Here is a 72,089-nt window from a genome sequence, read left to right on the forward strand (position 1 = left end):
ACTCAAAATAAATTACAGACTCTTGGGAAGACATATAAGCTCATCAAGCAAGAACCAATTACAAATTTAAATGAAAAATCGAAGAGAAATTAAGAGCCAAAACTGAAAAAACTATATTAGTATAGTAGTTTCATATTTCTCATATAGAACACCCACCAAACCAAAATTAAACCGAATTGAATGCTTATATGATGTTCTGATACCTATTGTTGGATGGTACCAGCACACAGTGAAAGCAATGAGGATCGATAAGCACTCTAATTGATTAATTTATGCAGAAATGAAAACATGCTCAAGCAGAATTTAATGGGTTTTAAGACATACCTTTGAAATCTTGATTTCCAGCTGCAAATTCCTCCAAATCTTTGTGTAGACCTTCACAAGATCTTTCATACTATTCTCTTGGTTCTCTAGATTGAGTTGTGGGACTCAAAATAAGCTGAAATCAAGTAAACTTGGAGAATGCTCACAGTAGTAACCCAAATGAAGAACACCTTCTTCACACGAATTTTCAGCTAAAATTCTTATGATTGCAATGCCTCAAAATCACTCCAATCTCTTGAATATATTGCAGACTATCATGTAAAAAGAATGGGTACATGAGATGCAGCTCATGCTTGGAGTAATTGAAGCTTGAAGATTGTGGGTTGTTAGTGAGCTACTTGAAGATGGAGTTGGAAAATTCCATTTCTTTCATTTTGTGTAATTTTCTATTCCAAAATCCAAATTTTGATTTAAAAATCACTTTTGATTTAAAAAACAAAATTTATTAATTTTACAAATTAATTTCATAAATTAATTTTCTAATAAAATTAATAAATAATTATTTAAATAATTTAAATAATTCTTATTAATTTAATATCCAATATTAAATTAATTTTACACAAATCCATTTTCATATATTTAAATCATATTTAAATATATATATATATATTCTCCAATTCCGTTTGATTCTAATTTGAACGTTTCAAATTAACTTATCATGCTACTCTAGAGCTAATCCATTTTCGAACTAGTAGAGAAACCTCGTGGACCTACAGATCATGGGCTCCAACGATTCGAGATTATTCGGCTAAACTCATTAGATGGAACTAACCCCCATTCGTTAACTAATGGGAAACTTTACTAAAGCCCATAATTGAACTCCACTCACTGTAGATATATTATGTCCACCTGATATAACCATGATTAGTAAGTCAACGCTTCATAGGTTGTTTGTAATAACGATTGGGTCAAATCTCTGCTTTACCCATAAAATTACCTCTTGTTCCTTAAGTCCCCCTGATCTCTTAATTAAAAATTGCTTTGTGATCCAATCAACAAAACCAAGTTCCTCTCGGGCAAGTGAAAGGGTGGGGCCCCTTGTTCAAGACCCAAAATCAACACTTAAGAGAACAACCTCTCTGCTATCCTTAAAAGCAGGTAGGAGTGAATTCCGTCTTGCACCCTATGTCCCGAACTACTATCCAGTTTTACCCCTGAAATGGGAGGTTATTAAGCCGACGCAGTTGAGCCAACCCTCACCTATGCAAATCTAAGGATAATTCCAAATAAACAGGAGTTCATAGTTAGCTCAGAATTAAGGTCAAGTTACCTAGGTCACCACTTTGAAATAGTCCGTCTTAAACAGTAAACAATGTTATAAAGTAAGGGTGACTAATTTCGTGGTCCGATCTTGTACAAACCCTTTTGCACAAGGACACCCCCACTTCTCATGTCCTAACATGAACGAATTAGGATCACTTCATTTGTAGCACTTTACAACTCTTTGTAACAACTATAGAGCAAGCTGCATACAAATAGTTCTACTTTAGTTATTTTATCAAATAATATTAACAAAAAATAACCAAGAAAACTCCCAGATAAGCTTTCAGGTATAAGTGTTCCCTTGTGGTCATCTTAAATACCTCAATCCTGAAAAAAATTTACCTACACAGAGCTTTATCTTGATTTTCATGCCTAAAATTAAACATAAAACAATAAAGTGGCGTACCTGTTTGATGAGCACCCATGATCATATTTTTGAAATGATGTGTGACAGCTTGCAAGGGTGGTACATTATTATGTAGAAAACATTTAGAAATAAATCTACCCTTCATACTCCTAAGTGAGCCATTGGTCAACATATCTTTGTCGGGCATGAGATGGTTCTTTGAAGCTCTTCGAATGTTTAAAGAATCCAGATGATTTTCTTCAGTCTCTTGTACCTTTATTCATCCACACTTCTTGTTCACGTTCCCATTAAAAAACTTTTGATGCACAAACAACTTCTTGATAGAGACGACGTCGTTCATCAACGTGAACATCTACCAAATACGTATATACATCATCATCTATTTTGAATCTAACTCAGGGTTTGGTTGACGATCAAGGTTTCCACGTAGTTCTTCACGTATATTTTCCATTATCTTCTTCTTTTTAGCATTGGTCTTATCTTTGCTTTCAATGATTAACAACATGCTTATCTTAACTTCTTATGGAACGTTAGGACATTTCTTTACAATTTTTATTGGGGTCATATCTAGCAAGATGATACTTAAATCTTGTAATTCCTCTACTTTTATTGACTTGGCCACAATATTTACGCTCCCTATTTTTATTCCTTGGAATTCCGAAGCAGTGGGCCCACGTGCCATCCACTCGTCTTGTAGAATCTTGACTTGACCCTCACCTTCCATGTAGATTTTAAACTTGCATAAATTACAAATTATAAAATTAAATTTGAGCATAACATGATAGGACAACAAAATTCCATTATAGAGATACAAAAATCATAATGTTACACACACTACACAATACGAACACAAAAAATATAACATTGAACATAACATAATATGCATACAAAAATCATAATACATAACATAGCATAATATGAATACAAAATCATACCATTAAACATAACATAATATGGATACATACAAAAGACATCACTCTAAACTTATACAACATAATATGATAAGGATAAAAAAATCGTAACATTAAACTTATACATAACAGAATCAGGATACAAAAATCCTAAGATTAAATGTATCTAACATAACATAATAAGGATACAAAACATATAACAATAAACTCATACATAACATAATAAGAATACAAAACTCAAAATATTAAAAGTTAAGCATAAGAGAGATACTAAACTCATGCATAATATAATAAGAATGCAAAATTAAGTCAATCTGAGCATAACTCAATTGACATTCAAGTGTATTAGAAACTACGAGGTCCGTGGTTCGAATCCCCTTACTCTCCATTGTACTAAAAGAAATGCAAAACTCATAACATTAAATATAACATAACATAGTAGAAAGAAAGAGCAAAAAGAGAACTCTATAACTAGAGAGATTGGAGAACTTGAGATTTGAGATAGGTGTGGAAGAAATGATATGGTGGAGATATTTATCGAGACAAAATATGAGTTTTTATTGTTTTATTTTATTTTTAAAATATTTTTCTTGGAAATGAATTTTTTTTTATAATAAAAGGAGCAAAAGTCACATTAATTCAATTTTGAAGTGAAGTGATGTGAAAATTCAATAGAAAAGTTTAAAAAAGGTTAAAAATAAATATATGTTTTATTTTAAAATATTTTTCTTGGAAATGAAAATTTTGGATGGTAAAAGAAACAAAGGTCACATCAATTCAATTTTGAGGTGAAATAATGTAAAAATTTAATGAAAAGTTTGAAAGATGATAAAAGTAGATAAATGTTCTAGTTTCAAATATTTTTTCTTGACAATTAAAATTTTGGATGGTAAAAGAAGCATCAATTCAATTGTGAGGTGAAATAAGGTGAAAATTTAAGGGAAAAAGTTTGAAAAAAGTTAAAATTAAATATATGTTTTATTTTCAAATATTTTCTCCCAGGAATGAAAATTTTGGATAGTAAAATAAGCAAAAATCACATAAATTCAATTTTGAGGTAAAAATTTAATGGAAAAAGTTTGAATGGTGTTAAAAATAAATATATGTTTTATTTTCAAATATTTTTTCTTGAAAATGAAACTTTTGGATGGTGAGAGAAGCAAAACTCACATCAATTAAATTTTGAGGTGAAATGATGTGCAAATTTAATGGAAAGAGTTTGAATGAGATTAAAAATAAATATATATTTTATTTTCAAATACTTTTTTCTTAGAAATGAAAATTTTGGATGGTAAAATAAACAAAACTCACATAAATTCAATTTTGAAGTTGAATGATGTAAAAATTCAATGGAAAAAGTTTGAATGAGGTTGTGCCGGCAGATCATTCCGGTAAGCTTGGGAGAGCATCGGAAGCTTCAAGGGCAGAGAGAGGGCCGACGCCTGTGGGAGCAGGAATATCTTTAGAACCGAATAGAGATTTCAGTATAAAAGCCTCGGTCAGCAAGGAATTGCTACCATGCTCTCTACCTTTAACTTCCATTGTCTTTTTGTAATCAACTCATTTATAAAAATGGAATTTTCTTCTCTATATCTGTTCACTCTCTGTTATTCACGCATGAGTAGCTAAATCAATTGAATGGGTTGAGAAGCAGTTAACTAGCACAATTAGGGAATCATCATTCTTTGCGGTTATCTTGTATTATGTATGATTCATTCGTCCATTAGAGATACTTACATTTAAATCATAATAATAATAATAATAATAATAATAATAATAATAATAATAATAATAATAGTAATAACTAAAAAGGAAATAATATAATTACATTTAAATCATTTTCTTAATCCACTTTATACTATTTATTTCCCTTCCTTTTCAAAAGAAAATTAATTCATGCCATTAGTTTTCAAATTGAATTTCAAAAATTGAATAATTTTCACATCAACACTTAAATTCCCGCACTTATACTTCAAATCCAAAATCCCAAAAATGTCCTCCAACTAAGGACAATTATTGAATTTCCAAATAATAAAGTTACTGAAAATTACATTATTATTAAATAAAATGTGCGGGGTGTTACATTCTTCCCCCACTCAAAGAACTTTCGTCCTCGAAAGTTCATCCTTGAAAAAGCTTCGGGTACTGGACCTTCATCTCATCCTCTCGCTCCCAGGTGGCTTCCCTGAACTGGTGATTCTGCCACAGGACTTTCACAAAAGCGTTCCTGGCAGCGTAATGTTTTTACTTCTCTGGCGAGGATCTCTATGGGCTTCTCCTCATAGCTCAAGTTGTCATTCAACTGTAAGGGCTCGTAGTCAACTACATGGGATGTATCTGTCACATACTTCCTTAGCATTGAAACATGGAAGACATTATGAACTGAAGACAGTATTGGGGGCAAAGCCAAACGGTAAGCTACGGGGCCAACTCGCTCCAAGACCTCGAAAGGTCCAATGAATCTCGGACTCAACTTTCCCTTCCTGCCAAACCTCAGAATACCTTTCATGGGTGCCACTTTTAATAACACCAATCCTAAATTCTAGGTCCTTACGTCTTACATCGGCATAGCTCTGCTGTCTACTCTAAGTTGTTTGCATATGTGCTGAGATCTGCTGTATTGCCTCATTTGTCTCTGCACTAACTCAAGTCCTAGCAACTTCCATTCACCAACTTCATCCTAACATGCAGGAGACTTGCAACTCTTCTCATATAAAGCCTCCAATGGCGACATGCTAATACTAGTATGGTGACTAATAATATAAGCAAACTTTATTAGATGCAAATGAGAGTCCCAACTCCTTAAAAACTCCACCCACACGCCCATAACATACTCTCCAATTTTTGGTTCGAACGCTTTGTTTGACCATCAGTCTATGGGTGAAAAGCTACAATAAATTCTAACTAGGATCCAACACCTTCTGGGAGACTCTTCCAAGAATGGATATAAAACATGGGTTGTCGTTTGACATAGCTGAAACTAACATCAAAGAGGTGTGACAACCCCTTCCATACATAACTATGAAACTTAAGATGTTCAAAACCAACAATACTTTAACACGTTCAAGCTGAGAACTATGAAAACGGTCATGAAGTTAAGAAAGTATTATATAATAAAAACATATATCTGAGCCTACCATGTCACAGGGAAAACTTCATATGTGCAGTGAAGAAACTGGTCATACTATATAATGTGTCATCTGAAGATACGTACCAGAACAAATCTAGTCAATTGAAAACTGCTTCTACTTTAGAAGTGCCAACTATGATGTCTTTCCTAGGGCCTACATGTTTGAGAATAATTCTGTCTAATTAAGTCTCACATTCATGAGAAACTCATCATGAGGCTCTATGCTGTCATGGGCTATAAAACTTGCTTGAGCCAATCCTCATATTATTATTTAGCTTTAAAATAATCACATATCATTAGTTAGACCTTGTTGCAGATGAGTCTAAAATTCCCTCTGAAAATAAGGTTTTGAAGTCCTTAGATGCTAAAGCATCAGTCAATTGATAACACATTTCCATAATCTTGTAATAACCGTAATTGATCTTTGAAGTCTTTTTTTTTAACGATAAAACCTTCTTGATTCATAAGTCCTAGCTTGGATTACTCGTACTCCCTAAAACTAGTTAACTCATTGCCCATGCAAGAGAATACATACTATCTAGTAATGCTCCAAACCCACTTTTAGTAAATTCTTACTATCAACTCAACTTTATTGCCAAGTCTACCCCTTATACTAATGCTTATATCGGAAGATCCAAGTTACTTACTTTTGTGCATATATCATTATTGTCTACCTCGAGTTGGATTATTTTATTTTCTCAATCAACTTGATGGTCTTTCTAGTTCATGTTTCCAACTAACTCACAAACTCAAAATCCCTTAAATCTTACTAATGCCCTCAATGATTTACCTCTTAACTAATGAAGCCTCAACATACCATGTCAATAGTTCTCGATCATCTACTGCTACTAGTAACTCCATTTTAGCTTATCCCTTCTCGACCTTCTATTTCGACAACAGATTCTTGTGTTAAAATAAAGTTCCATACCAAATCATCTATGTAAGCTATCTTTCCATCTAATACATATTGTCCCAAAGTCCCACATGATCATTAGATATTTTTCTTTTACACCAAAACAAATACCTTGTAACCCCTCTTATCAAGCCTTCAAACTATACTTAACTAGGAGTTTCGAATACATTAAATTTCTTTCTCTTTCCAAAAGAGTAAACTTTCTTGGATACTTTTCGCTCATTCACACTTATCTCTGATAAAACCACTAAATTCAAGACACCTCTTTTTTTTTTTTTTTCCACTTTCCATGTGGAACATAATCTCTTTAATAAATTATATTTTACTTAACTGCTCCATAAAACTTATCTCTCTCACTAAGAATTTCCATCTTGTAGAATTCCTTTTTGCCAATTTGCATACGTTTAAACTCCAAAAGACTTTGCTTCTTCAAATCTGTCTAACTTGGATCTCCTTAACACAATAAGGCTCTGAGTTTAGTCTAGGTATACTAAGATAATCCTTCAACCTAAACAAATAACACCTTGCTTTAACCCCTTTAAGTCCAAGGTCATGTCCAACTATTTTAGCTTCCTTTAATGACATCTACCTAGCTAGATATTCCAAAAGAATTCTTTATATCAGCACATATACTTTATCTACTCCATCATGTCGTAGTATTATCCAAGTGATTATGACTTATGAATCCTTTCTAAATTTATTCTCAAAATGTTGGGTTTTTAATATCTTAAAACCTTTAATAAATCCATCGTCTCTTCTTCTTGTCCTTCATATCCATAAAACAATTTTTTAACCTTATTTTCGAGAATGTGCCATGTGAAGAAATTTATTTATACTGTTTCCAAATGCACCACAAAACATAACACTAGTCCTTAATGAATTCTTGTCAAGACAATTTTATTCCTGGGCTTAAACATATACATACCTTTATTTCTAAACTATCATAACTTTACATAGTTTCATCAACCTTTAAGATCTCTAAACTGAGGTATATGTATTTATTCGTTTCTAACATAATTCCCATGAGATAAACTAGTGCCAAGTGACCTCATAATTTATTTTATTTTATTTTTCTTCTTTTGTAATATCGTACCTGATAATCCTCTTATAATAACTTCTAACGAGTCACTGTCCTAACATTAGAATATAACTGGTGCATTTAAGCTAAACAAATATTTTAATGCACAACTATCATAAAACTTGTAATTAATAGGACATACCTGGCAATGACGAGGAATCCGTTCATAGGCCACAGGGATAATCTAGACTTACATTGTAAGTCAGTCTACAGAACCCAAAACATGGGCTCTGATATCAACTGTAACGACCCGACCCCCTAGGACTTAGGTAAGGTCGTTACTAAAATAAATGCATGCACAGAATTTAAAAACGACGCTCATTTATTTGAAATAAATGCTAATTAAATAAGAGAAGTTCAAAAGATGTTTATTAAATGCAATTGTTAAAATAGTTAATAGGGTACCCAAAATTCTTAAAGGCTAATCAAAGGCATATAAAAGAAATAATCCTTAGTAATAAATTTTAAACAGTAAAACCAAATAACAGATTTCAAGATGCGAAAGCGAAAAGGTCTAGTCCCAGTGACACGATCATGAATTCCGCTGCACCATCGTCGGTACATCTTTACCTTTTCCTGAAACATCAACATAAGAAAGAAGGAGCACGAAATACTCAGTAAGTAACCTCACCACTGGGGTCAGGCTAGGCATCTATGTCCTCTAGATACCCACCTACGACACATAAACAAATGGAACAAACGAGAGACTGAGCCCTATCCTATTGTAGTTAAGTATTCCCACAAAACTGGTGAACCCCGAAGGGAACAAAAAACTGGTGAATCCCGAAGGAAACACAAACTGGTGAATCCCGAAGGAAACACAAATTGGAGAATCCCGAAGGAAACACAAAATTGATGAATCGCGAAGGAAACACAAATTGGTGAATCCCGAAGGAAACACAAAATTGATGAATCCCGAAGGAAACACAAATTGGTGAATCCCGAAAGAAACACAAATTGGTGAATCCCGAAGGAAACACAAAACTGGTGAATCCCGAAGGAAACACAAACTGGTGAGCGTCTAACTAATCAATGAGGATAGTCACACAGTCTCAACGTTCTAAGAATCAACATTGTACAATTCTAGAACATACATGAAAATCCTTGATATCATGGCTCCATCACATACACATGATTATTGACAACATATCATACTACATTCATGTATACCTTACATCATAATCCCACAGCATGCAAGTATGCCTCAACACCAGCAGATCAGATATCAACATATGAAAACACATACCATCACATTCTAACGATCAAGTGCCTAGGTGTATCTTTAAACAAAACAGAACCCGTGCCAGAACATATTTGATTCAGGTCATACTATTAGTCAACATGCTAATATTTACCATAACATACACTTATCACGCGAGCATACAAATAAAACCTGGCCCGTGGGCAATTCCAATGGTAAGATTACTTACCTTAATCGAATTTCCAATGGTCAAGAGGTTTAAATGGCGGTGGCGCGCGGTGGTCAGGGGGCTGGAGCGGCGGCGGCGTTCGTGGCTAGAAGTGGCGGCAACTCAGACGACTCTCCGGCTAGGTGAGCGGTGCGACTCCGATGGTGACTCTCTGGCTGGGCGAGCTGTGCGACGTCGGGTTTCGGTAGTGAGGGAGGCAACGGTAAAAGAGGTCGTGACCGACAGTGAGGGAGACGGCAGCGAGATGGGTTTGAGTAGTGAGGGAGGCGATGACGAGATGGGTTTGGCTCGTGCGGCAAAAGAGGGTCGTGACCGGCAGGAGGAAAATTTAGGGGAAAGGGTTTCGTGCGGAAAATTTAGGGGAAAGGGTTTCATGTGGGAGGGAGAAGGGATGAGTTTTATTTTTATTTGATGATGATGTAATTACATTTAAATCATTTTCTTAATCCACTTTATACTATTTATTTCCTTTCCTTTTCAAAAGAAAATTAATTCCTGCCATTAGTTTTCAAATTGAATTTCAAAAATTGAATAATTTTCACGTCAACACTTAAATTCCCGCACTTATACTTCAAATCCAAAATCCCAAAAATGTCCTTCAACTAAGGACAATTACTGAATTTCCAAATAATAAAGTTACTCAAAATTACTTTATTATTAAATAAAATGTGCGGGGTGTTACATACCAGCTGCAAATGTTCCATAAAAAATTGATATCCCAACACAATAAGTTGTTACTAATGAGTCTGGAACATGCTAGACATGTGGTAGACCAGTGGGTTCCAAAAATAAAAATCCTCGAAAATAAAAAAAATAATTAATAGTAAAAAAGACTTGGTTAAGGATGTAAATACCCATGAAGAAATCCTCGACATAACTAGTGAGGAAGGTGAAATACTTAAAGATAATAATGAGATTTCAATAAACTATTTCATGACAGAAAAAAGACGGAATCGAACAAATGTAGTTATTGACAACATTTTTGTGTATAATATTACTCTTGATATTATATCTAAAAATGAGGATCATGAATAGAGATCACTATATGGATGGAAACAATCAGAATGGATGTGGTACAATCACCTGAGTGGATATTTATTAAAAGAAGGAGAATAAAATAATCCAATATGTCAGTGTATTTTTATAAAGAAATCACAATCATGATTTGCTATTATAACTATATATGTTGATGACATGAATATAATTGGAACTCTTGAAGAACTTTCAAAGGCAATAGAATATCTTAAGAAATAATTTGAGATGAAAGATCTCAGAAAAACAAAATTTTGTATTGGTTTGCAAATTAAGCATTTAGTAAATGAAATATTTATTCATCAGTCAACTTATATAGGAAAAATTTTGAAAAGATTTTATATGGATAAAACACATCCATTAAATATTCAAATGGAAGTCCGTTCATTGGATATAAAGAAAGATATATTTCGACCCCGAGACGATAATGAAGAACTTCTCGATCATAAATTACCATATCTTAATGCAATTGGTGCACTTACGTATCTTGCTATTAATACAAGAACAGATATTGCATTTTCAGTAAATTTATTAGTTAGATATAGTTATTCTTCTACAAAAAGACATCAGAACGGAATTAAGTATATACTCAATTATCTTTGAGGAGCAATCGATATGGGTTTGTTTCATTTAAATAAATCAAATTTTGACCTAGTTGGTTATGCAAATTCTAAATATTTATCTTATCCACACAAAACTAGATCTCACACAGGTTATCTGTTCATATATGGAGGAATTGCTATATCATGAGGATAGGTGAAACATATCACAACGATCACTTCCTCAAATCATGTTGAAATTTTTGCAACTCATGAGGCTAGTCAAGTGTATGGCTAAGATCAATGACTCAGCACATTCATGAAACATGTAGGTTGTCTTCTAATAAAAATCTTCCAACAATATTATAAGAAGACAACACAACTTGCATAACCCAAATCAAAGGAGAATATATTAAAGGAGATAGAACAAAACATATTTCACCGAAGCTTTTCCACACTCATGATCTTAAAAAAAATGGCGATATAACTGTACAACAAATTTGTTCAAAGGATAACCTGATAGACTTATTTACAAAGACATTATCGACCACAACTTTTAAAAAATTGGTGCATAACATTGGAATGTATTCTTTTAGGTGATGTTTCATGAGGGAAAGTAAATATATTGTATTCTTTTATGAGTATATTATATGAAATATGTACTCTTTTTCCTTCACTAGAGTTTTTTCCCATTGAGTTTTTCCTAGTAAGGTTATAATGAGGTATATTATATATATATATGAGCATCTAAGGGGGAGTATTATAAATATTATAAAAATAAATAGATGCCTATTGCTTAATGTCCTAAAAGCCATGTGTCAATCTTCATGTTGCCAATATGTCTTATAGTTATTCATGTTTGGTGTCCATGTAAGACCATATCCTATTTTCCATTTTGCTTATAAATAGTGGCATTTGACGAATCTTAAAATCACACACATTGGTAAGAAATCCACTTCAAAATTTCACTAAATTTCATATTATTAAATTTTCATAATTTTAGTTATCTTATTTTAGGGATTTCTACATAAAAGACCTAAAGAATAGACACATATTACCTTAATGTCTTGGATATTTTATTTTTTACAAAAAAGACCTATTGATCTCCCTATTTATACTAATATCAGTGGCTATTTACAATTTAGCCTCCATCGACGTTATATATATATATATATATATATATATATATATATATATGTATATGTATATATATATATATGTATATGTATATTTATTTATTTATTTATCTATTTATTCGGTTATTTCTCTCTCTTCCATGTATACTCTCCCCTCATGCATATTTTCTCTCCCTCATGCATACTCTCTCTCCTATGCATATTCTCTCTCCTCCATGCGCATATATTCTCTCCCCTATAATTTATACCAAGTTCTTCCTCTTCTCTCTTTTCTCCTTCCCAATCTCCCTCTCTTTTCTCCTTTCGGTGGTGTGAGTTGCAAGAGGTAGACGATGACGTGGGACGAATTGATGGCTCAACACGAGATGACATGAACGATTTGGGACGAATCGATGGCGTGGGGTAAATTGATGGTGACGGGTTGAGCAGATTTGGTCGATGACACGATGGGGCGAGCAAATCTGGTTGACGATGACAGGGAGAGAGATCCGTGGCGGCAATGGCTGAACAATAAGAGATGAAGATGGAGGGTTATTTATTAAAAACCCCCAACAATATGGACTTTATTTTTTCTTATTTTTTATATATATTGTGATATATATATATATATATATATATATTAAGCTTTTATAGGAAATTTGATATATACTGCAGTATATGTATTCATTTATTTAATATAAACTAGTGTTTTTTTTAGTTTAGAATTATTGTATTATGATATACATACTATGGTGTAAATGAAATTTATGAATATTTATATATTGTAGTATATTTCATATATTGGTTTATAATGTGATTATGTCAAGCATTGAGTCAATATCTAATTTATAAACAGTAGTATATTTCATATATTGGTTAGAATATTTTCAAATACCTAACAAAATGTTCCAAGATACATCTAAAATAATTATGAATCTGTCAAAATGTTATAAGGTATATTTGAAATAACCATTAATCCATAAAAAACAATAAATTGATATGTGAAAATTAACGTAAATAGAAAATAAAATTTCATTAAATGTATTTTTTTCCAAATTGGAAAATAGAAAAAAATTAAAATAAATACATTTTCTCTCTCCAATTGATAAATGAAAAAAAACCATATTAAATACATTTTTCTCTTTATAGTAAATGTATCTTCTCCCTCCAGAAGCAGAAGTGATGTGGATTATTCAATCATTAAAGTGGCTTCGAAAATAAGAAGTATATATATATATATATATATATATAATGAATATAGATAAATATAAAAAAATGGTAAATCTGTTAAAAAATAACACTAAAAAAATCCTTTTTGAAAAAAAAATTAAATTTAAAGACATTTATGAAAATATATGGCCAAAGATAAGCTTCTTAGGTAAAAATCCCTTTATTTTATTATTATATTATATTATATTTATTTATTTATAATTTTATATATTATTATATTATATTTTCTGCATATTCTTTGTGCTTCGTTGTGCTCATCAATTTCACAATAATTTTCTAATTTTTTAATGAACTTGGAGGGTAAATATAATCCGTTTTACTTTTTTTTTTCCATTTTATAATAATATTTTCTAATTTTTAATGAACTTGGAGGGTAAACATTAAGTAATTTTGAAAATAATTTTTTAAAACTTCAATTCTCCTTTTTTTTTTTCTCCTAACAAGAATAACTTCAAAAATTTTAAATAATTTCAAAATTAATCTTTTTAAGATACAAAATTTAAAGGTTAAAATTGTGGAATGATATACATAAAATTATTATTTTTAATTACAAATACCACAACACTTCATAAGAGAGTGCATTTTTTAAAATGACACAACGCCTTAATCAAATGATACACATTTTCTTATAATACATAAATAGTCTATAAAAATATCTAGAATTGTTCCCCCAAATCTCCATCTCTTCATAAATTGTAGTGTTTATGGAGTCTCATAGTTGAAGCATTCACGGGTTATTAATTTGTTCTATCTTAGAAGACAATTTTTATGACACTTTGAGCACTGTATAGAGAACAAATTTGTCATAAAGAAACATGGTGAATTTGTTAGGTTAGATTATTTGTTTTCTTTGTTTTCTTATTCTCTTGGAATTTTCTTTTACAAAAGTGATATTATTTTCATGTATTTGCCGATATATTATTTTTGTTATTTTTCTTGGTCGACGTGGGGAACTTCCACTTGTGAGCCAACGGGGCCTCAGTTTCTACATCATGATCCAACCTAATATAGGTATTGGGACTGGCATATGGATTTTGAGAATGAATTGTTGGGAGGGGATTATTTTATCAATATGAACTTTTTTTTTAAATGTTAAAAATAAATATATAATTTTATAATTATGTACGCTAGATGGAAAATATTGCCAAAAATGTTTGATTTTATTTTTATTAGAAAATATAAAACTAAAAAAGTCATCTAACATTTTTCTGGTTTTCAAATTTTAGAAAACAAAAAACTAAAACAATTATCAAACATATTTTTTAACAGTTATCAAACATATATGATTTTTATTTCTAAAAAACTGAAAACCAAAAACAGATTTTTAAAAATAAAAAAAATTAAAGGTTATCAAATAGGATCATAAGTTTTAGAGTTACTACGTCTCAAATTGAGACTTACCAGATACTATTGGATACTGCTCATGCAAACATCTACCCAAACTTAAGATCATCTCATTTCCGCTGTAGTTAATTAAGTATTATTTGATAATCATTTAGATTCTTTTGATAAATTTTGATTTTTGAAAATTATGCTTGTTTCTTATCATTTTTTTTATCACGGTCTTCATCTTTTCCAACTAATTAGACACTTGAATTCTTAGATAAATTTTGAAAACTATAAGTTTTGAAAAAATATTTTTAATTTTTAAAACTTGGTTGGATTTTAAAAACACTCCTATAAAAGTATATTATAAAATCAATAAATATATAATTGAGAGTAATGTTATTATAAGCTTAAATTAGAAAAAAATGATTAAGGCCCTGTTTGGTAACATTTTCAATTTTTGTTATTGATTTTTGAAAATTAAGTCTATTTTCTCTTATTTTCTTACAATGATTTACATCTTTCTTAAGTATAATAGTTAAATTCTTAGCAAAACTCCAAAAGCAAAGACAAGTTTTGGAAAACTACTTTTTTCAGTTTTCAAAATTTTACTTGGTTTTTAAAAATATTAGTAAAAAGTTGATAACAAAACATGAAATTTAAAGGTGAAACGAGTGTTTATAGACTTAATTTTTAAAACTTAAAAACCAAATAGTTATCAAATAGAGGCTAAATTTTCAAAAATCAAATGATTATATTTTCAAACAATATCTTAGCTTTTCTAAAATATTATAATGATTTTTTTTAAAGAGCAATTTTTATAAGTTATTCCAAACACATCAATGTCATTTAATTTTGTATGGTTGAGACGATTCCGAACAAGATTAGACAACTCTAATTGACTCGATCTCATGAAGATTGGATTGGAATTGAAAGAATTGCTTTACATTTTTTCTTTTATTCCTTTTTTTTTTATTCCTTTCAAATCTTTTTCAAAGAAAACATAATAATAGAGGACAATAATTGCGATAAAGACAGGACTTTTCCAAAATAAATGGTCCACATGTCTTTCGCACGCAGAAATTCTTTTTGTATTATGGAAATAGTACAAGATTCTCCATATTCACATTATAACTTTTTTCTTCAATAATGATTCCACTTTATTTTGAAGAAAAAAAAGATGCTAACGTAATAAATGAGAATAATACTCATACTAGGGTAGTATTTAGAAAATTCTACTTTTTCGTCAAAATGAGCATAGTTCAACTAGTACAGTGTTTGTACCATAAAAAAAATCTACCTTTTCGTATGATAGAGGTATACAATTTTAATTAACTAATTGATTAATATTTTGATGATATCAAACTTGCTCTTATTCACTAATAATTTTAGTTTTTCAAAGCCTCTGTTGCATAGAGCTCGAAATAACAAATCTAATACATTTCAAATCACGTGAATCGGAGCTCAAATGAAAAAGTTATGGCCAAAACAAACTTAATGGAAAAATATCCAAGTAGTGACACAACCTATTCATAAAAGTAGACCAATTAAAAGGTGTCAACCACTTGGAACATGAAAGAAATAACACATAGTAGGTTTTTTATTTTTTTTTATTTGTTTTAAAAGAAAAATGAATTTAATATTATTTTATGTTTGTGTTTAATGACTAATTTTTTTTACACATGATGGACTTTTTTTTTAATGAATTTTTAAAAAGGAAATAAATTTAATGTTACTTTTTTTTGTTTGTGTCTAATGGCTAGTTTAATAAATAAAAAAAAAAAATCTCCACCATTGATTTTTCTTTTTCAATATCTAATGGTTCAAATTAAACGTGCTTTCCAACAACTTTCTTCTCTTTTTAAACTCATCTTCTCCACATTTGTACAACAACTACACATTTTTACAATCTTCAAAGCCACCATTGTTATTCTCTCAAAGCTCTTAATTTTTTTTTCTTTTCAACTTATTCTTGAGATTTATTGTATTGTGAAGATTAATTTGTTGAGTGCTACAATTTGTAAATCCACTCTCTTAGAGAGTTTTTCTCATCTTGTTCTTCATTTCTAAATCTATTGTAAAGGGTTACTCTTGAACCCATAACAACATTTTTGTAACGGTTTGATCTTCAACCATGAAAAGGATCAGGTTTGTTCTTACGCCGGAGAAAAGAACATTGTAGTAGTTCGACTCTAAGCCGTGAAAAGAGTCAAGTTTATAGTGACATACCCAAGAGGAGCTTGGAAAGTGGATGTAAGTCGAATTTGACCAAACCACTATAAAAATCTCCGATGTTAATTTCTTTATCCCTAAACTTTTTAAATTTTGCAATTATAGTGTTATTATAGTTTATTACATGAAATTAATTGTTATATTTGTTCTTGAAATTTATTGTTCATATTTGTTTACTTTGATTGGTAGTTCTTTAATTTGTGTATCTTTTACCATTTTTATTATTAAAATTAAATAGAGTGCTTAAAAGTCACTACAAGAATTTTGGGCTTTAATGTCGGTTGAAAAAAGTGAAACCGGATATACAATGTCGGTTAAAAAAATGAATCTTTAATGTCGGTTTTAAACTGACATTGAAGGTCTAATTTTTTTTCTTACTTTATTGAAAAATCCCTTTTCTCATTTTCAGCTCGCGCCTACACGCCTAAACCCTTTCATTTCTCTCTTACCCAAACCTTATCCATTTGTGGTCGTGCGAATCAGGTTGTCCGTCGTCCAAGCTTGGCTGTGCAAATTAGTTTGTCCGTCCTCCGTTCATGGTTGTTCGTCCGTCTCTGTCACGCTTAGATCTCTCTTTGGCCGTCAGTCTCAGTCGCCGTTCGCCCGTCAGTCTTCGTCAATTTTCATGGGTCTCTATCAGTCTTTAACAACGCATATCTGTAGTCGTGGGACTCTGTCGTCCGTAGATTTGTAGTCGTCCATCCGTCCAGCTTTTCCATCCAAAATTTAGAGCTCCAGGTTGGTTAATTTGGTGGGTTTTAAACTTATAAGGGCGTCATGAAGCTATTAGCTGCAATATAAATACTTCTTTTTGAATTATAATTTGATTTGATTTAATTGATGGGTTTTGTAGACGACATCACACATCTTGCGGATTGGAAGGTGAAAAGGTTCAAGAAGAACATTTTGAAGAGGGGTTATGCCTGAGACTGCTACAAAGAAAGGAAAGGACTCCCTGTTGGCCCTATTCTTCTTGGGTTCTTCATTTTGTCGTCATTAGATCATGTGAGTTTTAGATTTTGGATGTTAATTTCCTCCTTTCCTCTTTCATATGCTTATACTTATGTTTTGGCATACTTTGAATTTTTATTATGTGACTCGAGCTTCTATGTGGTCGTTTATAACAAAATTTTTATATTTTGTACTTTTATTACGCAATTTTTCCTTGTTGTTTAGATTGATGGAAATGTAGTTTTGAATTTCTTTTTATATTGCTATATTGATGGAAACATAGTTTTCAATTTCTTTTGATTGTTGTTTTGATTAGATACTTGTAAGGTTTTAGTCTTTGTAGTTGATGATTGGTCATGTTTGGTTGACAAAATGGACTTTTTCTTTGGTCAGAAGTGGGAGAGATAATTGAGGAACTCTAGAAATTGAGTTAGTGATTCAATTTTATTATATGATTCAACAATATTGTTTCGTTCTTTGATTGCCTTCAACTGTGACATTTCTTGAATTGTCTTTGTGATTTCAATGCGATAAAACTTTCTTGAAATCTATACAATCAAAACAAAGTTACCAAAGCTCATAAGGGTTACATAATAAAGCTCATAATGATTAAAACTAATATTGTCTTTGTGATAATATTTTTTTTGCTCGGAGTGAAAAGTTGTTTGTGATTTCTATTGATCTCATATTAATTCTAATATTTAAACTTTATTTTGATTGTATAGATTTCAAGAAAGTTGACTTTTGTTCGAGGAAATGAAATCTGGATTGAGAATTGTAGTGTTGCTTATTGAGGATAGTAGTTTTTCCTTCTATTATAAAATACAATTTTGTTGTTTGAGGAGATAAATTTGTTTAGTTTCTTGTATTTGTAAGTTTGTAAGTTTTGTTGTTTATGGTTATGCCTTCTAGGTAACATCCAAGACGAACTTGCTCAATGTGCACTATTCTTTGTGAAAAGAGTTAACTTTTTCAGTATACTAAAAATATTTCCATAATTTTCACAACTCATCAAGAGAAGAAACACAGAAACAAAGATTCAATACTCATCATACTTCATAACAACATTAAGAAGTTTGACAAGTTTTTCCAGGCTAGATAGGAAGATTGCATTGTACATGTTTTAAGAAGGTTGACAACTGGAGCAGGTGCATCCAACACAAAAAGGACTTCATAACAACATTAATAACAAGTATTTATAAGATGTTTATCTTAAAAGTCTATTTGTTCTAAAGTTTTGGATTAGATTTAGTATTGGAATGCTATAACTATTCTGCAGTTGTGGTAGTCATAGCTTAGTTGTTTATGACTTCCAATGAGTGGTTTATGGTAGTGGAACTTCTTAGGTATCCTTTGATAGTTTATATTTATGCATTATTTGTCTAAATGAATCCGGTTGCACTATGGTAGTTTTTGGGTTATTCATGCATTGTGGGTTAGGTTAATTCTTTATTATCATTGTCGAATCTTTTGTTATCTCTTGTTTAACCATTTATTGTAGCACGTGTAGTTGATGACTTTAAATTCAGATCAAATTTGTCCACTGTCATACAATGGGGTTGTCTTTGTTGTTCTTGTTCAACAATTTCCATCTAAATTTATTGGGCTTGCATTGCGCTCTTGTGTTCTAATCTTGAAGTTCTGGAGATCACTAAGTCTCAATCATCAATAAATCGCATCGCAGGGTAATTTTGTATACATATGTCTTACCTTGTTTTGTACTAATTGGTTTTTATTTTTATTTTTTTTTACCAGAAGAATACTAATAGTTGAAGTTCATAACAGAAAATGTGTTCCAATGACTGATGTTTGGCCATTTCTTTTTTATTTATAATATGTAGTGGTGAACTTCGTCAATTTGTTTCCGATAAACGTTGTCTTAAGAGTCTGAAGATGGAAGGTTGTTCTAGTTTGGGGAGTTTTTCCCTCTGTTCATCAAGTCTTGGCACACTTTGGCTTTCTGATCTGCTCCCTCTCTAAGATGGTTATATCTCTTGTCCTTTTATCTATTACAATGACTACCTCTGATGCAAAAATAAGTTTGCTCATTCATTTACTATTTTTATATATAAGGTACAACCGTGAACTACTTTATTGATGACAAAATTAATAGAGCTGAGGTACTTTTCCCTGGTGTTGCTTACTTTTTTATTGCGGTATGTCTTAACTCTGCTGTTCACTCATCCAACACAGCTTATAATAGAGATGTCTACGGGGCAGGGTGTGATCGGGGATGCCCGGTATCCCCAGCCACGCTCCCCATTTCATTCCTCATCCCCGTGAAATTTTCCACGGGGATTGGGGTGGGGATCGGGTTCCCGCGGGAAATTTTTCCCCGTTATTTTTTTTTTTGTAAAAAGCCAATTAATTTAAATCACTAATGTGGACAAATTTTAATTAAATAATTAACTTTATCACTAAATTATTTATTATGGTTAGTTTTATATGACAGTTTGAATTTAAAAATTAATTACTCAAATTTTTGTCTAAAAAAGCTAATTAATTTTTTAGTAGAAAGAAATAAATATAAATCAAATTATTCACATATATAATGTAAATTTAAACATTCAATTTAAACATATTCATTATGTTTCCCAATAAATAATCAAATTTGAAATTTAAATGTGGTATTTATATAATAATAATAATAACATAACATTAGATAACTATACTAAATAAATATGTAAAACCTAATCGGGCGGGGATGAGAAACGGGGCAGGGCGGGGACGGGGAATGCATTCCCCGTCCCCGTCCCCTTTTAGCTCATGGGGAATTTTTTCCCCCACTCCCTCCCCCATTCACCCTCTTCTAGGGTTTCCATACTGATCCTATATTCAAAAATAAAGTTTATTCAGAAATGAGATTGGTGTTTGCCTTATGTCTACTCATTCATTGGTTTATTCTGCCTCTTGCTTGGAAAAAATTTACAAAATGACCCAAATCTCAAAAACTTTTCTATGAATGACCTCTTTCTAAAAACTTGTCTATGACTAACTTTTTGCCCATGTGAAATACCAATTTTAACCCTAATTTAAAAAACTCTTCAGACCGTCTCTCCACTTTTTCGTTTACATCTCTCACTGTGCGATTTTTGGCTTTCAAGTTTCTCTCGTTTTCTCTCGTCACTCTCATTTTCATCTAAGCGTTTGGCTACCTTCTCACAGTTGTTTGTACACATTTAGGGTTCGCACCTACCTTTTGTTAAACAATCTCTCAACTTTTGTTAAATGATCATGTATTTGTTCTTAATTGATTGTTTAGATAATCCTAGGTGAGAGTTTAGTATTCTTTAAATGATCGGTTAGAGAAACTTAAACAGTCATTTAGATAAAGATGTACGATTGTTTAGTTTTGTTTATGTGATCGTTTAGTTGTTTGTTACGCAGTTTACTTGTTTGTTATGCGATCGTTTAGGTATTTGTAATGTGATTGTTTAGTTATTTTTTATGTGATCGTTTAGTTTTTTGTTATGCGATCGTTTAGTTTTCATTATGCAATCATTTAGTTTTTATTATGCGATCATTTAGTTATTTTAAGCAATCGTTTACTTATTGTGGTAATGTATACATTTGTTACAGGTTGCTAAAATGGTCGTCCCTACTGAGAAATATTTCTCTACTATAGTTTCTTGCTAAGTCCACAAAATTGTGTCGGTTATTAAGAATAAGTTGACAAAAGAGTAGATGAGAATGTTTAGGACAACGACCTTTGGTCCACTGTTAGACTTTAATGGGCAACTTTTTCACCATTTTCTTTTGAGGGAGGTAATGGATGCGAACCCAGATGTTATATCATTCAACATATTGGGGAAGAAGGTAACATTCTCCCAAGACGATTTTAATTTGATAACTGGGTTGTGGCTAACCAAGGAAATAGTAGAAAGAGAAACGAGTGGTAAGAAACTGCAACAACTCATTCTTGGATCGAATGACCCAAATGATAAGGATAGTTCTTGCAAGGCATGGAGAATTCGTTCGAGCATTTCATTTTTACAAATGATAAAGATGTCGTCAAGGTTACATTGGCATTATTTATCGAAACGGTGATGATTGGAAAAGATAAGAAACCCCAATTTGATTTGAAGACATTTGGGATTGTCGATGAACCTGAAGTCTTTAGATATTATGAATAGTCGTCCGTCTTTTCTAAACATACATTGAATAGCATGAAGATTATCATGCATTGGAAAAATGAGGCACATGAAACAATGAAAGCAGAAAATGCTCATCATGCCTCATATTACTATATAAAGGGATTTGCACTTGCATTCCAGGTATGTACTTTCGTTTCCACTTCACTTTAATCTACGTGTTATGTATGCGTAACAAAGCTCCCATATCATAGGTTTGGGTTTACGAAATTTTATCCATGTCAAGTAAGTTTATAGTTACCTAAGTCAGCAAGGCTGTAGTTCCTAGAATTCTTAAATGGACTTGTTCTCATGCTTCATCTTATAAATCGTTGAGTAAGAATGTGTTTCGGCCCAAAAAGGTAAGTAAGTGATCGCTTAGTAATTATTTGCATCTATCATAGTTTCATGTCTTTTGACTTACTCATTCGCTTAGGTTTTTAATGAGACTTGTACCAAGTGTAGAGGAGATAAGGTACAAGGAGGACCGACTGGAAGGACTCGATGTGATCTATGATGTTAAAGAAAAAAGAATTGAGGAGGTTGAGGGGCATGATCACTCTCTCGATACCCATAAGTCATTTGAGGGGCATGAAGGGTTTGACCAGCAAGTTGGGGAGCAAGAACACCCTCCGTCCGATGAACCCCATATTGGTGAGCAAGATCAGCAAGTAACTAAGCATCATGCCATAAAGCCCAAATCGCATAGGCCGTTTCAGACTAATCATGAGAAGGGTAAGAGGGGACAGGATGAATCGTCAAATACAAAATACGTCCTCAAAACATTATCATTCAAAATCCTACAAAGTTCTTAGGAAGGAAAGTAAATAAGTTAGAAAAAATTTGGCGAACTTGACTACCATGGTCCGTTAGATGGGTAATACCTGATGGAACTCGAGACATACGCAGCGGAATAAGGACCTAATTACACTCTAATTGCTTTTAATTTAAAGGAAAAGATGCATGCAATTGAAGGAAAAACAGTAATTAAAATTACTTTTGTAGCTCCCGAAAACCGCTTTTCCTCGCTGAATCTCGACCCGAACTATTTTGGACTACACTAGAGTTGACATATTATCCTCTGGACTCGAAACTGGATTGTAGGACCCGGTGGATGAAGAAAACCGAGAGAGAGAAAGAGATGGGAAAAAGAAGATGGAATTTTGGTTTTGGATTTTTGTTCGTTGCTATCGTGATTTGCTCTAGGAGTGTATTGTATAAAATAAATTGAAGAAATAAGTTTCAAATATAAGTAATGCATTTAAATAATTGTAACGCGTTGGGCATTAGATATATGCATAGAATGCACAATACTCCTTCTAATGACGTTCAAGTTTTCCTAAACCAGACCCAAGCATAAATCTAATTTAGGTTCCTAGTAAGTCCAGGGTCGAACTTAGGGATTCAATTAACCAAACGCAGACCTTGCATTGTATCTACTGTAGGGGTTTTCCTAAATGAATGTGAGAAATGTGTTATTTACACTAAATTGTTGTGCCTGTGCAAGAGATGCAAACGAGTTGAGTAGTTAGTGATGGATCATGTGAGAATGGAGTTTAATGTAAATGGACGCGTCGGTCTAAGACGAGTGTACACAACTAGGATGTGATGTGAATGAGATGGGATGGTTTGCTTATCTTTTGTTTATGCGTCAGAATTGATTCAACATTTCTCAATGCGAATAACATACAAAACCTATCTCTAGGATGCATGCATTTAACACAAAATTCAATAGACACCAGTAAGTCTATCTCTAGCTGTACTAGGCATCCTACTTGATGCAGCTTAGTTATTCTTTCGAACAATCTAAGTTAAAGATGCTTTTACCAATTTGTCAAGTTGGCTTGAGCTTTAGAATGAAGTTGTGCATAACGTATTAATGCATTCAACATAAATAAGAAATAAACAATGGCAAGTATGATGGATCAAACATATGAATTTTATAAAGAAACAGAGAGTCTTTACAAAAGCAAAACAAATGAAATGAAAGTGATAAATGAGAAGGAAACTGAGTCAAGCCAAAGAATACAATCTCTTTCTCAAGATTAGCTTCCTCCACTCCCTGACCGGCTGTGGTGGTGGTTCTCAACCCTTCTGATCGTCTAGCACCATAGCACAGCCTCTACAGAACTAGAATTATGACTACAATATACAGAGAGTAAGGATCTTTATAATTTTCGAACTTCTTAACTCTGGAGGGACTTCATCTATTTATAGCCGTTGGTCATGTCCACTTGGTGAATGGGCAGCATTAAAGTCCATGTCTTGGTCAGCATTAAAGTCTATGCCCTGATTAGCCGCCTGACTCTCGGAAGCTTTTCAGACGCCACCAGCTGCGTGGAAGCTTTTCAGACGCCGCCTGCTACAGGTGCCCATACTTGTAAGTGGTGATATGACACAATCAATCTAAAGCAATGAATCTTCTCAGCGTTGAACTCCCTCCGACGCATGGCCCATGCGCTAGAGCTTTTCCTTCGGCATTTGTCTAATGCACTAGCGTTAATCCTTGCATTGAAATCCTTCAATACAATGCGTTAGTGCCGCGATATTTAGTTATAGGTAATCAAACAACATTATACATCATATGCATAATAGGTAAATAACACTAAAGTGGACCGATTTTGGCATTAAAAACAAACAAATAACTGATTTATTACACAAATTAGCAACCAGCTTCCCGGAACCGGCTTCAAACACTTTGAACCATCTGGAACCACTCAGAAACCACTCGAACCGGCCCAAAAACACCAAAAACCAAGTTGAACCGGTCATACCGGCTCAACCAGGTCAAACGAATCGATCCAGACCGTCTGGACTAGTTGGTCAACGTGCGGTAGTGTAATCAACGGAGGCGCGGGCGGGTCGGGCGAACGAAAATCGTAGGTCGCGAGCAAACGGGAGGCGGGATCGGGTCGGGTCGCGGAATGGGTCGGACACTCCATCGACAGCTGGCGTGTGCGAGCTTCACCGAACCGGGTCGGATCTTGGTTGGGCTCAGGTCTGGGAGCTCTCTTCCGGGTCTTTGATCAATCTTTCTTCAGTTTTGCTATTGTCCTCTCTCCCGGAATCAAGAAATTACAACCTAATTTCAACTCTAATGACTCCAACAAATTTACAAACCCTTTTTCACACATTAATGCTCATAAACATGTGAGCAATTACAAATTTCCACAAGAAATTTAAAGAAAAACAATGCCAAAATCATAATAAATCCACTTTAGTCCATATTTCATTCAACACTTGAATAGAAAGGAAAAAAACACCCACCAAATGCAATTGAGCGTAATTCTAGCATGCTCTGATACCACATGATGGACTCGAGACATACGCAGCTGAATAAGGACCTAATTACACTCTAATTACTTTTAATTTAAAGGAAAAGATGCATGCAATTGAAGGAAAAACAGTAATTAAAATTACCTTTATAGCTCTCGAAAACCGCTTTTCCTCGCTGAATCTTGACCCGAACTCTTCCGAACCACCACTAGATTTGACCTATGTAACTGTGGAAAATGTTGTACCTTCTAAGCATATATGGATGTAGACAATGATGAATGTGAATCATACAAGCTCATGTTACCATAAACTTGATGACTTGGAAAGATGGAGATGGAGTGTGGATGTTGTGTTATGCTTATTTACACTTTATGCGATACTACTTCTAGATGTATGTGTTATTAATGAAATGCTTGTAGTATGCTATGCGTTGTCACAAGTTTCCTTGTGCTGAAACCAAATATAATTCCAACGCAAGTTTCTCAGAGTAATCTGAGGTCGAACACAGGGATTGTTGTCGTTAGTGTGTTACATTTGTGATATATGTGACCGGTGTTTTTACAATTAATAAGGTGTGTGTTTGTACAGGAAATTAAATTGCGGTAAAATAAAATTGTGCAGATAAACTAAAGTTGTGTTAATAAAATAAATTGCGATAAAAATAAACCTAGGCTAACGTGATGCAAGATACAAGATACATGATGCTAAGTTCGAGATTGACTGTGAAGTTTATACAAAGGATCGTGGTATGCGATGGCAAGTCTTTATGGATGAATTAGAAAGGGGAAAGAATAATTAGTACAAACGTCGCAAGTTTATTAATTGCGTTAAAGATATAACTAAGGTTTCGTTTTCCCTTGGCGTACACCTCTCGGTGATCGGCCGCGTTCCCATATCTCTATGGTGAAACAGTGATGACGTGGCGAACGCAAGGTTGCTTCCATCTCTAGAAGTACTTCTCGCTTTAGTTAACGCATTCTTCCAACCCTCTCTCGATAGGCGGAATGGCATCTTCACTTCTGCTCTCACAGGTGAAGATGCCGTCTAGCATACTTTGACTAAACATAATTATTTCCTTAACCCAATTAATTACTTACTTAATTCATACTAATTATCCAAGGGATTAAGAAAACATCGTAGAGAAAGTGAATTATGGATGAACAGAAATAGACAGAAAGATGGGAATGAAAATGATCATAACAATTAATACTAAGATTAAACGTCTGATACATGGTGTGAATGATAGAGATTAAGAAGATGAATACAATTGATGATTAAGAGATAGAAACAAATATAGAAGAGTGTTAACATCTTGACACAGATCTGGACAGTGGTTTTGTTTGCCGGCTTGTGGAATGAATGAACAAAAGAGCTTCCCTCTCAGGCTTACTCGTTTGGTAGAGGTGACCTTTGTACAGAGCTTCAACGGCGGGGATCGGAAGGATTCTTTTCCCGGAGACTCACGTTTTGGCCTTGTCTCTTAATTCTTCTCGGATCTACTCTATTTAGTTGCTCAACCAGTCTCTCCCTCAGATCAGTATATACATTTTTCTCTGTATTCAAGAATCCTTTTTCAGTGGAATGGCCGGAGCTATTTATAGGCTAAGCTTTGACTCTTTGCATTGTGATCCCCACTTTATTGTTAAGGTAGTTCCTGAAATGGTGGAGTGAATATTCGTTCTGTTACGCAATCAATCCCATCAGAAATGCACAACGGTCAGCTGTACACGTGTCAGAATTCTCCGCATTTGCGTTGCTCTTCACATCTTCGATCGTTTGCCCGCATGCGTTGTTGTTTTTTTTATTATTGCATGCGGTTGAAGTTGCGTTGATCGCAAAGCTCTTGATCGATTATCGCATGCACCATCATTGCGTTGATCGTCTATTCACTCTTGAATGATGGGCGCAATGCGGTGTAGATGCGTTGTTCTTTTTATCTTGAGCCTTGAACGCATGCGGTGACTTGATTTCCTGCAAAACAGACTTGAAATATTCTTTTCTATCATCGCAATGGTGTCAGGGGTGTATTGACGATAATTTATAATTCTCGCATTTCTTAGCTAATTTCTATACAATTGACACAACTTTCCTTTCTTTTGGTCACAATATCTAAATAAAATAGTATAAATAACTTGTATTTCTAAGAGTTATCAACCTACTATCCTCTGGACTCAGAACCGGGTTGTGGGACCCGGTGGATGAAGAAAACTGAGAGAAAGAAAGAGATGGGAAAAAGAAGATGGAATTTTGGTTTTGGGTTTTCCTTTTTTTCAGGCCAATTTTGAAAAACTAAATTTGACAAAAGTCTTTAAACCAAATTGAAAAGCCCAATTTATAGAAAAAAATCATGCAATAATTGCATGAACCAAATCCATAAAAATCCAACATCTATAATCCACTATCTTAGTGGGCTTAATGTCTCCACTATAAGTCAACACCTAGCCACTATTTTGTTAGTGGAATTATCCAACAAAAGTTTGGATTTTCGCACTAACTTTAGTCAAAGGGCAAAATAGTCATTTGGTCAAAGTCAAACTTTGACCAAAAAGTCAACATTTTGAATTTTTATGATTTTTTCCGTATTGATTAATTTTGACCTCCCGAGCATGAATCCGCATTCATTTTTTTTGAAATTCAAATCACATTTGAATATAAGGTCGGTCAAAGTTTCACTTTTCAAAGTCAAAAGTCAACTCTTTGACTTTTTACATCTTTGACCATTTCCATTATTTTCGAGCTTCCGAATATGAACGTATTCATATTCTTGATATATAAACCCCATTTAAATATTAAAGTTGTATCTCTAAACTGAAAAATCTGACCACTATATCACATATACTTGTCGGTTTCTCTCTCTTCACCTAATTTGAACAATTCGAATCATTTTATCATACTGTTCTAAGTTTATTCCATATGAGCTAGTAGAGGAACCTAATGAACCTATAGATCATGGGCTCTAACAATTCGAGATTAGCTAGCTAAACTCTTTAGACGGAGCTAATCAACATTCGTTAACTAACGGATCATTCCACTATAGTCCCGTAATTGCACATTCTTCACTATAGATATATTTGTGTCCATTTGTTATAACCATGATTGGTAAGCTAATCCTTCACAGGTTGTTCGTAATCTCGGCTGGGTCATAAAACCCGTTTTACCCTCGTGACTACATCTTATTCCTTAAGTTCCACTGATTCTCTAATGAACAATTGGTTTAAGGTTCAACCTATAAACTGAATTCCGATCTTGCCCGTGAAATGGGAGGCTTATTGGACCAGCGATGATGAGCTCCCCTCACTTATGCAGATCTAAGGATAATTCCGAGTGAACAGTAGTTCATAGTTAGCTCAGGATTAAGATTAAGTTACCTAGGTCATCAATTAACGAAATAGTTAGTTTTATACATAAAACGACATTTAGAACGTAAAAAGTGACTATTTCATGGTTCAGTCTTATGCAAACTCATTGCATAGAATGCCCCCACTCACATATCTCTATATGAACGATTCAGGATCACATCGTTTGTACTAACTACAAAGTGAGCCGCATCCATAGTGTCCCCAGAATAAGGCGCCCAACCTCATTCATATACTATAGACTATTTTGGCTATATATTTGAACTTGATCCACATTTATGTCACTACATAAAGTTCAAACTACATTAAATAGCCTCAGGACCTTAGTTTATTGGATTCAAGATTACAATTTCAATAACAACTTTATCGAAAAACAAAACAGAATATATTTATTAATTTACAAACTACGAGTTTTAGAACATAAAATCCAACAATACCTTTACTGTCTAACATCATCTGATAGGTCAATAGCTGAACAAAATAAAGCTGCTAGTCTAGCAACTATATGAGGTATGTATGTATATAATCTTAAACAATCGTCTGGAAAATCCTAAACAATCATTTGGATAACAATCGTACAAGATTCTTCAAACAATCGTCTAGGATAATCCAAACGATCGTTTGGAAAATCTTAAACCATCATTTGGATAATCTTGAACGATCGTTTGGATAATCCTAAATTGTGTAGAAAATCTTAAACGTTCGTTTATATAATCATGTATGATCCCTTCTTTACTTGTATATTTTGTGTGATTTGTTCAGGATAACAATAAAAGGACTCATGATGGTAATAATAATGACGGTAATAATGATGCTGCTAATAATGAAGATGGTAGTAATAATAATAATGAAGGAACCCCCCATGATGAGCACTCCAAATTTATTAGTGATCACTGCGTGGTTGTTGAACACAAAATGATGGAAGAAGCAACCGTCGATGAAAAAACTGAACTCCCATACGACTGCTCAATCTTAGGAGCCACTTCGATTTGGATCCAACCAAGGTTATGAAGAGTGCAACTCAACATGAAGCCATTGAAATCAAGGTAAGGTCGTTGTATAAATTAATTATCTTAACATTGAAATCAAGGTAAGGCCACGATCTGGCTGATTTACAATTTAAATATAGGAGAAAAATGACCTCTCCAAGCGCCGAAAAAGGAAGAAACCAACCAAGTGTTCACCTGAGGATGTGAAAAGGGGGAAAATGTAGGATTGTTATATCACGCAACAGAAGACTACAGAATCAATAAGCACTTAAACTACGTTTAATTTGACTTTTAAGCATGCTATACATATGATATTCAAAAGGGTTTGAAACATATATTACCTTTGAAGATTCCTCCACAAAAACAGCTGGAAAAACACCAAAATCTCGCTTGAATCACCGAGAGGACTACCAACGAGATCTTCTCTATTATGCTCAAGCTAGAATGCGTGGTGGAAACACTTGAAACAAATTGAGTTGATGAGGAACGAGAGCACGGTTATCAATATAGAACATTTCTATCTTTTTTTTTCAATCTCTCACTGGTCTTCATGGATGGAGCTTCTATATATAGGTAAAAACCATGCAATTTTATCAGGTTGCATTTTGGACAGCTCCAGCTTGAAGATTAGTAATAGATGTTGGTGATTCTCCAATATATACATGTTAATGGGTTTTTCCTAAAATTGTAAAAACCGATTAACATAAAATGATTTCATAAAATGATTTTATTTAAATTAGTTTTATAACATTAATTCAAAATAATTAATTTAAATAAAATTAATTTTAATTAATTTAACATCTAAATATTAAATTAATAAAATAATAATATCACCAATAAATCAATTTTATATTTAAATAATAATTTAAATATTAATTGATTTTCCAATTTCGTTTAATTTCAATTAAATTAAACGTTTATAATTGTATCATATACAATCAATCGGAAACCCTAAAATTCATACATTAATACTCAATTTTTTATTCCAATTTAATGAGCTAGTAGAGGGACCTAATGAACCTACAGATCATGAGCTCCAACGATCTGTAATTAATTCGTTAAAACTCTTTAATCGAATTAATTACTATTCGTTAACTATCAAGACACACCACTATAACTCGACAGATGCACTCTCCTCACTGTAGGTATATTTCTATCCATATAAACCATAATCAATAAATCGATCATTCACAAGTCGTTCGTAGTCACTGTTGGGTCAAGTTTACCATTTTACCCCTGTGAATACATCTCGTTCCTTAATCCATTGATCCTTTAATGAACAATTTGATTCATAATACTTATGAATCAATTCCTTTCTCTATCATGAGAATGCAGGCCCCAATTGTTCTGTTGGGGTTGATGTTCTAAAGTCTCGTGTCCTGTAGTTTGTAAACAATTTGTACTAACGCTTGTGTTGTATAATATATGATATTTACTTCACATCTTGTTTTATGCTCAGTTGCATGTTTTATTTTCTTTACCATAAACTAATAAACATAAAATCCCTAGTTATCAGTATGTAACTTAAACATGTATGTGGTGACATACAAGTGGATCATGTCTTGAGAGATAACCAAAATGGTCTGTAGTATATGGATATAGGAGGAAAACCTTATCCTAGTAACGCTACGGATGCAGCCCGTTTTGTGGAATGGTCACAAGTGTTGTGACTTGTCAGAGATGGTCTGATCCTGATCATTCGTGTTGGGGACATGCGAGCGGGGGCGTCTTATACAAAGAGTTTCTATAAGACCTGACCACGAAATGCTAATGTCTCGTTATATAACACTGTTCATGACAGAGAATTTATAGGATGACCATAAGTAACATGACCTTAATCTTGAGTGAGTTGGGAACTCCTGCCATTGAGGGCAGTCCTTTGATGTGTATGGGTGCGAGTGGCGAGGTTACCGATTCAAACCTACCATTTTAGGGATTCGTTTGATTTGGGAGTTGGGAACTTAGCTACACAAGATGGAATTCACTTCTTCCCCAATGTAGAGGTAAGTAGATAGATAGCTCCCTTAAGGGCTGATTCTAGGGTTTGAACGATGTGGTGTCACACACATTCTCTTGTCCCGAGAGGTGTTCACACATAGTTGGACTATGTTGTATTGTTCATTAGAGAAATCAGTGGTACTTAAGGAGTGAGATGTAACTACAGGGGCAAAATGGTAAATTAGCCTAGCTGTACTTACGAGCATCTGTGAAGGGTCATCGTACTCATGATTGGTTATATCCGATGGATACAGAAATATATCCATGGTAAGAAGAGTTCAGTTGTTGATCTTTAGTGAAATGCCTGACAATTAACGGATGGTGGATCTCGTGGCTAAAGAGCTTAGTCAGTATTCACGGACCGTTGAAGCTTCGAGCCACAAGTTTATTTGGTCCCTTGGGTAGCTTGGATAAAGTCGAGAATCAATATTTGGGTTAATTTGAAATTTTCAAATTGACAAGAGGAAGTTCGATTATATATGATATAATTGGACTAATTAATTATATATGATATAATTGGCTAAATATATGAGATATATTATTTTGGAGAAAATTAGATATAAATATGACTTATATCAAGTAGAGGAGAAATTACTATAGTAGATATGTGATATCAAACTATAGGGTAAGAATATAATATAATTATATTTAACTAATTATTTAATTGGTTAATTATATGATAATTGGCCTAAAATTTTTCTCAGACGTGCGTTAGTGGGAGCAGCTGTGTCGGTTATTGTAACCGAAGAATAAAATGAAATTTTGTTTCATTTTTGCAAAAGTTTGAAAAGTTCAGAAAAAATTGGCATCAATGTGGAAACGTAAACGATCGCATAAGTCGAGAACCTATACGATACTTGTTCAGTGCCTAAACAATCGCACACCTCGCGCCTAAACGATCGCACGCTAGTCCTTAAACGATCGCTTAGCTTTTCTAAACGATTGCATAGTGTGTCGTGTTTTCTAAACGATTGTCTACCTTTTACTAAACGATCACTTAGTAAAATCTACACGATCGTGTAGCTTCTTCTAAAATATAAGCATTTAGCTATACGATAGCTTCCTTTTCTCTCCCACTTGCTTATCGTCTACACAATTTGTTCTTCCCCCTACCTCTACCAAACTCACCAAAGACCACACTTTGGGGTTTTCACTCCGAGAATACCAAAGGTTCCATTTTAGTGGTGTCGTCCCCACTGCATTCACCTATTCGTGTTGCTGCCTTTCGTGTAGACGATTGTGCTGCTGCAGCCAACTTATTTGTTGGGCGATAGAGATTGCGTAGAGGTCTTCCGTTGCGTCTGAGTTTCAAAGCTCGAAGAGCGTCTTCAACTGGTATGAGAACTCTTTCCTTTATTCTTTTATGTTCAAAACATGCTGTTAATTACTGTTTGTTTACATAACTGTATGTGAGAATGTATATGTTGTATTTCGGTTACGGTGAAATCGTAAAGATCCGAACGCGCTCATGGATGCTCTTCATCAAGAGATCCTTCATGTTCAAGACCAGGAATCAGTACTTAAGATAACAACCTATCTACTAACCCTAAAATGGGTAGAAATGAATTCCATCTTGCAGGGCTATGTCTCCAACTATTCATCCGATCTTATCTCCAAAATGGAAGGCTTATTGAGCAATGTTGTTGGACTACTCTCAGCCATGTAGATCAAAGGATAATCTCGAATAAACAGGAGTTCATAGCTAGCTCAGGATTAAGATCGAGTTATCCTAGGTTACTTAAATATGAGATAGTCAGTTTTAACAGTAAACGGTCGTTGTCAAGAAAAGTGACTATTTCGTGGTCCAGTCTATATGCAAACTCGTTGTATAGGATGCCTTCACTCACATGTCTCTACATGAATAATCTGTGGATCACATCATTTGTATTACCTACAAAATGGGTCGCATCCAACAGTGTTACCAAGATGAGATACCCAATTTCATTCATAAAGTTAAAGAATTCATAATATAAACATGGATATGTTTATTGGATTTTCATAATAGAATGCAAAATCAACAACTTTATTGAATAAAATACTCAATAATAATATTTTATTGATAAATAGAATGTTTAACATGAACTGCGAGTTCTAGGACATTCCCAATAAAAAAGTCACATACAGTTGGTAACAAAGAGCGAGAAGCTCAACCACGTTCAAATGATCCCCATCCTTCAAGTGACCATCAACCATCTCTTTCAAGTGATCCCCAACCACATACAAATGATCCATAACCTCAATCACCTTCAAACTCTTACCAAGAAGCTCAACCACATGTAATTGAGTCTCAGCCATAAGCATTTGCGTGAAATTGAAACTAGCCACAAGTATTATCAATCCAAACCCCTTGGCCTCTATACCTGACTTACCCATAAGGACCGTTAATTCCTATGACCTGTTATTCCCAGTTCTCGATGTGTTGTGGAATGCATACAAAAAATGAAAAAGCTATCTGAAAACTAAAAATGAGGAACAAACAGTTTTATATACATTTTGAACCAAAGAGTTCTTCAGGATACTTAAGCAAAACACATAGATGAGTGGGACGTGAGTAATTCCTTAATGATAACTTAGAAAATTTCTATATGATCATTTAGAAATACCAAAGGCTCCATTTTAGTGGTGTCGTCCCCACTGCATTCACCTATTCGTGTTGCTGCCTTTCGTGTAGACGATTGTGCTGCTGCAGCCAACTTGTTTGCTGGGCGATAGAGATTGCGTAGAGGTCTTCCGTTGCGTCTGAGTTCCAAAGCTTGAAGAGCGTCTTCAACTGGTATGAGAACTCTTTCCTTTATTCTTTTATGTTCAAAACATGCTGTTAATTACTGTTTGTTTACATAACTGTATGTGAGAATGTATATGTTGTATTTCGGTTACGGTGAAATCGTAAAGATCCGAACGCGCTCATGGATGCTCTTCGTCAAGAGATCCTTCATGTTCAAGACCAGGAATCAGTACTTAAGATAACAACCTATCTACTAACCCTAAAATGGGTAGAAATGAATTCCATCTTGCAGGGCTATGTCTCCAACTATTCATCCGGTCTTATCTCCAAAATGGAAGGCTTATTGAGCAATGTTGTTGGACTACTCTCAGCCATGTAGATCAAAGGATAATCTCGAATAAACAGGAGTTCATAGCTAGCTCAGGATTAAGATCGAGTTATCCTAGGTTACTTAAATATGAGATAGTCAGTTTTAACAGTAAACGGTCGTTGTCAAGAAAAGTGACTATTTCGTGGTCCAGTCTATATGCAAACTCATTGCATAGGATGCCTTCACTCACATGTCTCTACATGAATAATCTGTGGATCACATCATTTGTATTACCTACAAAATGGGTCGCATCCAACAGTGTTACCAGGATGAGATACCCAATTTCATTCATAAAGTTAAAGAATTCATAATATAAACATGGATATGTTTATTGGATTTTCATAATAGAATGCAAAATCAACAACTTTATTGAATAAAATACTCAATAATAATATTTTATTGATAAATAGAATGTTTAACATGAACTGCGAGTTCTAGGACATTCCCAATAAAAAAGTCACATACAGTTGGTAACAAAGAGCGAGAAGCTCAACCACGTTCAAATGATCCCCATCCTTCAAGTGACCATCAACCATCTCTTTCAAGTGATCCCCAACCACATACAAATGATCCATAACCTCAATCACCTTCAAACTTTTACCAAGAAGCTCAACCACATGTAATTGAGTCTCAGCCATAAGCATTTGCGGTGAAATTGAAACTAGCCACAAGTATTATCAATCCAAACTCCTTGGCCTCTATACCTGACTTACCCATAAGGACCGTTAATTCCTATGACCTGTTATTCCCAGTTCTCGATGTGTTGTGGAATGCATACAAAAAATGAAAAAGCTATCTGAAAACTAAAAATGAGGAACAAACAGTTTTATATACATTTCGAACCAAAGAGTTCTTCAGGATACTTAAGCAAAACACATTGATGAGTGGGACGTGAGTAATTCCTTAATGATAACTTAGAAAATTTCTATATGATCATTTAGAAAATGTTAAAAGATCGCTAAAAAACATCCTAAATGATCGTTAGAAATACCAAACGATCGTTTGGAAAATATTAAATGATTGTGTGGATAATCCTCAATGATCGTTTAGAAAAACTTGAACGGTCGTGTAGTAAATCTTCAATGATCATTTAAGAACACCTAAACGATCATCTAGAAAATCTGATTTATACTTACATATTTTTTTTTGTTTGGATCAGAATATGGATTTCTTATTGGTACACGTGCATCATAAGTTGTAGTCGAGACCTAATCTGTGCAAGTATCGATTCAAAATGGTTGATTCAAGCTTTATCGTATGCAAAATTTCATATCATTATTGAAATAACTCTTCATTCAACTTTATATTTACATATTGCTTTGTCCCAGGATGGAAAAATGGCAGGCTGGTTGGATTAGGAAGCACACATGAGGTTTTGGGCAGGCTCATCTTATTTTATTGACTAGGTGCTTGGACAACACGAAGAATATAAACCATCATGGACAGATGTTGACTTCACATTTGTCCAATCAACATCAAATAACACTGGCCCATGCTTGCCATCAATCTAGAAATGTGCACTATCTATGTATTTGACTCCATGCCTAACTATATCGATAGTGACATACTTGATGGTTATCTTCAGTTGGTGGCCAGATTAATACCGTCGATGTTGATTTTCGTCAGATATGACAAGTGACATAGAAAATTTACGTACGGGCCATGGGAAGTGAAGTGATCAAAGACAACACTCCAACAGAGCAAGTCTCTTGACTGTGACATTTTTTGTTCTAAGTTTGTAGAATATATTGTAACTGGTATGGATACGGATAGCCTAGATCAGAACAATATGGAATTGTTTAGAAAACGATTCATTGCCCAGTTGTGGCTAATCAATATGTATGGTAATCAATACTTGAATCTCTTGAATTGAATTTGCACTGTATGTCTATGTTGAACTGAATAATATTAAAACAATACAAAGGAGAATAAAAAGAACATAAATAAACGATCGCGCAGTATTAACTAAATGATCGTTTATAAATAACTAAACGATCGCACACAAATAACTAAATGATCATCTATAAATAACTAAATGATCGTACATATATAATTAAACGATCGTCCATATATAACTAAATAATCGTTCATAAAAATGTAAACCATCACATAGAAACAAGTACACGATCGCATGTACACAAGTAAATGATCGCCCATAAATTACATATCATCGAGCTTATATGGGCCAGTGTCAGGTGTTATTAATGTCTGGTTGCACGTTTTCTTGTTATAACCTCCCTAACCATACTTGGTACCTTTCGTGGTGGTAGAAGTTCGAAGTCTTCAAAATCTGATCTTCGACTCCATTCTTGTCTATGCCCAACATGGAAGATCAATTCTACATAAGCAGCTAGTACACATTCAACTGTAAACCATTTTACACATAATATTTGAACATCAATGTTTCTAAGGGTTGCTGCAGATATTGCATGGGAGCATGGGATCTCCATGCAATTGAACTCCATACAAGTACATGTCCGTGAACGAAGATCAACCAAACCTCCTCAAATATCCATCGTCCACATTAATTATATGCATGTCCACCGGAGAAACACGATATGTTCCAGAAATCAGGATTCCTTAGGAATACTGATTGTGTAATCAGTTACAATGCTTATGCATGTTATTGCATGTGTACATCGAACATAGAACCAACCTTGTAGCCACTCATAGATATGCTCCAATAGCTTCATGATTGGTAGTTCTCGTGCATCTTTCAACACTCCATTGAGGCATTATATTATATTTGACGTCATCTTGTCATACCTATAATGGACTTGATAAACCCTTGCCCACCATTGTAATCCAATCTCCTCAAGATAGGCCATCACCTCAGGATATTGCTAGAGCTTAGCCCAAAACATCTAAAACTCAAACATTCTATATACTTTCGCCACTAGGTAAAAGTGTGGGATTATGTCCTTATTCTTAAATTTTCCCATCAAGTTGTTCTGAATATGGTATATACATAGGGCATGGAATGCATCAAGGAGTATACTTGAGACAACCTTCGCAATTGAGATGTGATGATCTAATATATATAAATTTTGATGTCTTCTACCTAAGCCTTCCAATGAGTCATGAACTAATGCCATGATGCATCATTCTCACCATTTACAATACTAAAGACAATAGGATATATGTTGTTATTGCCATCAATGCACGTTGCCATTAACAACATACTTTTATATTTCTCGTACAGATGTGTCCCATCAACAACGATTACTGGGCAAATACAATTCAAGAAACCTCTAATACATGAACCAAATACCATGAGGACATACTTAAAGTAATGTTCGTCCTCTACTTCAACCTCAAATATCGTACCCGAATTTGCAAGCTTAAGTACCTTGCCATATGTCCTAACAATAGCATATGATTCTTCCAGCAACCCTCGTGCAAAAACCAATCCATACTCTCTAGCACGATAAGCACCTTTGTAACTTATATTCACTCCAAAATCTCGTCGGACGTCCTCAATGATATCCCTCGAATGGTATATTCGACCAAGTTGTTCGTATTTGGACTTGATTAAGTGTCCAATAACCCAAGCTTTTGCTTGTCGATGATTACCCATTCTCATTTCAAGAGAACATGTATGTTCACTTGAATATTTCGTCACTTTGAAGGAATCACTTTCTTTCAATTTTTTTTTTGCATGGACCCTCCACTAAACATCGTACAGTTAGCAAGCTCTTTGCTGACTTCTTTACATGGTAGTCGAAGTTCTTTTTTATTGCAAGTATTGACAATTTAACTGACAAGTCATATTTCGAAAAGAAAATCTGACCGACCTTTATATCCTCGTCATTCAGACAATCATAAGATATTATGATGAGGTTCATATGATGGGCCCTCTGATGGTTGGGTATATCTAAAGTTTTGACTAGTTGGAATGAGTTGATTCGTTGGATTGCACTGCTGGTACTTGTTCTCGGTGTGTACTCCATGACTTCCGCGAGGTGTAACTGATATAAATAACATCCAGGATGCATCGCTGCCTTCTAAAAAGAAGCTAAGGTCTTCATCGTCGGCTATGTCAATTGGAGAACTGGGACCAATAGATTGTAGCAACATTTTATGTATATCAAATGTATCTGGATCGATATTCAGTCGTTGGTGCATAATATTCACTAATTCACTAACCGTTATATCGTTTCTGACCTTCAGACCTTTCATATGACCTCCAACATAATGGTTTCCCGACTGATCTCATTCCTTACCAAATCGTACAAAGATGCGAAGTAGCGTCATTGATCTGAAATCGGATGAGCAAATTTTAAGCAATACCCAATCAGATTTTAAGAAATCGCCCAGAAATTGATAAGCGATCGCCCAACTATTTATAAATGTTCGCTTAGAATTATGCACGTGATCGTGTATATACTACTAAATAATTGATCAGTATTATATACACGATCTTTTATATAATACTACACGACCGTGAAGTAGTATATAAAATATCGTTTATATAATCCTAAACGATCGTTTAAATGTTATATAAACGATCGTTTATATAATATTAAACGATTGTTCATATAATACTAAACGAGCATTCATATTATACTAAACGAGCGTTTATATTGTAATGAACGATCATCCATATATTGCTAGATGATCGCTCATTGCATACTAAACGATCTGGGGGACATGAAATACTGTAAAATATCACTTACATTCTCTCTATTTCTGGTTCTGACGAATGAATCTTACCCTATTCCCAAGACAATGAAATGAATAAAGATGAAAGCAACTGACAATGAGGATGGTGTATTGAAACTCTAAGAGAACAGTGGGAGAACTTCGTTGTGAGTTCAAAGGAATATGAATAAGAGAGTGACCTTCCATTTTTTGTATCAATGTTATTCAATGCTATTGGTAGACTAATAGTTGGGAATAAATGCGTTGGTAGAATGTTAGTGTAGCATTGATTACATGCTCTCCTCTTTAGCCCGGAAGGATGTTTGTAATTTTGTACCTCAATCTTCTTCATTAATATAGCATTGTTAGCATTTTTTATTAAAAAAAGATTCTAACATACTTGGAGTTGACAAGTGGAATTATAAAATTGAATGTTTTATTTTAAAATATAGCAAAAGTTTTTGAAATTGAGAAAATAACAAAATAGTTTTTAATAATTGAAAACCATCAATTAATCAAAGTACCCTCGTGAGACAAATAATTCAAAAGTTATAAAATATCATAACAACCAAAATTTTATTAGCATTTGAAAAAAGAAAGTAAAACATACATAATAATTTCTTTCAAAAAAGAAAAAACATACATAATAATTAAAAATCAACCCACCGAAGAAATTTTCTTCCATCGTTACACTTTTGGAATATACAATTTGAATGAAAATCTAATTGGAATTTTGAAAAAGAAATGAGGCACTTAATCAATTGAAAATAGCTTAATAGGTGTTGCTGTATGCAGAAAATCTAGTTGGAATTGAAATCAACAAAACAAAAATACCTACATTATTAGGATGAAACCCTCACCAAAAATCTTATAGAAATGTTAAGAGTGTAACTCTAACATGAAAAAAAAAAAAAAAACAATCATTTTAAAACACTGATTTCATTAGCATTTTAAAAAGAAAAAAATATATATAAAATAATCAACAAAACATAAATACATTATTATCCCTCGCTACAAAAATTTTAAGGTTATTTTCAAATATAGGAAAATAAACAAAAATATTCATAAATATAATAAAATGTCGCTGTCTATCTGCGATAAATCACGATACTATTATCTACGATAGACTACGACATAGATAGTAGTCTATGACGGTCTATCGCAGATAGACTGTGATACTTTGTTATTATTTATAAATATTTCCTATAATTTTGTCATTTAAAATAATTTCCCAAAATTTTATAAATATATTAGAATGGAACTCTAATGCCAAAAAAAAAAATAATAATAATCATTTTAAAACTAAACCATCAATAAACACGACAATAAAAAAAAGGGTTTTCTACACATGAAGCCCTAATAAGGGACTTGTATTCCATTAATGTTCAAGTTTTTCTTATTTACAAAAATGTCTAACTTTCTTAAAAAATTACAATAAAATTAGGATCAAATTACCATTTAGTCCCAACAATAAATTAATTATACATTTTTTAAAATAGGGAAGAGAAAGGGATTTTAAATGAGGCACACTTTTTTAGGCAAAATATATTAAATCATAATTTTTTTTTAAATATCCACAACTTTTCATATTCTTCAACTTCTCTCTCAAAACCCTCCATCGGATATATATATATATATATATATATATATATATATAGTGTATATATATATATACACACACAATATCTATCAATTTCTACAAAAGCTTATTTTGTTGTATATATATATATATACACAATAAATATATATATACTATATATATACACATACATATTATTCAAATTATTATTGAATATATACACTATATATATATATATATATATATATATATTTATATAAGTATATTATATATATATATACATATATATATATATATATATATATATATTTGTTTTATTTGATATATAAATAAGATGTTCTAGTTAGGCTTCATGTTATATGATATATACAAATTTTGATTTGTTAAGATTTATGGAATCAAGTTAAAAAATATGGTGAATTTTCAAATTATTGACAAAAACGGGGTACATGGGAAAGTATTTTTAAAAATAGGTGGGAATGGAAAGTATTGACAAAAATAGGGTAGTTTTGGTATGAAGGAAAATTGTATACGGGGTATACGATTAGCATTTAATCCAGCACCACGTCGGCTTAGTTGGTTGACCAGTCAAAGAGAGACTCGTGGATCGGGTTGAAAATTTTTTCTCTTTTTAAAAAAAAAAAGATTGACTAATTATTTTTTTTAATCGGAGATGTACAACAATATTAAGACTTTAGGACCGAGTCCACAATTTCCTTATTAAACTTAATTATATATTTAATCTACAATGAAAACATAATTATTCTACACTCATATTAAAAAAAAATGTCATGATACTAAAGAAGATTTATAATTAGTTCTTTAATTTGAAAATAGAAGTTTACATGAAATTTAAAGATGACCCCTCTGGCCCTTAACCTACATGGGGTTTGTCTTCTTGTGCCTCTAAATTAGCTTCACCCTATCATTGTTGTCGTCTACGACGAATACGTATTCGATCAGTGTCAGCAACATTGAGTCGTCTTGTTTGTTGAATAATATTTTTTATGTTGACCAATGTTTAGTAACACATTTAACCCAACTTTGGTAAGTTGTGTTGTATTGAATATTGTTGTACATCTCCGATAAAATTATTCTGTACGATGAAAAAAATAAACATTAAACAATATTCATATCATATATTTGGAAAATGTCTGATTTTAAATCTCTTACCATGCAGTAATAGTAAGCACCGTCAGGTGTGATAAATCGCCTCGTGATTGAATCCTACTAGGAAAAGTAGTCATCTGATATAGCTGGCATTTGTTATTTCTCCTTATGCACAATGATCATGTCGTCCATGCCAGTAGGATATATATTCCGCGTGAATTCAACGCCAATCTTGGTTGTGCTTACCTCTAAAATCAATCCGGTGTAGTGCTGGGAGTGTATAGGACAACGAAGGTATCGTTTGTCGCAAACCGAACTGTCTCAACACACGATTTGGATAATGCCACTCTACTATATGGAAGCATATACGAGGGCTAACGATTAACCAGATGTCTTCACCATCACGACAGTAATCAGATAGTGATGACCAAATATCTTGTGTGTATGTTGTCCAATTAATCTAAAAAAAAAAAAGAAGATAATTATACATCCAAAATGTTTTAAATATTCATTTATATATACATTTGTTACCTGATTGTACATCAGTCTGTCAAATATTTTTTGGTATACTAGCAACATATTTACTGACTGTTCAGAAGCAGCCAATACACCACTCCATCTAAAATTATAAAAAAATACAATTAATTTAAATTCTTACATAAAATGATAACAAAATAAATATATAAATGAAATAATATCTGGCACTAAGTAGACGATGACCTGGGCCTGTAACTGGACTTGTGGTGCTATAATTGGAATTCTATCATAAGCCCATACCTGTAGTAGTATCAGCAGCCCCGCTATTTCCAACGTTTATGCATTGGTAGCCCGACAAAGTTCTCTATAAAGCCATGTAAGACAGACACCACCCTACGAGTACGTACCAGCATGCTCGAAATTTGTTGGTCATGGTTACACCCTTCGTTTTGGCTTGTTCCCACGAGTGTCATGCGAGCATCCAACTATGGTTGGGTGTCAATCTCAACTTTAAATCATGATATTCAGAGGAGTTGTACTAGAGTGTTTGACTTGTCAGCGAATAAAAATCCTCCAATAAGCTACATAATGTATGCTCGTGCATACCTACGTAGGCTGATGTCATCGGCAACGGGAGGTAATTCTGGAAATTGGAACACCAACCATGGGATACTCAATCTTGAGCCTTTCAGATCATCTGGTAGAACGCCTAAGAGCTCGTCACAAACATTCTTCCAATCATATTGTAATGAACCTGTCAATGGTTCTTCATCCACTCGTAACTTAAATTGAATGGCAACATCCTGCAACATAATTGTACATTCCCCACAAGGCAGGTGAAATGTGTAGGTTTCTAGTCTCCAACGCTCAACTAAAGCATAATGAGGTGCCAATCAAATTGGATAAATTCGATCTATACAACCCCAAGAAAATCTTCTTGTTCAATGTAGGGAATAATACATTGATCAAATAGGATAGTATGTTGTGCAAATGCTTCCTTTCTCCGACAACTCAAAACTATGATAGAAGAACTATCCCATATCGATTGTGAAGGATGCGTATTTTGTTGATATAGTTATACATGATTAGAAGGACCAGGTTCCATTACCTAAGAAGTTCAAATTACATTACATAATAAAATCCATTACATAACAAAATCTATTTCCTAAGAATGAATTAGATAAAATAAATTCATCACATAAAAAGTACAATTACATAAAAAAAACATTTACATAAAAAATATAAGTACATAAAAGATACAATAACATGAAAAATACAAGTACATAAAATATACAATTACATAAAAAATACAAGTACATAAAAGATACAATTACATGAAAAATACAAGTACATAAAAGATACAATTACATAAAAAAAAAATTAATGACCCGAAGAGGAAGCACCTAATGTACGTTATGGACAAGTACGTTTGTTATGTTCTTCTCTCTTGTAAATTATACATCGAACTTTTTTGCTTGCCTCTGTCCAATCAATTTTATTATGAATGCGCGTACTTTTTGGCTGACCCTGTTCTCTTAGTAAGTCCGCATTCAGACGAACTTCTGTAAATGATAATTCTGGCCAATAATCTGGGTGTTCTATTGGATGGAATTGACCTTCATAACATCGCTTGAAATGGGACAATTTATAGCATTCATCAATAGGAGGTATGTCAAACGCATGTGATTACAAATTGCAATTACATGAGAGCATGAAATCTTGAATGACTGCCACTTATTACAAGAACAAGTTCCTTCTTTCAAGCTCAAAACTTGTGTGTGTTGTCCTTTATAGGGAGAAATCATACTTATGTCAATTTGTACTGCAAAAGTTTGAGTTTCCCTGTCAATAGATGTCACTGTGTATGCAGATACTTCAAAAGTTCGAACATGATCCTCATTTTTTAAACAAATACATATATTGGGAAAAATTAAAGAAAAAAATTTATCTAAGGTGGACGACGACAAAGATTGGAAACAGTGAGTGGTAGATCGACTCACGGCGACAGCAACAAGAGAAAAGGCTCACGGCTAGATGGAGGAAGAAAAGAGGCTACGGCGGTAATGGGGAGGAAGAACAGAGGCTACAACAAAGAAAACGCTTCAGATGGAGCAAGAAGAAGGCGCTGCGGTGTTTAAGGGACCATTAAGTTGTGTACCGTACACGACTTAGGATAATCGTGTACTGGGTACACAATTACCTCGGTCAACGTTGCATGACTACCACATTGGCAATCTACGCGTGCCAGATCACAGGCACTCGTGTACCAGGTACACGATTTAGTTCTAATCGCGTACCGAGTACACGATTTAAACGTAATCGTGTACCGAGTACACGATTAAAACAAACCTATTTTTCTCAATATTATCCACCCAACCCTATTTTTGTTAATAATTATTAAAATAACATTATTTTTTAAAAAAATAGATTTTTGGCTATTTAAATGATATATATGATATATATAATGTGATATAAACGAAATTTATGATATATACTATGATTTATATCGAATATTAAGCCAATATGTGATTTATAAACCGTGATATATTTCATACATTAGTTTATACTGTGATTTATATCAAACATTGAGTCAACTCTAATTTATATACTAGGGTATATTACATATATTGGTTATGATATTTTCAAATACCTAACAAAATGTTTTAAGATATGTTTAAAATAATCATAAATCCGCCACATAAACAAATAAGTTATACGTGAAACCAACATAATTAGAAAATAAAATTTTATTAAATGAATTTTCTCTCTCCTATTAAGCAAAAGAATAAAATCCCAATAAATAAATGCTATAACATTTAGAATTTCAAGAAAATTCAAGTTAATTATCTAAAATTATTGAGTTTAAATTTCCCTTTCATTTGAAAAATTGGGGTTAGATTGAAATAATTGAAAAAAATTTATTGGTTAAATTGAATTTAATTGATTAGATATTCGAACTGATTATCTTGAAAATATTGAATTTTGCTTTCCTTTGATTTTAGATTTTAGAGCCAACTTAAAAAAAAAATTAAAAGAGATAATTAATTTCATGTGGTTTTGAATTGATTTAAATATTTGGAAGGATTTAATTTATATCAAATTGATGGATCTTATGCCCTTTAATTTTGATTTTTGAAGCCTAAATTAAGATAATTTGAAAAGTTAATTGATTTCTAAATTTAATAGAATCTTTGGAGATTTTGGAGATATTGTATTAAAATATTTTATTTATCTTTTCAAAATTTGAAAAAAAATAAAAGAATTGAGATTTTTTTCGAAATTAAATGAGAGTAAAAAGTGGTAAAAAATTGGGGAGAAAACAATTCGGTTTTTCAGCGACAGCTTCCACAAAATTGTCGATTGCCAGAGTTTGAACCGTTGGTCGTGCTCAAATTTGGTCAGTCTGTTCGAGACATATAGAGTTTTATTTTGAATGGTTGGATCGTTGTTTGAAGCTCTAGTTTGTTCGTAATCGCTGCTGAATAAAATCTATAAACTAGAAATTCCCATTCTCTCCCACCCTCGCAAACCCTCCTCAAGCAAGACCCTCAATACCAGCCGCTAGCCTAAATAATTTATGTCATCCGACAGCAACATACGCTGCCTATCTATGGCAGCCACAAGTCGATGCATCGTCGGCCGCCATTGCCCCGATCTTTGCCGGAATTTTGAGGAAAACCTTGGGTAAGACTTATTTTTCCTTATAATTTGGGAGGTGAAGTTCACCCCTTTGATTTTGGGTTAAATTAGTAACCTCTCTTTGGTTTGAAACTTAGATTCAAGGTTTGGAAGTTTTGAGGCATTGACCATCAAGCTAGATACCGTTTTGTTTTGCAGAAAATTGGTGAAGATCGGTAAGTTTTGTAAGTTGTTGGATGGTTAATCTTTTGGATTGAGAGTAATAGTGTGAAAATTAAGTTATTGATTTTGGATTTAATTCATGATCAGATTGGCTAATTAAATCGAGTATTAGAATTTGTCTTGGACCAAGCCACAGCTTTAGGTTGATTCAAGTGTGTTAAAGAAGTTCTAAGAAGATTTTGTTTTGCGTTTTTTTACCAAGTTGAGGTAAGTAATCTTACTACTGGAACTGTCCTAGTGCCCGACAATGATAATTATGATTTATTGAGGATTATTAGTTAGCATGATATTTATGTATGCCTTCATTGACTGAGATTTGAAATGACTGGAGTCAGGAATTGACAAATATGATTTACTAAGGATATATTGATAGTTTGATGTTAATGTATGCCTTACTGATATGAGAGTTTAAAAGGATAGTTACGCATAGAGATGTTTGAATACTAGTATGATTGGAGTATATTATTTTTATTAGAGATCCTGCTGAATCTGAGGAGGATGAGATGCATACATATGTTGTAAAGCTATGATGAAGAAATTTATATGTATATTGTAGAATCATGATGATGAGATGTATATATATGTTATAGAACCATGTTGAGATTGTGATGTCGAGATTGTGATAGTGATTTTACTGATTAGTTAGAATGCCCACCAGTTTATGTTTCCTTCGGGATTCACCAGTTTGTGTCTCCTTCGGGATTCACCAGATATTGTGTTTCCTTTGGGATTCACCAGTTTGTGTTTCCTTCGGGATTCACCAGATATTGTGTTTCCTTCGGGATTCACCAGTTTGTGTTTCCTTCGGGATTCACCAGATATTGTGTTTCCTTCGGGATTCACCAGTTTGTGTTTCCTTCGAGACTCACCAGATCTTGTGTTTCCTTTGGGATTCACCAGTTTGTGTTTCCTTCGGGATTCACCAGATTGTGTTTCCTTCGGGATTCACCAGATGTAGAGGGAATATTTAGCTACAGTAGGATAGAACTCAGTTTTTCATGTATGTATGTGTCCCATGAGGACTAGGACAGTTTATATGTTCCACCATAGGTAGGTATCTAGAGGACATAGATGTCTAACCTAACCCCAGTAGTGGGGTTACTTACTGAGTATTTTATACTCATTTTTTCTCATGTTGTTGTTTCAGGTAAGGGTAGAGATGCACCAGCGATGGACAAGCGAAATTCGTGATCGAGCCACTAGAACTAGTTTTATGCTTCCACTCATGAGATTTAGATTTCTTTTCATGTTTTTCTTAACTTTCAGTTTTGATGTTTGAAACTTACTATTAAGAATCGTTTTCAGACTTATTTATTATCATTTATGATTTATGGGTACCCTATTGTTGTTTTTAATATTTGAATTTAATGAAAGCCTTTTGCACTTACCTTATTTATTTAGCATTTATTTCACCATAAAAGAGTGTTGTTTTAAGTTTCAAGCATGCATGTATTTAGTAACGACCTAACTTAAGTCTTAGAGGGTCGGGTCATTACAAATGTATTTCTCTCCCCAATTAAAAAAAGGAATAAAATCATAAATGTATTTTTTCTCTCCAATATTAAGAAAATCATAAATGTATTTTTTCTCTCCAATATTAAAGGTGCTTCGTAAATATGTAAATTTTTTTCGCACACATTCTCGCCACCCACCACACTCAATGGTATTTTAGTATGAAAACTTCATTAAATTTTATATATGAAAATATAAAAGAAATTTAGACATTTATGAAAATAAATTTTGAAAATGGATTAGATATATAATAATCCCTAAAAAAAAAATCATAATTATAAGAAAGTGAAAAGAGTGCCAAAAATAAACTTTAAAAGTTCACCTTTGAGCTCTGGTTGGACTCTAATTGTAATGGAAATTTTCAAACCATTTGATTTCTCTTTAGATTGAAAACCAACCACCAGAAGGGAAAAAAACACCAAAACAAAAAAAACAATTGGTATCAAATATTTATTATCAACCTCTATGTCATAGTCTCATTTCCTTGAACCTTCTGACGTAGGGTAACTAATCTTCTAATATTTTATCCAAAATCCTGCATATTGCTCTCCAATTGTGAATGAAGTTGTTGTCCGAAAAGAATAAGATATAGGAGAATGAATATTTAGATTTACATGAATTTTATTTTAAAATAATAATAATAAAGATAAAATGTAACCAAATCTAAGAGATTTTATTTCGAGAATATTTTTGGTATATTGAAGAATGTTGCTCGTGAGTTGATAATGTGTTACTATTATTCTTATGTTTTTTTAGTATAATAGAAATAAGTGGATTCAAATCAGAGATATATTGGTCATTAAAACATCCATATATTAGTTGAGCTAGCTCGCTCGTCTTCGGAAAAAAAAAAAGTTATCCGATGCTATTCTCCTTTCCGTGTTGGCTCTCTAGTGTTATTATTTATTCATTTTTAGTGGTTTCTCAATTAACCTTTTTTTTTTTTTTTTTTTTGATATCCTCGTGAGTGGAAATCTAAAATGGGACTTGACAAATTATTATTCAAAATTTTGATAGGATGCACGAAATTAGAAGATGCATGAGATGCATCCAAGTATTTTTCTTTTAACATTAACTCACAAGTTTACTCAATGAAACTATGAGTCTATTTTAACTCTTAAATTTTAGAAATTTGTTAAATAGGTCTTTAAATTTTGGTTAAAATATTTTTTTTCCCTCTAAACTTTCAAATTTGTAACAATTTTGTCATTGAGCTTGAATAAGTAATAATCCAATACTTTCAATAAATCCTAAATTTAGTTATATAGAGTTAATTTTTATCGAAATTGATTAAATAATGATGATATTTTTTAGGCAAGAAAATACAATATGTGAAGATATTTTCAAAATTTATAGAAAAATGCTATTAAATAACAAAAAAAAATTAAAATCAACAATAAACTAGCATGAGGAACTAAATTTACAATTTATTAAAAATGCAATAACTAAAATTGAACAATTGAAAGAATAGGGACTAAAATTAAACAAATTTTAAAGTATGAGGGCCAAAATGATAGTTTTAACTTTAAAAAAAATTACACGTATACTAGACACAAAATTTAAAGTTTATAACTCTATTAGACATGAAATTCGATTTTAAATGCAATAGATTATTTCAAAATTAAAATTTTAGAGTATATCATAGAATTAGTAAACATGATATTTGTACGAATGACCTCTATTTCAAGGGTCTACTCGAAATTTTGGCCTCATTTTTACAAATAGATGAAATTTGACCCCTTGCTGATGTCATCCCGCTGTGAATTTATCATTTTAACCCTTCTTTCTTCTTCGTTCTTCCTCCTTCCTCCTCTTTTTTGTAGCACTTTTTCTTTTTCTTTTTCCTTTTTCTGTTTTTTTTCTTCTTTTATTTCCTTTTTTTTCGTTTCCGACGACTTTTGTCATTTACACTGCCCTCTGGTCAATTTCCCTTTTTCTTTTCTGCCGGTTTATATTTATGTCTCCCTCTTCTTTTTTTTGTTTTCTCTCTTAAATTCTCCATTTTTCAGTTTTTTCCTAAAGAAAAAAGTTGGAAGTATGTCTGATGAAGAACAATACGAAGGAGAGAGAAGCATGAGTGGGAGCGGAAAACGAGGAGTGAGAGTGGGGAGCGAGGAATAGGAGCAAGAAAATGAGAGGAAAAATTTAAACAAATGAAAAGAAAAATTGTAGAAAAAAATTGCAGTTATGTCTTATGAGGATCAAGAATGAAGGAGTGAGGAGCTAGAAACAGGTCCTCGCATCGTTTTGATGTCAAATGGGTACGTACTTTCACATGTGGATGACGTCAGTAGAAAGTCAAATTTCGAGCATTTTTTTAAATGATGCCAAATTTTGAGAGGACCCCTAAATAGGGGCCATCAGTACAAATTCCTTAGTAAACACACATAATTTAAGCTCAAAAACCTACTAAACACTTTTTTTTAATTCTAAAATGAAAACAATAGTTTAACAAATAGAAGAAAGAAAGAAGAAACCAATCGAAATAGTCCAAAACTATCACATACATATAGAGAAAATATCTAATTTTATACTAAATATGTATTTGACAGACGATTCAAATTCTGTTTTTAAAACTATTTTCAGATTCTATTTCTGAAAACTGCTTTCAGATTCCGTGATTCAAATAGTGCAAATTCAAAATGCCATATTTTTATGTTTTTTGCATATCCAAATTTTAAAATATATATTTATATTAAATAAATATAAAATGTTTAAAAAATCAATATGCCATGTTATAAACTCAATTATTTTTTAAAAAAATTAAAATATATATTATGTAACGTGTTATAAATTATATAATATTTCAAAACAATAAATATACAAAAAAATTTAACATTAATAATAGTTTGTAGTCAAAGTGCAACTAGTTTTATGGTTTATAAATATAGTATCAGATATATTTAAAACAATTATTTAAATTAGATCCAAATTCTAAATATGTTACTACCAAACACAAATATCTAAAAATTGTCCTGATTTCCTTGAATCTCTTGTTTTCAAATTCCCTACCAAACATATCCTTAAATTTCTCAAGAGTAATATTTCGTCGCAATCGAGGCTTCACCCATCTCTATGCATGTCCTTCAATCATATAGGAAAAAAATACTTTAAAAAACATCTTTTTCAAAAGAAAAATTTATCACGTGATAGTCGAAAACGAGTGCAACTAGAGATGCACCCAAATATTTTTCTTACCTCAAACTATCTTACAAAACAAACTAAAAGATCCTCAAAAGCCGCTATGTGAAATTTGATAATCCATTGAATTATGAAATGGAGGCCTTCGCATCATAGTGGCTTGCTCAAAAGCATAAGCAATCTCAATCAGCTTTGGCTCTGTGCCCTTCAAGCCTCCAAAACAAATCCCAAATGGCAGACCATCGTCTTTACCATATCCTGCAGGGACGGTAATTCCAGGGTATCCTCCGATCGCCAGCACCGAAACGCAGCCAGATCCCAGTGTAACGATCGCGTCCAGCTCATTTTCTCTCATTAACTTCTCGAATCCATTTCGGGATAGATTCGCCATCGTTTCAATTGCCTTCTTTTCTTTCTTCCCAAACCCATTTGTTTTCTTTGATTGAATGAAAGTGGCTTGTCCATATTCTTTGATTTTCTCCTGCATTAGAGAGCAAAAGTTAACCAACTCATCATGTCAAAATGCGTATCTATTTAGGCGTCGTTTAATATGCATTTGTCTTTTATTTTTTGTTTTTTGAATGTACTTGTTTTCTTACCACTTATTTATCATGGTTTTTTTCCAAGTGTTTAAAAGTATTTTTAAATGGAAAAATAGTGTTTTAAACACTTAAAAAATCGATCCAAATAGGTTCTTTGTCATTCTTAAGTGAACACTCGAATTCTTAGCTAAATTTCAAAAACAAAAATAGATAACAAAACAAACAAATTGTTAGAGACAACAGAACTCCAGATGTCTCCACAATAGTATGATATCTATCCACTTGGGCATAACTTTCATAGATTTGCTTTTGGTTTCATTCAAAAAGGTCTCATATCATTGGAAATAGTTGTCTTCTCTTATAAATCCATGATCATCCCTTTATTTATTTAACCGATGTCGGACTTTGATTGCATTCCCAACAATCCTCTCCATGAACAAAGATCCATCGAGCCTTCCTTCAAATAGTCATTTGATCTCTAAATTGCACTTGAGCGCAATACAAACCTCAAGCACGAACTCAACCACAGAGTAGCCATCCATCCAAATTGCACTTGAGCACACAACCTGTCTAAAGGCTCAACCATGGACAGATACTCTAGCCATGACTACATCTCTTATTCGACACTTAAGAATTTTTACCGATATGGCTACGTCAGGGCCTGCTTTAATACCAATTTGTTAGAGGCAACGAAATTTCAGATATCTCTATAATGGTATGATATTGTCTATTTTGGGTATAATTCTCATGACTTTGCTTTTGGTTTCATCCAAAATGTCTCATACCATTAGAGATAGTTATTCTCACTTATAAACCTACGATCATCTCTTTATTTATTTAGCTGATGTGTTCCCAATAAAAATCAATAGATAGAAGTAATATTTTATAAATTTAATTTTTAAAATAAAAATTCAAAACTCAAATGATTGTCAACCAGGAACATACTCATTTTAAAACTTTTGACTGGGAATCAAACCAATAAAAGTGATTGATTGTGATTATTTTGAAAACAAATGGCCAATATCTCACCAATTCAGCGTGCTTATTGTTGAAGGCAATAACATCTGCGAGTGATCTGACTGGAGAACCGATGAGCTCTTTCAAATAATCATTTAGCAACAGCTTGAATTCAGCTAACATAACTGTTAGTTCACCACTCCTTTTGGAACTCAAAATTATATCTATGTCAGCAATTTCAAGATGATCCACTATTACAGCACCTTTTTGCCTACAAGATTTAATATAAAATAAGCAAAGCACACTAAAATTTCGTTTAATAACTATTTTGTTTTTTATTTCTAGTTTTGATTTTAAGCTTTTACACGTTATTTCTACGTATTGGTTTCTTTATTTTGTTATCGACCTTTAAGAATGGTTTAAAAATTCAATCAAAATTTTGAAAACTAAAAAAAAAATTAGTTTTTAAAACTTGTTTTGCAATTGGAATTTGACAAAGAATTCAAATGTTTACTTAAGAATGATGAAGACCATTGTACACAAATTATGAGCAAACAAGCATAATTTTTTTAAAAAAAAAAAATTAAACGTTTTTTTTTTTCTTTTTGAGTCAACAACATGAGAGCCAAAGGGTGGGAATTCAAACCTTTAACTATTGTTAAGCTTATAATAAACTATGTCTAAGTTGACTATTTTAGTTTTAAAAAAAAATCAACTATTGATTTAAACTAAAATTGACCATTAATATATTGAACATTCATATCAAAGTGAACTTAATTTAATGATAATTGACATACATTTTCTCTCTTGAGGCAAGAGATTCTTCGATCTCCCATGCCAAAATTAGTTCATACTTTAAAATGGTAACATCATACCAAAAGTTAGATTGAAGTATGGAATTGAAGAAAATAACACAAATTCAGAGGTTGTTTACCTTAAGGTATGAAGGTGATTTTCAAAAGCTTGCATTGAATGGAACTTATCAGCAAATGGGTTTCTAACAACTCCAATTCTTTTTCCAGAGGACCCATTAGGATTTAAAAATTGTTTATATCCACCTTGAGGTATAAACTTGGAGCCTTGGCTTGTGGCCTCAGCATCTCTTGAATCAAAACCAACGATCGCATCAAGCACATAAACTGCATCCGACACTGTCCTGGCTATAGGCCTGCATATGCAATTCCATTATGTTTCAAATTTATTCCTCACATGTTGAATTTCTTCTTTGTTGTTCGAAAAATTCATAGATCCGCCCTGCACTAAAGTATGGACTTACCCAACGGTGTCGTGGCGAGACATGATGGGAATGACCCCGGCTCGAGTAGTGAGGCCGACGGTTGGTTTGAATCCTACGACGGAGTTGTGATCGGAGGGACAGAGGATGGAGCCATGAGTTTCAGTGCCGAGTGAGACAGCCACCATGTTAGCAGCAACAGAAATGGCAGAGCCACTACTTGACCCGCAGGTCTCACCGGATGCCACATAAGGATTCTGCGTCATTTCACAAACATCATTTTGGCTTGTATTAAAACTTTTGCATGGTTTTTGAAATATTCTGAAAAAAGCTCGTGATAAAACAAGAAATGAGCATTTTTTAAATATAAAAATTATTTAAAAATATTTACACTTCATAACAAAAAGTTTTAAGAGTACAAAACACTTTTAAACTTTTTGTTATAAAGTGTAAATATTTTTGAAAATTTTCTATTTATAAGAATTTTCTCAAGAAAATTGGCGAGACGTATGGGGAATGAGTTAGTTATTATAATCCTAGATTATTATAGTTGGATTATAATAGTTTATGTTTGGATATAGATTATTTTAATTTGGGTTATAATAATATGTATTTGAGGTGTAAACTATTTTAATTTAAGAAATAAATAATAAACACACAGTAAAGAATTAAAAAAATGATGAATATAAAATAGTAAAAATTGTAGTAAATAGTAAATATTATAGCAAATTGAGATCTTGAAATAGTGTTGAGGTAGTTAATTGGGGACTACAAGATAGTACTTATTGTAGCAACAGATGTGTATTATAGTTTTAAAATAGTCTCTGTCCTAAATGCACAATATATTTATCAAATGACTCTTAATATATTTATTGACATAAAAAAATGAAATGTATAATTTATTTATGCCATCAAAATAACAAATAACTTATTTAGAAACTTATCTAATTCTAAAGGAACCGTGTTGTTATTGGGCTTAAAACAATTTCGCTAAAAATAGACTAATTTTAAAACTTATTAAAAGTATGTATTGGGAGTTAGGACCATAGAAATTTATGTTGACATATTATTTTTTCCTCGCCATTTTCACTTTTTTATGGATTAAATATCTACACGAGGGATGAATCAATATTTTCATTATATCATAAAAAAATTAATTAAACATAAACAATAAACAACAACATGTCATTAATATATATATAATATAAATAATAGATATATTAACTAGTTAAAAACCATAAAAAATATTTATTTATTTAATTTTAAGTTTTTATAATTTTTCTGAAATATTCATGACATGTTATCGATATTTTCATCAACATTACTATAAAAATTAAAACTTTCATATTTATGTCAATATTATTTTAATACAATAATTATGAAGATAGGGGATCAAACTTTTAGATGACGGATCATGTCAATTATAGTTAAGTTCATTTTGGTGATTTATGTCTACATTTTTTTTAAAAGAATTTATGTGTTAACTTGGATTAGAACCTTGGCAAATTATGTTTTGTTTCGGGGCGTAGGAGAAGGAAAAGAAGGGGGAAGAAAGAACTCACCACTCCTTGACCGGCACGTGCGCACCACCCATTGGGCACGTGCCCAAAGCCCGGAACGAGTACCACTCGCTGAGACTCGCTTTCCCCAAAATCACTGCCCCAGCTTTTCTCAGCTTCTCAACAACGCCGGCGTCCCGAGCCACCACCGATCCCACCAATGCGTACGATCCAGCCGTCGTATTCATCTTGTCCTTCGTCACTATAGTGTCCTTCACCAGCACCGGGACGCCGTCGAGGCCTCCGACCGGCAACCAGTTCACATTCGCCTCTCTCCATCGCCGGTCCGCCTCGTCCGCCTCATCCCTCGCCTCCGGATTCACCTCCACCACACTCCTAAGCATCGGAGTTAGGGCTTCGATTTGTTTCAAGTAGAAATCGACTAGCATTCTCGATGTGAGCCTTTCATCGGCAAAAGCTCTCTGGATTTCCTCGATTGTTGCTTCTTCAATTGTGAAATCATGTGCATTGATTTGGCTGATTGCGCCGCTTCCGACGACGATCAACAGTGAGATTAATGCAGGTAGAGGCAGTTGAAATTCCTTCATCGGGAAATTTCTCTGGCCACGGTGATGGAGAGGTTAACCCGTTTTTTTTTTTTTTTTTTTTTTTTTTTTTGTCTGTTGAACGATCTGCGAATCTGTTTTCTCAGGGGTTTCAATGGCGTTGAATTTCATTTTTTTTAATTAAAAAATTTGAAACTAACTTCGTGCCGATAGTTCTATCAATAATTTTTTTTGAAAAGGTAATAATTTTTTTGCAGAGAAGACAAACTTTAAATGTAGTTTAATGTCTTGATTCTAGTGGAAGCAAACCATAATATTATACCCCTTTTCCTTGTTGTGATAGAATGGATAGTGTTTATTTATCTTAACTTTCTTTCTTTAAACTTTATACTCTATTATAAAAATAGAAAAAAAAATATTTTTTTTCTTGAATTTCCAAGAATGAGGCTCAAAGAATTTACAAATATACTATAGTACAAATAATTTATAGATATAGTAAAATTTAGATTGGTTTTCAAAGTTTCATTTATAGACTATATCACTGATATGAGTTTATTAATAATATACCATATTACTAATAGATTTTGTTATATTTGTAATTTTTTAATAATATTGCTATATAGTTAATTATTATTTCTAAGAATGCTACCCAATGCAATTACCATTGAATAATAGATTAACTGCATTTAATACTTATGTTTTAAATGAATGATTTTAGTCCTTAATTTTTAAAAATAGATTTAAAAGGTCATTCTCTAACAAATATATATATAAATGTAATATAAAAAAGAATTATAGATGCTAATGTGGCATGAAAAAATATTTTTTTTTTGTCTTTCCTCTTTTTTCCCTCTCTTCTTTATGCTAATAGTCAATAAAAATAGTTTGATTTTCATACTTTAAAACTATTTAGACCATTTCTTTTGAAAAAAAAATAATATATATAAAAAATTTAAAAATAAAACATTAGTAATGGAGATGGAGGAGAGAGAGAGGATGGAGAGGGAGAGAGAAAGAAAGGGAAATTTTAAAAATATTTTTTTTCATGTCATCTTTCCATACACATACACATATATATTGAATTTAAAGATTTTTTTCTTTTAGAAAGAAATTTCTAAACCTATTTTTAAAACTTTAGGAATCAAAATAACCCATTTGAAACTTTGAGACTACATGCACCTATTTTACAAAATTAAGAGACAAAAAAGATATTTTCTCTTAAAAATATTATCATACTTTCAAAAGTTAAATAATAACTTTAACTTTTAAAATAAAGTGTTAAAAAATATTCTCATGGTTAATAATATGGATAAATCACCAATATTTTGTTTAAAAAATAACGGTAGACTTTTAAAAATGGCATCAATATCTTTAAGCTTTAAAAACAAAAAAAAAAAGAAAGAAAGCATTTCTATTGTCAAATATTTTAATAAGGTCGTACGTTCTTAGTTGTGTGTGCTTAAATACGTTGATTGAGTTTTAAACACAAAAAGAAAGACACCTAGAGATACTTTTTTGGCTACTCTGATGGAAATTTGAGAGAAAAATTTGATCTACTTACAAAAATTAAACAAAAAAAAAATATTCAGGGTAAAAGCAAAGTTAGGTATGAGGTCCTTGCCCCACCTCATTAGGGATGACAACGGGACGGGAATGCATTCCCCATCTCCATCTCCACGAAAAATTTTCATCCCCGTCCTTGTCCCATTCCCTGTTTTGGAGAATCAGGATCAAGGTCAAAGAATCAGGATCGAGTCTCTGTAGAAAAAAAAATATCATTTTCGTTTTTTTTATTATTTTATTTTAAAATTAATTATATTTGATGTTTTATATTGAAATGGTAAAAATCTTAGGATTGAAGTTAGTACTATTATTGTTTTATTCGTCTAAATGTATAAATTAAAAGAAAAGATTATGGCATTTCATGTTGTAAATTGAATAAAAATATAAATTTATCATATTATGAATTAAATTTAAAAGAAAACTAGCACTATATATAATAATAATAGTAATAATAATAATAAATAAATAAATATTCGGAGGGGGTTCGGGGATGGGGTGGGAATTTGCTCCTCGTCCCACTATGTCCCCAATCAATGACTTGATTACATCCCTAGTTTGACCCCCATACTCGGTCAAACTGAGGGATTCTTTGCCCCGATTAGGTCGAAAACCCGTGGGGACCTTGCTCTTGGGAAAATTTTGGCATCTCTATGCTCTATCCTTGATCAGGGACCTAATTTAAATCTCTGGTTTGACCCTGCACCCAATTAAACTGAGGATTTCCTACCTTGATGGGTTGGGGATCTGCGAGTACCTGATCCCACAAGAAATTTTGTCATCCCTTTGTCTTAGATTCATTAATAATAAGACGAGAAAACTTTTTGTTGAGTTATTATTAAGTCTCTATTAAAACTTCAAACCATAATTATATCAATTTAAGCATTAAATTTTTATAAGTAGACATTCCATTAGTATTTCATTTCAATACTCTTAACGCATAACCTTCACATGTATATTAAATAAACTACTTTAAATACAAGGATTAATATAAACTACAGAGAAATGCATGAATTAAATAGATAGTTATGGTATTTTTTTATTATTATTATTAAATTTGAGCAAATTTTAATCTTTTTTTCTTCCTCTATTTTTCTTTATTTGGTTAAAAAGAATTACGTGATACTATTTTTACTGTTCTAATGGAAAATTGAGAGAGAATAATTTTACCTAAGTGATTTGAACTGACTTTAATTGAAATGGAGCGACAATAGCTATAAATCACATTGGATGAATTCATTAATTTATTATATATATATATATATATATATATATATATATATATATATATATATGTGGGGTGAAAAAATCAAACATAAATTGATAATTAAGCTCATTTTAACCATTAATTTCATATTTTGGAAAACACACACTCAATTAAAAAATAAACCTTGTTTAGTACATAAAAGTATTTCTTTATGTAAGTAGATATAATACCATTTTAAGATAAAACTTTTGGAACAATAATGGTAGCATGCTCCATTTCTTTTAACTTTCCATACATATGTGAAATGCCCTACTCCGTCAAATCAATCTTCTTAACTCAAACAAAGCGTTTAGCCTAATTAACTAGTAAGTGGGTGTTTGACAACCAAGGAAAGTTGGTTGAGTTAGTAATATTTTTTACCAACTCGATATTTGACAACCAACTTTAAATATTGATGGGGTTGAGTTGGTCATTTTACCAACTCACCCCAACTCTCTCCAATTCTCTCTCCCTCCAATGTTTTTAATGGTTCCACTCATCGGTCTCAGTTGGCGATTTCTTCTACCACACTGCTGCGACATACTCCGATGACCATCTTTGGGTAGCTAACTCCAACGACGAACTCCGAGCTCCGACAACCACCTTTGGCGATACTCCGACAACTACCTTGGTAAAAAAAAAAATCCACATTCGCACAACCAACTTCGACGAAGAACTCCGTGTTGAGATTGGTGTCCTAATTCTCCCGGAGTCTCGTTGTTTTGTAAAGATACACATTGTTCAATGAATAAAATAAGTGTTATTTAATTCTGGCATTTACTCATATCCAATAAACAAAGCTTCTTGGTTATCTTATGTGAACTTAAGCATGTATATGTGATATGCAAGTGAATCATGCCTTAAGTGATAACCTAAATCAGTTTGTAGTATAAGGATTAAGGTGGGATACCTGATCCTGGTGACACTACGGATACGGCCCGCTTTGTAGAGATTTTCAAGTGTTGTAAACTACTATAGATGGTAGATCCTGACCATTCGTGTGGAGACGTAGAACGGGGGTGTCTTATACAAAGAGTTTGTATAAGACCTGGACCACGAGATGACTAGACTCTGTATATAACACCATTGATACTAAAGACTTACATCTCACCTAAATGACCATAGGTGACATGACCTCAATCCTGAGTGTTTTGTGAACTCCTATCTTTGAAGGCAATCCTTTGATTAGTATGGGTGAGAGTGGCCAGATTGCCAACTCAACATGCCTACCTTTTTGGGAGTTGGGAACTCAATCCACAAGATGGAATTCACTCATTTTTCAAAGCAAGGATAAGTAGAGAGATTGCTCCTTAAGGGCTAATTCTGGGGCTTAAACATAGTCGCTACAACTTCTCTTTGGAAGAGAAGACTCAATCATAATAGGACTATGATTTATGTTCATTAGAGGGATCAGTGGTACTTAAGGAGACAGATGTAACTACAGGGCATAACGGTTATTAGCCCAGCTGTACTTACGAGCAATCTGTAAAGGGTTGTCGCACTGCTGATTGCTTAAGATGGACACATAATATATCTGTAGTGAGGAGAGTTTAGTTGTCGGTCTTTAGTGGAGGTGGATCCCATGACTAAAGAGTTTGGTCAGTTATTCACTTGGAGCTTCAGATCTACAGGTCCATGAGATCCCCTTGTAGTTTGGATTCTGTTGAGGATCAATTCTTGGTGTTGATTTGAAATGTTCAAATTGACAATAGGTATTTTGATTATATGTGATATAATTGGTATGATGTATAAGATACATCTAGTGGAGGATTGATGTATATAAGATTTACATTAAGTACCATGGAATAGAAAAAGAACTATAGTTTATATGTTTCATGAGATGAAATATTAAAACTATAGGTTATAAATATAGTATGATAAGTTGGTTGTCATTTATTTTATAATAATATTAATTATTGGATAATTAATATTTTTTCTTTTAAATAACCAAAGTAGTGGATGGTTATTGGATCATGGTAACCGTGAGTTTAAAAGGAAGTGGTTTCCTATTTTGAAAAGAAGTTTTTACAAAAGATTGAAAAGGATTTTTGAGTTTTCTCTCGACGTATAAAAACTCACAGAAGTCGTCAAGTAAATACAGATTTACTAAATGACGACTGAGCGAACTAAACGATCGTGCAAGTGCGAGCTAAACGATTGTGCAATGTTTACTAAACGATCGCATAGCTTTGCTAGACGATCGCTGGCCCAAGGTAAACGATCGTGTAGAGTCTGTAGGCGACAGACCAAGCTAAACGATAGAGCTAAATGATCACATAGCTTTTGCTAGACGATCGCATAGTTTTATCTAAACGATTGGGCATCGACCTATACGATAGGTCTCCGACTTCTCCCACTTGCCCAGTCATGTACGCGATCGTTGTTTCCTCTGTTCGTCTGCCTCATACCAAGTTCGAACAAAGCCCATCCTCTAGATTCTCACATCGAGAATATCAAGGTCACCTTATTGGTGGTGTCAGACTCAACTCGACACCATCGAAGTTTTTTGGAGGCCGTTCGTGATGCTGTGGAGGTCGTTCGCTAGTGCGGAGGAGATCGTGACCGAGGAGATCGTTAAGGACGAGCGCGAAGTGTTCTTGCTGTGTTCGTGTAGTGTTGCAGTCGTGTAGATCGAGTGTTCGCGTTTGCTGTTGTTCAAGCGATCGCGCATCGGAGCGTGGAGGCGCATCTGTCTATGTGCGTAAAGTTTTACTCTCTGTTCTTTTGTTTTGTACATGCTGTAATTTCTGTACGATTTGCATAATTGTTGGTTTGGAAGTCGACTGTAAATATTTGTTCATTCATGATTGTAATTTGGAATAGTCCTGTTCTGCTGCTCATGGAAATCTCGTTTCCGATTTCCTTCACTTTGGACTCCACCAACTATTTCTGACGACAACTCTAGCAACTAACTCTAACGACTACCTTCGCACAAGCAACTTTGGCAACATAATCTGTCTACCACCTTCGTGTGCCCAACTTCGACGACCACTGATAAAAATAAAACAATAGGTTTAAATACCCACCATTTTATCACTCTCACTCTTACCCGTTTTCCCATGTACTTTCATTATTCTCCCAACTCCCTCAATTACTTGGTCGTTTCTCTCTCTCTCATGCTCTCTTCACATTTACTCCCCTTCTCATTCTCTCTTCTTTCTCCGTCTAGTTTGTCTTTCTCATTTTCTCTCTTCTCTCTTTGTCTAGCTCGCATGAGTTTTATTTTCCCTTTTCTTTCTCAACTCCTTCTTTCTCTTTTTTATTTTCTTTCTATGGTTGTTCTTTTAGATCTAATTATTCTTCTTCCTATTTCTTTTTTTTTTCTTAGATCTAAAAAATATTACATACGACGTCCTATTATTGTTTCATTAAATAAAAGTTCAACGATATGTTTTAAACAACCTATCACTTGATGTTTTCAAATATTATATAATTCTAATGAAATGGTGGAATTTAAATTTATAACTCAAGTTTTTTTTTCTAGAAAACACCGTTTGTACATTGATGCAACATAATAGTAGAAAAAATAGACATCGGTATTTCTAAAATCATTTCACCGGTTTTAAAAAAAAAAAGGTAAATCCATATTCCACAGATTGGTCAAAAAATACTATCTAATAGTTGATTTTATGATTTAAATGGTAAGATTTTGGTTTTTTTTTTTTAAGATTAACATTTAAATGTCATCATTTTTATCTAAAATAATGTCAATAGTTTCATTTGATGGCACTAATTATTTCAGTTATTTTTAATTTTTACGATAAATAATGATTAAGTTGGGTTTTTGAATGGAATAATCACTTCTATTTGAGTGTTTAAAAAAATTAAATTTAAAATTTTGTGTTATGTATATTAATGCTATGTAAAGAATTTGTTTTTTTTTTTTTAGAATGGAAAAGAATTGGAAGTTTTTTTGTTTTTATCTTAGAAAAGTTAGAAAAATATGTGTGTAGTTGAAAATTAAAATCAACAATAGCAAAAAAAAAAAAAAAAATCAATTTCATTTACAAAAACAACACCAGATACCCCAACTCAACTCAATTCAACTTCACAAAAAACACAGACAATGTAGCTCACCGGATAATTTAACACTCCAGATAATAATTATCAACTCAACTCAACTCTTTGCTTTTATCGCACATCAAACGCCCCCTAAGTGAACATCAAATAGTCAAAAACGTTTAGCCTAGTTAATTGATATATTAACCTCAAATAGTCATTATTATTAAGTTTAAAAATTTATTAAATATAAATATAATATTTAGATGTAATAAATTCCAATTAATACACTATTTAATTTTGTTTAATCTAAACATATTCATCTGTTTTTATTTTGATTGATTCAATATTTAATAAATATAACAATATATTAAATAATACTATATTTAATTTTTTGAGATAAAATATTATATTTAATTTATGTCCACCTTAAATTTTCTCTACCTCTAATTAAGTAATTAATTAATTTTAGTTTCTATATACAAAATTAGTAAATCAAATACAAATATTTAACTCTTAAATATTAATTATTCTTCATATATTCAAAAGTAGTTATTAATTATCTTAGACATTTAAAATTTATATATTTAATATGCATACTCAAGAAACCCACCCAAATCATAACAGAAAAGTTATTATTAGTATTCATATAATCATCCTTACAAATGAACTCAATAACTCAAATTTTGAATAAACTCTAGAAATTTTACAAACCAAATTGAGAATCAAGATCTTACGTAGTAGTAGTAATAATTGATGTATTATAATAAGTAAATTAAATAGTAAAGATTAGATAATATATCTATCCTATTGGCAAGGATCGAATTTGCAGGTGACGTGGCCATAACCAGAGTTGGCCCGTTTGAAACGGAGGGCCGTGAGGAGGACGGCCCGTGGAGAGCCCAATAAGGCCCAATTAAGGCGTTGGACCACAGAAATTGTAGGGTAGGGAAAATTAAGGGAATTGTAGGAATTAAGGAACGCCGTTATGGCTTCCCTTAAAAGAGTCCTATATGGGTCCCCTCGGCCTTGTAGGCCGTTCCATAGGGTCAGGTCCGTTCCGTATTGGTTGGCTGCTAGTAGTCCAAAAATAACGCCTACTTTTGTGTCTGGGTTCACTGCCCTCCAGTAGCATCTGTAATCTGGGTTTGTCCAATTGCTGACATGGAAAAAAAAAAAAAAAAAAAAGCAACAGTGGCATATATATAGTGACAAAGTATACGTAAATATAACTCTAACAACATCATACAAATATAACTCTAACAACGTCATATAATTTATTAATGATAGATTTTGCTATATTTGTAATTCTTTTAAATATTGTTGTACACTTAATTATTAGTCTTGAAAAAGACTACCTATGTAATTACTCAATAAAAATGGTAAAAGTTTGATACCCTTGGATAAAAATTGTAGTTGACTTTTTAGTACAATAATTAGGAGTAAGGACTAGAACAGATGACATCTTGGTCAAGAGTGTATATCTTCTATAAGTTGAACTATACCCACATTGACTTTTTAATTGGTCAATTTTGAGATGAAAGTGAAACCTCATATTTATTTAAAAACTAAGACCAATTAATTGTTCTTGGGTTATGGGGGAATAGGGTTAAAACTCAAAGGTTTAAATATTATTTTGGTCACTATAATTTTAGTGTTTGTTTATTTTGGTGCCTATAATTTCAAAATGTTTATTTTAGTCCATATACTTTTAATTTTGTTTTATTTTGGTCTCTGTAATTTCAACATTTTCATTTTGATCCTTGAACTTTTCAAAAGTAACCATTTTAATCCCGTAAAATGAAGTAAAAATGGAAATGAAGGGATCAAAATGGTCATTTTGAAAGTACAAAAACTAAAACGAATATTTTGAAAATACTAGAACCAAAATGAACGAAAATTGAAAGTATAGCGATTAAAATAAATATTTTAAAAGTATAAAAACTAAAATAAACAAAACTGAAAAATATATGGACCAAGATAGTATTTAAACCAAACTTAAAACAAAAGTTTTATAACTATTAATATGCTATGTCTGGAATTTATGCTTATTCTCTCCATTATTCTTTTTCATTTGAGTTTAATTATAATTTAATTATCTTCAAAAGATTATAATTTACTTATGTAAACTTCGAGCATACGCTTAGACCAAAAAGTTAAATGTTTGTCTTGGTGTTGTACTAAAAAGAAAAAAAAAAAAAGCAAAAACAAAACTATGGAGGTGATGGATTAGGGTCAATTTATTTTATGTTTTTAGTTTTTTCTTGTTAAAATGGAAGGTTACTTACGACATTTTAGTTTAGTTTTTTTTTCCTTTAATTTTAATTTATAAACTCACTACATAGTTATTTTATTTTTAGTTTTTTAGTACAATAAATAGAGGTATAACGATTTGAACCTTTGATTTTTGTGAATGTTTAAGTTTGTATCAGTCCTTTTGAAATAAAAAGTGTCAAAGTCCTTCAATTTTTTAAAAAGCGTAATAAATTAACTTCTTAAATTTTATATTTTGTGTCTAATGGTCCTTAAACTTTAAAAAGTAAAGCCCCAAACTTTTAATTTTATGCTTTATAAAAGTTCTTAAACTTTAATTATTGTGTCTAGATCTTAACCTATTTGACGTTTCTTAAAATTTATTAACCTATTGAACATAAAGTTGAAAGATTAACTTTCTACTGGACACAAAGTTTAAATTTATATCAATTAGGTTTATAATTTTTTTTACAAAATGTTACATATAAAAAGATTCTAAGAGACACAAAATTATAAGTTAATGAACATATTTACCATTTTTAAAATTTAAAGATTTTATTTCTTTAAAGATTAAAGACTTATTAAACATAAATTTGTTAAACACGAATTTGAAAGTTTATACCTAATCTCCTAATTTAACTAACTACAAAAAAAGGTCTTTAAAAAACTTTTGCCTTTGAAATTTTGGACTTAGAATTATAATTGAGAACATTAGAAAATGGACCTATTAAAAGTAGTATTCTAAATTGTTAAAAAGAAAGAAAAAAAAAAAGTAATTTTCTAAAATTTTCTGTTTTCTTAAAAAAAAAGTGAAAAAGATTTTAACATTTATTCTAAAACTTAGATGGTAAGAATCTATCCTAAAATTGAAACTCATAAAATGGAAATGAAGATACAAAAATGTCAAATAAATTAACAGCCAATGTCACTTACTCATGTTGGCAAGCAGAAGCTTCCAAGAACGGCACAGGCGGCAGCTTAGGCAGCGGCGGAAGTGGCGGCAGTTGAGGTAGCGGCGGAAGCTTAAACGAAGGAGGCAGAGGAGGCGGAGACAATGGCAGAGATGGAGACGGTGGCTTCGTTATAACCGGCGCAGGGACCGGGACCGGATTAACTGATGCCGAACAGAACGACATTGGTTTAGCAGGTTGAGTAACCAACGAATCAACCACATACATTTCCATGTCAAACAACCTAAACATCAACCTAAGACTCTTCGGCGGACCGCCAGCTCCGCCGCAGTCCATTGTCGTTCCCTGTTCGGTTCCACCAATTGTCGCATAACAACCGCTAAGATCCGGCGTTCCATCGAATCTCATTGTAAAGCTTCCAAACAAATTCGTAGTCTCCTCTCTCATATAAGTAACTCCCCCATTGCCATCCCCACACGCCACCTTCACTTTAACTCCTGCAACAAATAAACTTTTTACTTTTTACTTAGACATCTTCAACAACTACAACAAAGTATAATCTAACAAACTGTACTTATTTTTTTTTACAATTTTTTTGTTATGATGATCCGTAACATTTGAATTCTCCTAGTCAAATCTCATAAACAAAAACAAGTCTTTAACAGCTAAATTTTGTTAGATAATTTGTTATGAAATCGACAAAGGAAAGAAAACGTAGACATTAAAGATCGATATAAATATTTACATGATTCACTATCAATATCTTAGTTACGTCTACGGGTAGAGTAAAAGATTAGTAAATTATTAAAGAGAAATGTCATATAATATAAGAAGGTTTTTTTTTTTTTTTTATTTTATTCAGAGTGTTAAATATATTATTCAAGGTATTCCAACAATAGATCTAAATTCCGAGTTACAATAATAAACTTAATCATACCGTTCATGGGATAATCGAACATAGATATATGGCCATCTTTGCATTGATCGCAAAAGACGGTGCCGGTGACGACGGCATATCCATGGGCAGTGGCCAAAAGAAGAGTTGCTGTTAAAAAACAGAGCTTGAGCTTGGACAGAGGATCCATGGAAATGAGGATGATCTGTTAAAAGTGAAAGAATTTAAAGATGGGCCAAATGAAAGTGAATTTAAGAGATAGTTGAAGAATACAGATGAATTGTTAAAAAGGTGACAAAAGTGTCAGAGGAAAGTTAATGAAGCCAATGGGAAAAAGAAGCTTCAAATTCAACTCTCAACTGTCCAAATTAATGGGAAGGTTGGGAAAATATTTAGAAATTTTTATCGCTTTAGAATGTTTCCCTATTTTTGTTTCTATTAACTTGTAAGATATGTTTAATTTTAACAATATTTTTGTCCCCTTAAAAAGGATAAATTCTTGACTTACTATGATATTAACATGAGGTTGATGTTGATTTGATAGGATAATAGATAGAGACATCCAAAAAATTCATGGGGTAAGTCTTCGTGGGGATCCATCTTAAATGGGGTAGGGAATCCCCGAATACACGGGGAATGAGGAGAGAGTAGAGAGTTTTTTTTTCCGTTTGCAATTCGGGGTCGAGATTCCCCGAACCCGACCCCACCCTGTGTTCCCACCCCGCCCCAACTTTTGTATATAAATTATATATTTATAATATATGTATATTAATATTAATATTGTAGTTTTTGTTAGGATAATTATGGAGGTTTTAATTATTTAAGTCTACATTTTATTACTTTAATTCCTTAAATGTTGTAAGATTTAAGATAGAATGTTCTAATTCTTGAATTTTAATTTATACAAATTATGAGAATTTAGCATTTTAATTATATCTTTTTAAATTGAATGTGTATTATTGTTTTTATTATCAAATTTGATAATATTTTATTTAAATGAAAATTGTATTGGATATGTTTAAGGAATTGTTAAAAATATATATTTAATTGAAATAAAAAAAATTGTTAGAAAAAAATGATGGCGGAAAATTTTCTCCGCGGATCCCCGCGAAATCCCCATGGTGAATCCCTACCCCGTTTCCCGTAGGAAAATTCACAGGGATGGGTAATGGAATAGGGGGGCGGGAATGGAGACAGGGAGAGTTTTCCCATCCCCGCCCCGCCCGTGGACATTTCTAATAATAGATGCTAACAAAGAAAGAGACACCCAAAAGATTTGGACATTCATACCTATTCATGTTGTATATTAGTTTTTTGAAAAGACAATGTTTTGCTACTAAATTTTGGATTTGGTTTTCATTTCGACCCTAGGTTTTAAAATGTTATATTTTAAATTTTGAGTTTTGAGTTTAATTTTTATTTGCCTCTTGAATTTTAAAATATTATCTTTTTACCTTTGAATTTTGAGTTTGTTTCAATTTAGTCCTTAGAAATTTAAGATTTTCTTTTATTCTTGATTTTTACTCAATACTCACTTTCCATTGGGTGTTAATGTCTTTTTAATTTATTTAAAAGAATTATAATTAAATTAGGTTTCACTAGTTTTTCATCACTACTAAACTTAATTAAAGTTTTTTACATCATAATTATGTTAAATTAATTAACTGAAAGTTAATGTCAAATACAAAAGTAACATTAATTAAAACTCAAAGGTAAAAGTATAAATATTCAAACCTAAGGACCAAATGAACACTAAACTCAAAACTCATGAGTAAAAAAGTAAAATTTTGAAATATAGAGATTAAATGAAAATTAACTCAGAACTCATGAATAAGAGCGTAATATTAAACTTATAGACCAAATAGAAATGAGACTCAAAATTAATGGACCAAAATGATTCTTTCCTCCCATTTTTTGTACTCTTAAAATGTTTTGTACTCTAAAACTACATTTGATAATCATTTGTTTTTTAGAAATTGTATTTGTTTTCTCACAATTGAAAATGATTACCGTTCTTAAGAAAAAATTTAAAAATTTTAAATTCCAAAAATAAAAATAAGTTCTAAAGACTTTGACTCATTTGGATGGATCTTTTATTTTAATATTGTACTTTGGAAAAATAAATAGGAAAATATAGTGGGTTTTAAAGTATTTAGAAAAATATGATAGTTTTGGTAGGGCAGAAGGTCGAGATTTGAATTCTCAATCAATAAATATTGAAATGAGCAAGAGAGGTTGAGGGTTGAAGTCTTGACCATGTGCAACCTCCACCTGCACCACTTACCATCGACAAGATTGAAAGTTGAAGTCTCGACCAGCCTGCCATCTCAAGAGTTGAAGTCTCGACATGCTCAACTGCACCATTTGACCACGTTGCCCAAAGCCTCCTGTGCTGCTGCCATGCTGCCATCCTTGTCTGGTCACATCAACAACGCAATGGGTCGAGTCTTCAACCCTCATCCCACGTCTTTTTAACCTTCACCTCTTCCCATTTTTACTTCTCACAAACTCTTCCGATTTTTTCTTTCTTTCCAAACTCATAGATTACTTTATTCCCACAAGTTTTTTTCCTCTTCTTCCCAAAATTGTTACTAAATCCTCCTATTTCTCACATTCGTCCATCAAATTGTGAGATTTGTACATTTACTCTATATTTTTTAAAAATAATTATAAATTTTGTTTATATTCTCATACTATTATATATTTTTTTATATAGTTTTTATGGTTATTTGGGAAACAAATAACCAAAAAGAGGTACATTTTCACTCAAATAAATTCCTATTTTTTAAAATTAAAAAATAAGTTAAGATTCATATTCTCATATTATTCTATTTTTTTTGTAGTTTTTGTTGCTGGATAAAAAATAAAAAAAAAGGAGGGACTGTTGTTACTTTGAGGGAAAAAAAGCAGGACCGTTGTTGAATTTATGAGTTTACTTTTTATTTATTACTGGTTTTTTTAATATTTTTTAATATTTATATTATGCTAGTTATACTATTTTCATATCCTTATATATTGATGTTAGTAGTTTTTGAGTATTAGTTATATATTGATGTTAGTAGATCTACCATGTCAATTTTTTTAATAGTCGTTGAATTCAAGAATATTTATTTATCGATGTTGGTAGTTTTCTTTATAATTTAATATTCTTATTTATATTATGCTAGACCTACTATGTTAATGTTTTGTTTTTCATTTTAAATAACATTATATTTTGTTAATATTAGAATTTCTAATGTTAGGCCTTTCTTTAAAAAAAAAAAAAAGAAGTTAGTATTAGTGTTTTTTTAGTACAATATTAGTTGTTTGAGTGCTAGTTATTGTATTTTAAATAATATTAAATTTTGTTAATATTAGAATTTTTAAGGTTAGACTTTTCTTTAAAAAAAGTTAGTATTAGTGTTATTTTTTTAGTGCAATATTAGTTATTTGAGTATTAGTTATTTTGTTAGTAATAGGGTTTTTAGGATTTATTGTTCTTTTGAAAAAAAAATATAGTATTAGAGTTTCCGGCGTTATATTTTGTTAATACAATATAATTTTTTTAATTTGAGTTTTCTCCACATTTTTTGTTTATAGTTTTTTTGATACAAAAGGAAGTATTTTTTTTTTTTAATATTTGATTTTTTAGTTAAAAAGTTTAGTGTTTTTGTTTGTTTTTTAATAAAAAATTCCCAATTTGAATGAATTTTTTATATTTCTTATACTATTTGGTTTTTTTTATTTATTTAAGTTTGATATTTATAGTTTAAAAAGTTTTAGTATTTATTTTTGTTATGTAATACAAAATTATTAATTTAAGTATTTTTTTTAATATATTTCTTATAATATTCATTTTTTTTAGTATTTAAGTTTGATATTTGAAGTTTTTTATTACAAAAAATTTAGTATTAGAGTTTGTTCTTTAGTACAATATATTTGTAATTTGAGTTTTCTTATATGTTATGTTTATAGTTTTTTTTAATACAAAAGCTTTAGTATTATTGTTTTTTTTAATAATATTCGATAATTTTAGTATTAGCTTTTTATTACAAAAAAATGTTAGTATTTTTGTTTGTTTTTAATACAAAAAATTACTTAGTGATTTTTTTTAAAATACTTTTTATATTTTTGCTTGCATTTAAGTTTTATTATTATTATTATTAAAAATTTTCATTTATGGTTTTTTTTTGTTATATGTTACATACTTTTCTTCTAAATATTCTTAACACTCATTTTACATGTGAAGTCAATTAAATAAAAATATTTTTTTACAAATTTTTACATATACATATTGCACTTAATGTAAACAAAATACTATTTTTTATGTAATCAACAACCATACCAACATACTTTAACTGTCATTAGTCTTATAATAGTCGAAAATGGTTGTTGAAGTTGATTATTGAAGATGATTTTCGTTGGAGTTTGTAGTCAGAGGTGGTTGTCAAAGCCTAAAGTTGGTCGCACGAAGGTGGTATTGGAGTTTGTTGTTGAAGATTTTCATCATGGGTGATTTTCGAAGCCCGGAGTTGGTCGGACAAAGGTGGTCGTCAAAGTTGATTATCGAAGATGATTTTCGCTAGAGTTTGTAGTTGGAGGTGGCTGTCGAAGCCCGAAGTTAGTCGCATGAAGGTGGTATTAGAGTTGGTTGTCGGAGTTTGTCGTCGGAGGTAGTTGTCTAAGCCCCAAGTTGGTTGTCAGAGTTGCTCACTCAAAGGTGATCATCGAAGATGATTTTCATTAGAGTTTGTAGTCGGAGGTGGTTGTCGAAGCTTTTGAAGGTGGTTGTCGGAGTTGGTTATCAGAGTTTGTTGTCGGAACCTAAAGTTACCGAAGTTTGTCATCGAAGTTTGACGGAGTCGGTCATCGAAGTGCGAAGGTGGTCATTAGAGTTGGGTCATCGGAGGTGGTTGCTGATGGCGTTGGTCACGCAAAGGTTGTCAGAGTCTAGAGTTAGTTCTCGGGTATGACAGTGACTGATGGGTAGAGCTATTGAAAACATTGGAAGAAGGGTTCTACCAATATTTAAAGTTGGTATGCCAAATAATAAATTGGTATATTATACCAACTCAACTCAACTCATGTTGGTGAGTCAAACACCCCTAAGTATATTGAGCAACATATATGTTTTTATTTAGAACTTAGTCAAAGTCATCTGTAGTTAGATTCTTCAATGATTACACTAGAGTTTTATAATGCTGTAAAAGAAAAATTGTCCATTAGGGTGGCACGGCTACAGTCCAACATAAAAACAAAATTTGGATATCATGTTCCTTACCATAGGATGTGGGAAGGCAAAAAAAGACGTTGGCTAAAGTGTTCGGTGACTGGAACGAGTCATACAAATCGTTGCTCAGGTGGTTGTAATGGATAAACAGACCAATCTTGCAACGCTGTGGAATGGAGTGTAAAGGAAACGCTTACTGAAATATATGTCAT

General features: G+C 32.3%; 2 protein-coding genes, 1 long non-coding RNA gene and 1 pseudogene across 13 annotated transcripts; 1 reads left to right on the forward strand and 3 right to left on the reverse strand.

Annotated features, from left to right (window-relative positions):
* Positions 1-16,549: 16,549 nt before the first annotated feature.
* Positions 16,550-36,518, forward strand: LOC120087803 (uncharacterized). Of its 10 annotated transcripts, none has more exons than XR_016523820.1 (9): positions 16,563-16,911; positions 17,374-17,628; positions 17,744-17,895; positions 19,683-19,825; positions 19,915-19,997; positions 21,421-22,115; positions 29,366-29,649; positions 34,262-34,363; positions 36,014-36,518. It is a non-coding gene; the product is annotated as an uncharacterized LOC120087803 (long non-coding RNA). The 10 variants fall into 10 exon arrangements; XR_016523821.1 differs by having other exon boundaries at positions 19,915-19,961; XR_005484692.2 differs by having other exon boundaries at positions 16,550-16,911; positions 19,683-19,997.
* Positions 36,519-37,770: 1,252 nt separating this feature from the next.
* Positions 37,771-38,262, reverse strand: LOC150033417 (uncharacterized). Its single transcript, XM_090306403.1, has one exon. The coding sequence runs from the start codon at positions 38,260-38,262 to the stop codon at positions 37,771-37,773; it is 492 nt and encodes a 163-aa protein (XP_090162529.1).
* A 12,709-nt stretch (positions 38,263-50,971) lies between these two features.
* Positions 50,972-56,118, reverse strand: LOC120089230 (putative amidase At4g34880; annotated as a pseudogene). The gene is made up of 5 exons (XR_016523970.1): positions 55,302-56,118; positions 53,782-53,996; positions 53,440-53,673; positions 52,578-52,776; positions 50,972-51,487 (listed from the first exon to the last, which is right to left on the reverse strand). The product of XR_016523970.1 is annotated as a putative amidase At4g34880 (transcript).
* A 7,112-nt stretch (positions 56,119-63,230) lies between these two features.
* LOC120087893 (Pollen Ole e 1 allergen and extensin family protein) lies at positions 63,231-66,927 on the reverse strand. Its single transcript, XM_039044901.2, has 3 exons — positions 66,711-66,927; positions 65,796-66,270; positions 63,231-63,768 (listed from the first exon to the last, which is right to left on the reverse strand). Exons 1-3 carry the CDS (start codon positions 66,856-66,858, stop codon positions 63,417-63,419), a joined length of 975 nt encoding a protein of 324 aa, XP_038900829.1. The 5' UTR covers positions 66,859-66,927; the 3' UTR covers positions 63,231-63,416.
* Positions 66,928-72,089: the final 5,162 nt, after the last annotated feature.

This window comes from Benincasa hispida, chromosome 10 (genome assembly GCF_027475165.1).
Source record: "Benincasa hispida cultivar pf3 chromosome 10, pf3_genome.v1.1, whole genome shotgun sequence".
NCBI classification, from domain to species: Eukaryota; Viridiplantae; Streptophyta; class Magnoliopsida; order Cucurbitales; family Cucurbitaceae; genus Benincasa; species Benincasa hispida.

Coding starts and splice junctions, on each gene's coding strand:
- LOC150033417 (XM_090306403.1), bottom strand. CDS start 38,262: ATGGGTAATCATCGACAAGCAAAAGCTTGGGTTATTGGACACTTAATC.
- LOC120087893 (XM_039044901.2), bottom strand. CDS start 66,858: ATGGATCCTCTGTCCAAGCTCAAGCTCTGTTTTTTAACAGCAACTCTT. Junction 66,271..66,710: donor GTTCGATTATCCCATGAACG/GTATGATTAAGT, acceptor TATTTGTTGCAG/GAGTTAAAGTGAAGGTGGCG. Junction 63,769..65,795: donor GCTTCTGCTTGCCAACATGA/GTAAGTGACATT, acceptor TTTCCATGTCAG/CAATTGGACAAACCCAGATT.